Source organism: Tasmannia lanceolata, unplaced genomic scaffold (assembly GCF_043159265.1).
Source record: "Tasmannia lanceolata isolate RefF3 unplaced genomic scaffold, GAP_Taslan_0.1 ptg000002l, whole genome shotgun sequence".
Taxonomy (NCBI): Eukaryota; Viridiplantae; Streptophyta; class Magnoliopsida; order Canellales; family Winteraceae; genus Tasmannia; species Tasmannia lanceolata.
In genome coordinates this window covers 40,931,410-41,003,498 of record NW_027518679.1, presented here as the reverse complement: position 1 = coordinate 41,003,498, position 72,089 = coordinate 40,931,410, and the positions used below count along the sequence as shown (strand labels likewise).

General features: G+C 38.9%; 3 protein-coding genes across 7 annotated transcripts in view; 2 read left to right on the top strand and 1 right to left on the bottom strand.

Moving 5' to 3' along the window:
* Positions 1-18,635: 18,635 nt before the first annotated feature.
* On the bottom strand, positions 18,636-31,759 carry LOC143872795 (UDP-glucuronic acid decarboxylase 5). 2 transcript variants are annotated; one of them, XM_077376765.1, is made up of 13 exons: positions 31,621-31,759; positions 29,967-30,076; positions 28,178-28,264; positions 25,008-25,095; positions 23,472-23,563; positions 22,428-22,492; positions 22,252-22,340; positions 21,502-21,579; positions 21,266-21,359; positions 20,654-20,720; positions 20,480-20,543; positions 20,326-20,366; positions 18,636-19,108 (listed from the first exon to the last, which is right to left on the bottom strand). In XM_077376765.1, the coding sequence occupies exons 2-13, from the start codon at positions 30,048-30,050 to the stop codon at positions 18,926-18,928; spliced, it is 1,032 nt and encodes a 343-aa protein (XP_077232880.1). In that variant the 5' UTR covers positions 30,051-30,076; positions 31,621-31,759; the 3' UTR covers positions 18,636-18,925. The 2 variants fall into 2 exon arrangements, with proteins under 2 accessions (XP_077232880.1, XP_077232881.1); XM_077376766.1 differs by lacking the exon at positions 31,621-31,759 and adding an exon at positions 31,264-31,413.
* An 8,776-nt stretch (positions 31,760-40,535) lies between these two features.
* Positions 40,536-61,359, top strand: LOC143872749 (syntaxin-61-like). 4 transcript variants are annotated; one of them, XM_077376764.1, is made up of 9 exons: positions 40,536-40,677; positions 43,312-43,390; positions 45,426-45,500; positions 57,061-57,174; positions 57,898-58,011; positions 58,173-58,372; positions 58,871-58,961; positions 60,560-60,625; positions 61,115-61,359. In XM_077376764.1, the coding sequence occupies exons 3-9, from the start codon at positions 45,447-45,449 to the stop codon at positions 61,223-61,225; spliced, it is 750 nt and encodes a 249-aa protein (XP_077232879.1). In that variant the 5' UTR covers positions 40,536-40,677; positions 43,312-43,390; positions 45,426-45,446; the 3' UTR covers positions 61,226-61,359. The 4 variants fall into 4 exon arrangements, with proteins under 4 accessions (XP_077232879.1, XP_077232878.1, XP_077232877.1 ...); XM_077376763.1 differs by having other exon boundaries at positions 45,417-45,500; XM_077376762.1 differs by lacking the exon at positions 40,536-40,677 and adding an exon at positions 42,651-42,803.
* A 7,357-nt stretch (positions 61,360-68,716) lies between these two features.
* LOC143872733 (cell division control protein 2 homolog) overlaps positions 68,717-72,089 on the top strand; it is a 9,657-nt gene continuing 6,284 nt past the window's right edge. The window contains exons 1-3 of the mRNA XM_077376760.1: positions 68,717-68,839; positions 69,846-69,877; positions 69,979-70,163. Coding sequence (XP_077232875.1) covers positions 69,869-69,877; positions 69,979-70,163 — 194 coding nt within the window. The 5' untranslated portion in view covers positions 68,717-68,839; positions 69,846-69,868. The remainder of the gene's footprint in view (positions 68,840-69,845; positions 69,878-69,978; positions 70,164-72,089) is intronic.

Here is a 72,089-nt window from a genome sequence, read left to right as displayed (position 1 = left end):
CCTCCGTTCAAATTGCCCTGATCCTCCAGCTCATTTTCGCAAAAATTTGAAAGAGTTACAAAACACCCCTGAGTTTTGGTATTGGCACCTCTCTATACAAATTTCTCAAGTGTGGATGATGCTAACTCGGCCTCTCCTTGATATTTTATTAGCTTACCTTGTCTCTTAGTGTTTAGACCGTGTTTAAATGGGTACATTTTCGAATTAAAATTTGTCAAGGGACAAGCTGAGTTTGTGTGATTATCAAAGCGAGGGTGAGTTTGTTTCATTTCAAATGGAAGGGGGTTGATTTAAACAAGGAAGGTGTGGCAATACCAAGCCCTTGTATTAAAAGGAGAAGGATATATTTGTTTTTTTTTACTTGGGGTAGCCCACTCAAGTGCAAAAGCAAGAAATAAAATACACTAGATGGGGGGCTGCCCATGAGAGAGAAGGGGGGCCTAATATATCATTTCCCATTTGCAAGGGGGCATTATTGGAAATTTCCATTGCTTTCTTTGCAAGCCACAAGCATAGGCCATTAGATCAAAGAGGTGAAGTGTAGGGCTCAGATCATCTAGAATGTTCTAGGTTTTAGGGTTTCTAGGAGGGCATTAAGGCTAAAAGAGAGATATGGATGGCTGAGATGAGAAGGGAAGGAAATGGATGGCTCAGATTAGGAGGAGGGTTTTTACCCTAACTATAAAAAATAGAAAATCTCATGGGTAATAGAGGGGGAGGCCAAAATTTTTCTAAAGAAAAAACAGAGAGGGAGCTGAGGAAAAAAAAAAACCCCTCTCCCTTGCCTACCACCACCTCCATCGAAAACCACCGCCACCCTCTTCCTTGCCTATCACCACCTCCGTCGAAAACCACCGCCACCCTATTCCTTGCCTGCCACCACCAACATCAACAGCAACCACCATCCTCAACCTTCTCTACCAACACCATCAAGCTCCACCATCGGCCTCCACCCGAGCCACCATCTCCAACCATCTTCTCCGGCATCCTCCCGGCCACCGCACCTCCACCATCTCCCCAAACCCAAACCCTCTGCAACTGCTAGCCTTAACCACCGCACCTCCACCATCTCCCCAAACCCAAACCCTCTGCAACTGGTAGCCTTAACCACCGCACCTCCACCATCTCCCCAAACCCAAACCCTCTGCAACTGCTAGCCTTAACCACCACCACCTCCGGCCAAACCCACAACCTTCATCATCCCCCGCCTTCAACCCAGAATCCGGTAACCCAAAACCTGCAAACCGCCACCACCCCCAAATCCATTTCCCTGCCAACCACCTCCGGCCACCCTTCTTCTACCACCACATCCCACCGGAGCCGCCGATATTTTTCCACCATCAGCCACCCACAGCCGCCACCTCCTCCTCCATCTTCCCCTTTCTCTGCAACCTCCACCGCCAGTCGCCACCTCTGCCACCCAAAACCCAAAGATCAAGGCAGCAGAGGAGAGAAAAGAGAAAGAGAAGAAACTCCGGCCTCCTTCCCCGGCCGCGCCTCCTTCAACCTCCACCAAACTCACCACCACCGTCGGCCACCACCCCCATCGGCCACGATCCCCACCTCCTACATCACCGAAACCCCACCAAAAACCCATCTCTGCAACCGGCCAACCCCACCTTCGGCTGGCCAACCCCCACCAATCCCCAACCACAAAACCCATTTTCTAAAAAACCGACAACCACCACCACCCACACCACCAACAGCCACCAAAACCCTTCGAAAGTCCTCCACCATCCTCCACCTTCACCTCCCCCAACCACCGAAGCCCAAACCCATTTTCCCCAACCCCAAAAACCGAAACCCATTTCTGTATTTCGAAAATCCGGCACCACCACCACCGTCCTCTACCTCCATCTCCACCCCAACACCACCCTTCGAAAACCCTCCTCCATCTTCACCTCCACCTTCCTCCAAACCCAAAATCGAAGCCCTTTTTTTTTACACCTTAAAAAATCCGAAACCCATCCACCATCCTCCACCCACCTCCACCATCCTCCACCTCCAGCTCCACCACCACCCAACCCTTCGAAAATCCCCCACCGTCCTCCACCTACACCTTCCTCAACCCCCAAAGCCGAAACCCATCTTCCCCACCTCCAAAATCCGAAACCCACTTCGAAAACCCATCTCTTCTCCTCCCTCCACCACCATTACCCCATTCAAAAGAAAAAGGGGAAAAACAGAGAGAGAGAGAGAGAGAGAGAGAGAGAGAGGGAGGTTTGGGGTCATTTTCCCCAACCTCGGTCCTGCCGACCGTCTGCTCCGGCCACCATCCACCACCATTTTCTCTTACCCATTAAACCCACTTGGGTTTTCTTCCATTTGCAACCCCTTCTCCCTTCATTTCAAAAAAACCATCTCATCCACACCTCTATTTTAACCCAAAATCCGACCCTACCTTTACCTCTATACCCACTTAGGCACCCATTGCCACACTTCCCAATCTCCAGCCACCACTTCTTCCACCGGCAGCCATCCTTATCATATCCTCTTCTCTTTTTCCCCCAAAATCTAAACCCATTTTCACCATTGCTTCAACCACCATCCTTTCTAACCCCAAACCTGGAAGCCCCATTCACCTAATCCAAACCCATATCAGACCCACTTCAAAACCCACTTCTCCACCATTTATTTCTCCCGTCGGTACCACCAAAACCCGGCTCTATTGCTTTATTCACCTCCGTTCCCTTCATTTCCAGTGACTTGAATCTCATCTCCCCATCAGATCTAACTCTCTATTTCAACTGTACCATCGAAGCCGCCTCGCCATTTATTCCAACAATCCTTGAAAATTCCGGCAATCGATTCATCAACCTTGCCATCGGATCAGAAACTTCGACAATTCCAGCTTAGATCCGGCACCGTCACAATCCGGGAGATGCTCGGCCACCATTTCCGGTGCCGACACTAAAGTTCCAAGGAATCCTCTGCATTGGTAATTTCCCTCCATACAGGTAATACTCTTCCTTTGCCTCGCTTTCGACTTTCCTTAGAGTTTGGGATTTTCTTTCATTTTGGGGCTCCTTCCGTTCCGTTTTCTCCTTCGAGTTCCTGAATTTCGGGATTTCATTCGGTTTTCGAGATCTTCATCGATTTTCGGAGTTTCCATCGGGTTTAGGCGATGACGGACGGCAACCTCTTAAGCCAAAACCCCCTTTCGATCAAAAGGGATAAAAATACATAAAAATCAAATAACAAAAATCAAATAACATATAAAAAAAACACTCAAAGCGTTTTTCGAAAAGCTGTTTCGAACTACGTCGGCTTGATCCCTTTCTACAGGGTACGTAGGCAGCTTGGGATCGTCATCCCAAGTTCAGTCAAACTTTTCAATAAAATCATTTAAACCCTTCAAAAAAATCATTTCAGTATCTAAAAATATCTTTCAAGCTTTTCTCAAAAATACAAAAATCAAAATGGGCAAGGATGGTGATTGCCAGGTCACTCAGAGCCTTCTTTTATTTCATTTCCGATTTTGATCGTGGTTTGCCGGTTTTATCGGTTTTCCGACGTTTTATCGGGTTTTGGGATGGGCGATGACGTAGCGTGGCCCCTTCACAGGGATTGTCCTCGCTGAGCCCAACGATAGGCTATGACGATCGCGAGACTTGTCCGATCTTTAGCGGATCAGGATCACTGAGCTTGATTCCTTTAGAATCGCTCCCTGAGTCTATCGTATGTCCCACTTTCTTTTCCCTGGCATTTTGGGTTTGCGCACACCGTCTATTTTCTGATCCTTTCTTTGCCTCGCATCTTTTAGCTTATTGTGTGTTTGTCTTTGGTTCCTTGTGTGTTTACTTTCAGCTTGCTTATTCTTTGTGCGTTTAGTCTCACATGCTTAGCTGTAGATATTTACAGCTTTTCTGCTTATCATATCTGCCATTACTTGCTTAGCTGCAGCTGTGCATGCGGATGTTATTGCTTTCCTAGATGTGATGGGTTAGGAGTAGATGCGGTGAGTTAGGATTTGGATGTTTATTTTCTTTTGCCCATCCCCAGGTCATGCATGCTTAGATAGACGTTTCTTCGGGGATACTCGTTCCCATTTCACATGATTTTAGCCCAAAACTCTTCAAAATTAATTAAAAATTGCATAAGAGACCAGGTGCTTGCACTTGGGCGAATTGGGGGCGCGTAACACCTTCCCCATTCGTCATCAGGCACGGACTTTTGTATCTCTGGTTATCCGTTGCAACAGAGTATTTCATGGGATCCAGGGCCTACTTCCTTGGATGGCGACTCTTCTTCATTATAGGTACATCTCGGTTCCGGGCTGGTCCTTGAATCGAGATGTATCTCATTTACATCGCCACCCATGCTGTGAGTGGCACTATTTCGAGAGTTCCTTGGTAGAGCTTTCCTTCACATTGTGGAGATCTTAGAGGACCGAACGCGGGACCTCGTGTCCCACGCCCACATTCGCCTCTCTCGGATCGGGGTCCACAAAAGGCTCTGCACATAAATCCGTCTGATGCGCCCCGGAGCGTCATTACCCTTTTGAAAGTTTGGAGGAACTCAAGGGGGTTTGTGCTTCCATCGTACAGATCGAAACGGGAGAGGTCTAGTCCCGCTTCTGCTGGGGTTTTTAAGACCTCTGAGGTGAACGGGGATGCCGTTTCCCTCTCCCATTCGTCGAGGATGCCGTAGGCGTAGAGCTTTTTCATTTCCAGTTTTACCTCTCGGATTTACCTTTGCAGGTCGGCTATCGGATCCATACTGGGGGGTTGCGCTGAGGTTGCTACCTCTTCCGCCCGAGCTGGGGGCGGTCCCTGGAAACGAGCAGCCCGGGCAGGGGGAGCGCGGCTTAGCGTAGCTTGCTTCCCGTCGTCTTGCTGGTGTCCCCTAGCTGTGGGGGGCAAAGGGTTATTTGCCGATGGGGACAGCGTCCGGCGGGCCGGTGCTCGTCTTCGCCGGGGATGACGCTCCCCCGGTTGTTCCTCGTTACCCTCGTCATAGGCTTCCGTCTGGTCCTGCGTTGTCAGGGGCCTCCCCGGGGCTGAAGGTTCCGGTGGAGGTAAGCGTTGGAGTAGTTCTTGGCGGAGTTCGTTGAACATTTCCATGGTGGGGACCATCTGCGGCATGCTGGAGGAGGGCTGGTGTCGGCCCGAGAGCAGTGAGTTAGGCTCCCGGGAGCTTGAGGTGTGGGTTTGTGCGTGTTGAGCCTGGCTCCTGGTCATTACCCATATTTCTTGTTGTTGGGTGTGGTTTCTCATCGCCATAAGGCGTTCAGTACTCGACGAGTCCCACGGATGGCGCCAATATGATGGCGTCTGAATCCGGGTCTGCGATCGCGCGGTCGGTAGAGGGCCTCCGCGGGGTCAGGACCAAGGCGCGGGTTCTTTTCTGGGTGTACGGATGAGTGGGTCGGAGGGGACTAGCAGGGAGAGTAGGATGAAGTTCCTAGTCTCCTCTGTTGTTTCCTCGCCTTCCGGTTGTTATGCGGGAGCTGAGAAAATGATGTCTTTCAAAAAAACGTGGATCCCTCTCTTCTTCCCTTCCCTTCCCTTTTAAAGGGAGGCGCGCGGACCTTATCATCATTATGGAGAGAAAACCTTCCTTTGCAGGATTGTGGTGTTCCCCTGCTCCGCCGGCGCGCGTGGCTTTGCCAGATATTTCCTTCCATAACTTGTGATGATGAGGCCTGGACGGCGAGAGAGCGACACGTGTCACGATCGTATGGTCTTGCCATATCCCAACGCCTTTCCTTATGATGGTTAGGCTTTATTAGTGCATGGACGACACGTGGCGAGATCTGAGAGCAACGCCGTATTTATGTCCCATCATGATGTTCGCAAAGAACATGCCAATGATAAGACAAGAATAACAAACTCTACCATCATCTATGCCAATATTACTCTTATGCAAGAACATAGGTAGTATGGTCCTTGTCCTCCAGATTAAAAGCCACTAAATCATCAGTCGCTATTCTCACTACTAGGGAATACCCTTGTTGACGAACAAAACTTCGCTGCGCAACGCCCTAAAATAAAGAGGAAGCAGGGGGTGTGGAAATATCAAACATGGGGTGTAAAAATATTAGACCATGGAATTGACATTGCCACACCCCTCCTTTTAATGTATTTTAATGCGTTGGGCAGGAACCTCCTGCTTAACATTGCGTAGCCAAGTTTTTTTACTTGTTGGCACTATGAAACCAACCATGCGGGAAGAACTAGCCATATCGGTCTTAACAAAACTTGGCTCCATACCGTGTTGGAGGAACTTCCTCCATAACAACGATGTGGCAAAGTAAAAGACCGCCACACGGCGATTCAAGACATCACTTTCATAAATGTTTAATTATTTGTATATTTTTATTAATATATATATATATATATATATATATATATATATATATATATATATATAAAACGATGGATATATGAATCAGGGCCCACATGTTTGGATGATCTAAACCATTCATTTGCTAGCCACACCATAGACAGTTTGTGTGTCAAAATTTGTCTCCATAGGAGGATGATCATGACCGTTTGATTTATTTTTGACAGATTCCTGACCGTCTGATTGTTGACATTTCTATATTGTCATTCTTTTAAACTTTATGAGCCATGCATTTTACATTATAAAAATCATAAATATCAGAGGGTTAGGATCATCCTATACACTAGGACCCTCCCACGCAACAAGTGGTGTTCTTATGATGGAATTTTTAATAGAATTTTTGTGAATTAAAATTAAAATTTAAATTTTTTGCCATCGTCTTTGAGGGAGAATTGGAATAGGAATATTATTTCGCATTCCTGCAATAAGGTTGTTACAATATTCAAGATGCTGACTAGAATTTATAATAGTTTTATATGGTGTAAGCCTGTATAGTCCAGTATTTTTGAAAAAGTATTGTATGGCACACACCATTGGATGATCCGAACCATCCATTTAACGGGCTACAAAGTATACATCTCTGTAGATCGGAGGGTTGTGATCATCCTATGGAAATGATTTTTTAAGCACAACCTATTTACATACGGTATGGCCCACACCATAGGATGATCTAAAGCGTCCATTTGTTGGGCAAAAATGTAAATTGGTGTGCCCCAAAAATCATTTCCATTGGATGATCCTAAGTCCTAACCCTCCCAACTGCACATAATGGAAACTTCAATAGATCGGTGGGGTACAACCTATTTCCGATGCAGCCTGACAAATGGACGGTTTGGAATGCTTTGGATCATCCTGTGGAGAGGATGATATCGTACTTTTAGAAAAACACAAGGCCTTGTACAGCCACCAACATAGTAGAATGCCCTTGGCACATTCACCATGGCCTAGAATTCACTAGAACCGACCTATTTAATGATGTCTCCGTGACCCCTAAAGAGATCTAGTTATATGAGAGAGAGAGATGACGAAATTCGATCCATAGCCCGTGTTTTTCAGGCGAGAGTGGAACAGACTCTTTCTCTCTCATTTTGTTACTTTTTAATCTTTTATTTTTCTAGAAGAGGACGCTAAGAAGTCTCCCTTCGTGCAGAAGCACAAGGAGTATTTTGGGTATTTCATCTTTCCTAATTCTTTTACAAACCATAGAATCTGATTTTTATTACCATAGATGAGAGATCTCTTCATTTACTATCGTTCCGTAACTATTAACTATTAACTATTAAGGGGGTTTTGCACAAGAAATCTTCTAGCTTGCTTTATCTGCAAAGAGAGTCTTCTAGTTTGACCATTTGCAAACAAAGTCATCACAGTTGAGTGAAATTTGCAATTCAGGTCATGCCATTGACCAAAATACCCACAGTGGATTGTTTTTCTCATAAAAGACCAAAACGTTGTTATTTGTAAAAAGACAAAAATTACCTAGTAAAAACACCAGAATACCCTTAATGATCAATAATATGTTTTGATAGGATTCAGGGTGCAACTCGAGTCGGGTGCAACCCACCCGATTTTTGGGCGGGTTGAGTTGAACTTTTTCGGGTCTGGTTCGTGTCTGGGTTGGGAATTGCGGGTTGGGTTGGGTTGCGGTATTGGGCAACCCGATCCGAATTGTAACCAGACAAGTAATTACAGCTTTCACATTTTCTTTCGACTTTTCACTTTCCACTTTCCACTTTCCAAGGTATTGGGTATTCCTATTAGTATTAAGGTACCGACTAGGCTATTATTACCTGACTTTCCATTTTCCAAAGTCTTAGGCTCTGTTCACTCGTGTTCCTGGGAGACCAAATTCCTGGAAAACACTCCCTTTTTTTCCGAGAAAGTTAAAATTCGCATGTTCACTTGTCTTCACGGGATTTTGAAGGAGCATAGGTGGAAATGTCACATCTGACATGGAAATTGGAAAAAATGATGTGGAAATGAGTCTTTTCTCACAAGTGTGAGATTCCTTTTCCCTTTATTTTGGTCGGATTTGCTCCATCACCAATAAATTCATCTGCTAGCACTTTGCTCTCGATCTGAACAAATCCTCTCAATCTGATCATCTACTCCAAAATCAACATTGGCGCTATGCTCTTGTCCTATTGTGGTATAGGGATCCTCAATGATATTCTCAAGCTCTCTATACTCTGGCAATGCTTCATCAATCATTATACTATCTGGCTTTGTATCTTCCCTCTCTGGTTGTGCCAGAGGATCTGACTGAGCGTGTTTGAAAATAGGCTCGAGTTGACCATCAATAATGGTCTCATTAACAATGGCATCCAGCTCATCATCTGACTCCTCAATAGTGTTCATGACTTCCTCCTTCCCTTTTTGTGAACTAACCTCATTATCAGGTAGTAGAGAAGTATCTAAGTGTCTCCTCTGCAAATCTCACTGACTCATGTGATGCTCTAGCCATTTCCTTCCTGCCTCAATTTCAACTTCTCCTTTACCACGAGCTGCTGCTTCTCGTTTATGACGTGTTATTTCTTCATGAATCAACCTCTATTCATTCCGAAGAATAGCCAATGGCGCATAAGCCCTCGTAAACTCATCATGGACCTCCTCCCATCGACAGAATGGAGACTCGCATAAGTTACGATGCCTCGTCAACATGTGTATCCACAATGACTTGGCATCCCGTCTCACCGTCTCTCTGACTCGGCAAATGGTTGCTCAGTGATCATAACCGTTGTGCCCATGGTATGCCTCAAAAGCATCAGCCCACTGTAGACATGCAGCTTCATAATAGCCTTAGGGAGTATAGCCATTAAAATATCGATTGTCATACCCTTTTAAAATATGGAACAAATAGTGGAGCCATTGTGGGGCGTGAGTGAAGAGAGAGTGAGAAAGGAGAGAGGAAATGGCTCCTCTCTGTCTGTCTCTCTCCTTCTTCGGCTCCTCTCTCTCTCTTTGCTTCTTTTTTTCTTTCTTTTTTTCTAAAGTTACTGTACTTTTACATAAGATCAAGTAGCTTTTCTTTCCTCTAATAGGTAACATTTTTTAATCTACTGGGTTGCCACAGAAACACAGGAAATTCTCATATCTCTCCACCTTGTTTTGTAATTAGAGTAAAAAAGCAAGGTGGAGAGATACGACAACTTACTGTGTTACTGTGGCAACCCAACACTGATTTAGATGGACACGCCAATCTCTCTCTCTCTCTTTTCTTTTTTAACCAAAAGCTCAAGTAATCTTCTTTCCAAATGCAGCACGCAACAGTTGTGCTGACGATTCTTCGAACACGATTTTTTTGAGATTTGGCAATCGAAGATTTTGGGCTAATGTTAGACGGTTTTATGAGGAACTAGAATCTTGGGGAAAAGGTATTGAGAGGTAAAGGAAGAGGTGTCAACTTAGATATGGTTAAGAAGACAGAGGTGCAAGAGGGGATTGGCTAAAAATACAAAAGGGCTAAAACTTAGGGGTTGTTGGAATGCATGGGACGACTATCTTCTACTGATTTGCTAAAACTAGATTTTGGGTAAAGCACCGGGCGGCTATAATATAGGAATGAGAGAGGATAGTTTTTTGCAAAGGAAACCAGGGAAAGGGTGGTTTTGCGGGTGTTTTTAAGGGGATGCACGTAGACTAAAAACAATGGAATTTGCGTCGGGTTGGGCTGAAAATTTGGGATTGCAAGGGGTTTCCTGGTACTGAAAAAGGCTAGAAATAGGTAATTTTGGGAAGTTTTTAGTGAAAGAAAGGTTGGGTTTCGGGTGAGGTGTAAGAGAGGTTTCAGTTGGCAGTTTCAGCTGCATGTATGTCTAAGAACCAAAGCTGTAAAATGTGGCTTTAAAGAAGATGAAAAATGGGGTTGTTAAGGGATGGGATAAACAGGTTACAAATCATGGATGGCTAGGTTAATTTGGGTGGTGGCCGGCAAACAAAAGGTGTATAGATTTTGGGTGTTAAAGGAAGATTTGGCTGAGAAGAGGGGTGGGTTTGGCTGTTGGGTTGCTGCTGTTTATTTAGAGGGGTTTAGTAGACCGAGAGCACAGGTTTGGGTTTTCAGGTGATGGTTGTTAGAATATGTGAGATCTCATAAGATCTCATTGGTGGATTGTGTGGATATCTCACCGTTGGATCATCTTAATATACTAGGCAGTTGGCTAGTAGAGGTAACCTAGATAGATTAGGAATCTAGATTTGATTAGTAATTAGGTTAGAATATTCTACACATATCTCCTTCCATAGTTATCTTGATTTATTTCAATGTTTATCATTTAAGTGCTCTATATAAGCACATTCTCTTGTTAATGAATATCATCCAAGAATTAGTGAAATCTCCTAAATTTGTCATGGTATCAGAGCAAAACGATCCTCTGCCGTGACCACAACACAAATCATTGTCTTCCTCCGGCGGACGGCCCATCTAGTCGTCCGCCGGCCATCCGTCGGGCACTGCTTTTGCTGTTTTTTTTTTTTTTTTTTTTCATTATCTTCTTTCACCATTCCCTGCTCACATAATATCAGTACATCCATCCTCTTTTAATATCGTTCCACCCATCATAATCAATGTTTGCCAAGCAATAGAATATTGATCCACATTAAAATATGTCTCTACTTCTACCCTTGGTGTTTTCTCCTCGTCACCAAGCTCCTTGTAACCTACGTTGTTTTCGTTCATCCTTCATCACGGGTGCTTCACTCACGGGCCAAATCTGGCAGCAAACACAAATGTTCGGGTGGCTGAATATCAAGCCCCATCGGTATGTTTTGGGATTCATCTTGCTTTTCTCCCCATTGCAGTTTTTAATCCCTTGATTATCTTAGAAGTCCACTACCTCATCTTATTTGTAACCCCCATATTTGATAATTTACAACATCTTTTTAATCCAAAGTCAAAATCCTTCAAAATTTTGCCGATAATTGTCGTTATCATCCTGGCTGCTAGTTGTCATCTCTTCTCCCTTTCTTTCATATTTGTTCAATTTTCTCATCCTTCTATTTCATTTGAGGTACCTTTCTTAAGGTGCGTGCCTGAAATGATTCCTTTCAGTTGAGGTGCTTCATTCCTTTTAAAGTGCGTGCTTGAAAGAGAATTTCAAATTCCATGAGGATCGGTAATTCAAACCGACCCATGATGTCCTACCCATTGAGGCCCATTCATGCCCATTCCGACATTAGTCCATAGTGACCCATCCTTACTTGCCCATCGAGGCTTGAGTCTCATCTAGTCCAATTCGACTATGATCTTTCCATTGGCTTTCGTAAGCCCTCTTCGTGATACATGAAAAGCGGCATCTACTTCGGCAATATAGTATCCGCCTTAATCGGCTGGCATTCGGCAACAACATTGAAGAATATTCATCATCAAATTTTGGCAGTGCGCTTCAAATTGGAGGGTTATATTTTCTTATGGGAATTTCTAGTGGAAGATTTTCTTTTTTATATTGGCAAATTTTATTGGAATCAAACGTATATCGATTTTCAATCCATATACGTTTGAGGGGGCATGTTGGAATATGTGAGACGTTGGATTTACTGTTGGATTGTCATGTGTAGATTAAGCAAGTAGGTTAAGAGAGGTAGCCAAGCTAGATTAAGCAATAAGGTTGAATTAGAAATTTGGCTAGACTAGAATCTTCTATTATCATATCTTTCCATAGTTATCTTGATTTCATTCCATATTTATCATGTAAGTGCTCTTTATAACCACCATCAATTCTCTTTGTAATTTATCTAAGTTTAGTGCAAATCTCCTAAATTTATCATGGTATCAAAGCGGGTTGATCCGACTGCGCATTGAGCACAACATCATCAATTTCGTTCTCCGACGGACGGCCGATGTAGCCGTTCGCCGGGTCTCATATGATCTCTTGTTTTTTTTTAAATCTTCTTTGCTTGATTCGTCTATTGCTTTCTTTCTTCAGCAAGGAAGATATCCTTCTGTCCCAACAGTTGTTTAAAAAAAGATCCTTTAGAAAGTGACAATGCTTTTTCTTTCAAATCCCTAGAAGCCTAGTCTATGTGTTGCATCAATAACAATGAGTGCTTTGAAATCAATTCGTATCCCATTCAATACATGATCTCCTTTTTAATCTTATAGGATAGAGACGAGACCTCTCTTTCCTTCATCTTATATTCACACCCCAAAAGAGATAATAACAGCCCTTTCACTTTATTATCCCATGTTGATAAAGGCACGCCTTCTAGTCTTCTGTTCTACTTTTGCATTGTTTCTTAGATGAAGTGAAAATTGCATTATTTTGGTGACACCCTCCAGATTTAATAACTGCACCTCCTTCATTTGTCTTGCAAAAGATTTGCTTGTTGTTGTGTCTTTCCTAATGTCACTGAAGTTTGCCGTAAGTCCTTCCTTGTCGCCCATCTCTTTGCTTCTTCTTTTTTCTCTTCTTTTGTTGCCCATTCCGGCATTGGTCCATCGTGACCCATTCCTACTCGCCCATGAAGGCTGAGTATCATCTAGCCCCATTGAGGCTATGTCTATTGGCTTTTAAGCCCTCTTTACAACACATCAACAAGAGATGTTTTCTTTAGCAATCAGTCTCGGACATCATCAGTTATTTAGCAACAACATCAGGGGATATTCATCATCAAACTTCGGAAGTGCGTTTCAAATCAAAAGATTCTAATTTCTTATGGGGAGAAAATTTTATTTTCTTATTGGGGAATTTCATTGTAATCAAATATATGTAGATTTTTCAATCCACATACGTTTGAGGGGGCATGTTCGAATATGTGAGATCTCATAAGATCTCATTGGTGGATTGTGTAGAGATCTCACCGTTGGATCACCTTAATATACTAGGCAAGTTGGCTAGTAGAGGTAACCTAGATAGATTAGGAAACTAGATTTGATTAGTAATTAGGTTAGAATATTCTACACATATCTCCTTCCATAGTTATCTTGATTTATTTCTATGTTTATCATGTAAGTGCTCTATATAAGCACATTCTCTTGTTAATGAATATCATCCAAGAATTACTGAAATCTCCTAAATTTATCAATGGTGGTGAGAAAATGGGAAGGGGACTGGAGGTTAAAGACGGCCTAGTTGACGGGTTAGTCAACTCGACAGCAACACGAAAGACTTGCCTTCTTGATTAGGAACGAATTTCGCCGGATAGCTCAGATCGTTTGCTCCAATACCACTTTGATGTAGGCCAGAGGAAGTGAAAGAGGAGGAGAGAAGAGAACAAGAAGAAAATGGAGAAGGAGAGAAGAAAAAGAGGAATAGAAGAGAAGAAGAATAAGAATAGAAGCAAAAGGAAAGAGGAAGAGAAATAGTAAAGGGGAGAAAAACTTGTAGTAATATTATTCCAAAGCTAAACTGTCCAATACATAAGGCCCTCTTATATATATAAACCAGTGAAATAACATGGAAATAATATCCCTAAAACTAAATTATACTACTTATTAGGCAAATATGCCACTTATTGGGCCCTACGGGTTTGCATTGCGCCTACGATCCCCATCATGATGTTAGCCTGCAAATAGCTAAATACTGTTGGATTAGATTTCAGCTCTCATTGTCACAGAATGAGATGTAGTATGGGAAAGAAGTTCAAAGTGTTAAAAAGCAGAAAAACAAGAGAAGAGATGAGGATTTTAGTTGTAAATATTATGTTGTGCTGGATGCCACTTGGAAAGGAGGAAAATGCACGGCTCATTTTTATTTTTTAGTTGCTTCATTGGTTGGGCAAATTGAAGTTTGAACAATGGATACTAGGTGTTTGAATCCTATGATATTAAGTGCACTCGTGCTTTTGTTGGAAGTAATTGTCGAAGTGCAGAAATGTATCACACATGCTAATATTAGCCTTGAGCTGAATGTGAAAATATGATATGGAGTGGAAACTTATTAATTATTATGCTCGTGATTGCTTTGTTTGTGCTTACTAACAATGCTGTGCTCTTTCGTAAGTTAATTCAAAGGTTATTCAAATTGAGAATGATAGTGAGACAAATGCTTGCTTTCTGAGTGCTGCCAAATTATTTTCGGAAGGAGGTGATAGTTGGGAAGTCCAGATTTGAAGCATATGCTTCTTTTTTTATTGGTAGAAGTAAGATGTATATTGAGCCAATAGAGCAATGACCAAATTTCACGAGTGCCTGCTAGTTTACTTCTCTTATCTGCATCATCTAACAAAAGTATGATCTTATATGTAGACGAAACATGAAAATCTATTGAAATGATTGTCTCATGTATCAAAGCCATTCAGCGGCTCACTCTAGAAATCAGGGATGTTCTTGAAGAAAGGGGATGTTACAACTTACAACAGTGTTAGATGAAAGTTCCTCTACCTTACCATCATGAGACTATATATTACTTATGCTTTGGGTGTCGCTAGTCAATTGACGGACATTTGGAGTACCTCGCGCGGTGGTTAAACACGATTTTGAGGATTCTGAAGTCTTCCTGTCATTGTGTCATCACGATATGAGACTAGATATTGCTTATCACTAATTACTCCCACTTTTATAAGGAGTCTGGGCTGTAGGGGAGAGTGATAAGTCCAGGGTCTATTTGCAGTCTTTCAGTGTATGTTGTCAAGTCAATTTACCTCTTGAGGAATGTAATGTGTATGCTGTCTCCTTTGGTAATAATTTGAGGCAAAACACCCTTGATTCTGTTAGCCAACAACTTAGAGATGCATTTATAAATTGTTGAAAAACAGGAGATGGGCCTAAAGTCACCTATCTATCCAACGAGCAAAGTAAATAGGACCAATACAAGCAGAGGCAATAGATTGTATTTTCTGATTCAGCATGCCGGCCCAAACTTCCCATACCACATTCATGAGGTTATCCTGTACTATTATTCTCTCCCACTTGATCACCCTTCAACCAATTTTCGTTGACATACTTGGAGATAAGTTGCCAATGTTGAGAGGTTGGATAACCTAGGATTGCACAATGTGTGTGCTTCAGCCTTGACGTAATACGAATGAGGTAAGGAATTTGTATATGCTTCTGTTGATGTGGTTGCTAGATGGTGAACGGAATAGATTTTCAGTTTCCTATTCCTCCTTAGCATGGTTGAAATTTCTGTTAATGAGATTACCAAGAATGCCACCTAGATCTCTGTGTATATTTGATATCTGAGTAGTGGTGATGCAAAATATGTGGCGAAGATGGACATCTTCAAGGCTGCCGAACCATCCACTCTGCACCTGACTGAGATTGGTGGAACCTCTATAGGGAATTTCAAAGCCTATGGAGGAAACAAGAGGAGCAAGAGAAGCAGCCAAGGACTTACGAAAATGTAGCTTAGGCTCATGTGGATGCTCTTATCATCAAATCACATAAATATGCATGATGATTTGATTGGCAATCCTAACCATTGGACCAATGGCTTGGAAATGGACAATTGAAAAAACAAAAATGACCAATCCATCTCGTGTGGGCAAGAGTGGGAATGGTATTGGGAATCAAACATCAAATTAGATGATGGAGCCCTAAAGGAGCTCCGTCAATGGGCAAAGGAATGCAAGGATTCAGAAGGGTTGGATGAATGGTTTTAGTGAGACAGTCCACTCTGATCTTGTTATATGGCGCCGGTCAAAGAATTCTATGTAAGGGGTCTCTATGCAGTCTGCTTCTGACTGGGTGGGGATGATAAGCTTCCTCGATCGAGAAGCTTTCTGGCCCCCTCTTGATAGTCAATCTATAGCAGCTTCCAATACTGATAACAGCAGCGGGATAAGCATATAGCCAGAATTCTCTCCCTTGATAGTCAATCTTAAAGATGTTAGAGATGGGTATGGTACTACTCTTCATGTATATCTTCTTCCCTTATGCTTTTGTATAGAAAGAACAATGGGTAGTAACAGTATCTTCCCAAATTCATTACTCCCCGTCTGTTTTAGTCTTTTAGATTTTTTAGTCCAGAACTGATTTTTGGACTGGACTCAAAATTACGTCTAGGCCCTGTTTGTTTTGGATTTTGACAACTGATTATTGGACACACAATCGGTTCTTAAAATCTAAAACAGGCCCTTAATTTTGAGCCCAGTAATCTGTTTAGGACTCAAAATCTAAAATAAACAGGGCTTTGAACTTCCTAACTTGTTGTCCCTAGTTTTGATCTAGGGATGCTGTTTTGCTTTGTTAAACACTTGGCACAGAAATGAAATTTTCATGCATCTCCATAGGTTTAACTAGGGTTTTTTTTATGCATGGCGCTTGTCTGCATTTTAGCTTTATTACTAGAATGCATTCTTCAACGCTTCTCATTCTTCGAATTTTGGAGCGAGCGAGTGGAATAGAATTACTTGGAGCATTTTTACTAAGGGCCCGTTTGGATACCTCCCATTTTGTATTTGGATTTGGAATTGAGTTTTGAATACAAAATGAATAGATCCGGCAGCTCATGTAGAGAGGAGAGAGAGAGAGAGGGAAGGGGGTACTTCCTAGTGGAGGGGAGAGGTCGAGGAGCAAAGAGGGTGAAGGAAACTGCCAGATCTGTGGATTTCCAATTTCTTATTTACACAGCAAATTTAGAAATCTGATTTTTTTCACGATCCAAATTACAACGCAAAAAGGGCTGCAAATATGAGAAATCCAAATCAAAATCTTCTCGGCATCCAAATGGGCCCTAAGGTTCTGTTTCTTTCGACATAAAAATGGACGTAAAAACAATTTTTACGTTGCGGAGTCTTAGCTTCGAGAATTCAGGATTTGAAGGAACGGGCCGAATTCAGGATTTGAAAAATGGTTGCAAAATTCTATCTATTCATGAAGAACCTCCTCAAGTTTTCAGAAATTGAGGGTTTTCAAAAGTCTCGAGTAATTCATGATTTTATTGTAATATTTTGGATTACTTTGTTAAGCTGAAATTGCTTGTATTTAGATAGTCTCCCATGGAAAATGAAGACTTACGGTAGATTTATCCCAAAAAATAAAAATAAAAATTCGGGGACAAATTATTTCAGCATTGAAGTTGTAATATGGCTAAGTGATATTCCCACTACCATATTTTGATAATGAGACGAACTCTCCTAGTACAATTCCCAGGGCTACTGCTATTTGTACTACCATGTTTTGATAGTGAGAGGAACTACATGAAGCATGTAAAAATAAGTGAACCAAAGACAAGGTGAGTTTGTCTCATTAACAAAATAGCTGGTGCAAGTATCAGTAGGCTACTGTTGTCTACGTGACCATCTTTGATAATGGGGCGAACATGGGATGAACGCATGTCCATCTTTTGATAATGGGGCGAATTCCCTTTGTTTCACACTTTTTAATTAGCTGCTGAGAGTTTATGGGGAATTGTAATACTCTTTGACAGCTGGTTAAATAACATAAAACAATGTGAGTTCGTCCCTTTTACTGATTATGGCTGTGGTGCTGATATCACTAGTCTGATCTGTTGCATGAGAGAGCAACCACATGAATAATGACAGGATCTGCTGGGAAGTGAGCCTATGTGGCTGCTCTCTCATGCAACTGTTTCATGAAATGCCTCTTGCTATGGACCCTGGCAAATCCCCAGGCTTTTATAATCCCAAGGGCTACTATCTCTTGGTGTAGAACAAATTTTACGCATTTTAGAACTTTAGCTTGAAGGGGCCCAAAGGAAATTGCTAAAAAATGGTAATTGTTAGGCTCCTTCGCACTATCTGTGTGTGCGATTGGATTTGCCGGACTTGAAAATTGTTTTAATAAAGTGAAAAGTGTGTTCAGTTGGATAGAGAATAAATGAAAAGCTGACTTGATTGTCTGTGTACCACGGCTTTCCATCCGGACATCTAGCAGATATCTCTATGACATTCACTATGACATTCACATGTGCCGATCTGATCCAACATTCACATGAGCCTATAAGTGGCTACCTGGGCATCTAATCATATAATAGACACCTTCATGTTCTAAAATTAAGTAGCTCACTGACTCATGTATGAGTTAAGTTGTTTTTCTGTCTCTCAATTATTCTGTCGCTCAATTATTATACGAATAATAGAGGGCATCACTATGTCCATTTACTTGAACAGAAGCAATTCTTGGAGAGAGAGAGAGAGAGAGAGAGAGAGAGAGAGAGAGCATACCAAATTAAGCCATCAATTTCTTTTCCAACAGATCGCCTTATGATGGCCCATCAGATAAACAGTCCTGATTATTCAAGAACGTACGCCCCGTGCGCACTGAGTCGACTCATTTTATTAACCAATTGATTCAATTCAAGCAAATTTTGAGTTGACTCAGACGAGCTTTAATATCACACATGGGGGGAATTGTGTTTTTGTCTAAAAAAGCAATGCTCAATTCAATATTCATGAATATCATTTCTATAGATGCAATTTCACTAAAAACTGGGCCATTGCAGGAATAAGCCCATGAAATATAGCATGCCTCCAAAAGCAAATTAAGAGACAATCCTCCATTGTTGCAGAACTCAAACAAAGAAACAATCTACCAAACAGTTTATTATTATGATAAAAAAAACAAAAAAAAAAAAACCAGACCAATGGTACGCGATAAAACTGTGATTCGGACGCACCTCTCCGAATCTTCAATCTCGCTCCTAAGTTATAGTTATATGGAACATTCCGGCAGGTCATTTCACTTTTTTGGGACTCCGAGTCGTTGCCTGAAATTCTCCTCCATGAGAGGTAGGCCCTCACGCAATGTGACCCTGGGCTCCCAGCCTAGTAATTCCTTCGCCTTTGTGATGTCCGGCTTCCTCTGTCTCGGGTCGTCTGGTGTATTCTCCACGATTTTCAACGGCACAGAAGGATCGATCAGCTGTAATTTATATTAGAATATCAGCAATGTATGCTTGCAGAGCCTTGTAATCAAATGACAATACTAACAGAAAGAAGATTTGAGCGATATAATCTAATAATACCAGACGATATAGTCACAATTACAGGAGAACAGCATAGACAAAGCAGTGTGTGAAAGTGTAATCTGTAGGAATTGTAAGAAAGATGTCCTCGAAATAGGATCATACACCAGAACTGTGTGTTTCCTTACTCTACTTCCCAACTGGAGTTCATGCTCACTGCTTTTGACTCCCAATAGAACAGCCATATCTTTGACAAAGGTCATAATGTGAACAGTACACCGGCGAAGTTCCACAGTGCTCAGGGGTGCACTTGGGTCGAATTTTAGGAATTCAGATTGTGCTTTTACCATAAAATCGGGTTCATTCCGACTCATTTTTTTTAGCAAAAACTCAACCCAAACCAACTCAAGTTGCACCCCTAACAGTGGGGTTTTTAGGCTACGGAATATCGATTGAATGGTCTGGGTCGGTGCAGACGTGTATTCATTAGTTTGGACAATAAAGATGGTTTATAACTGCAGCTTGGCACATCGCTCATGCACATTATTATGAACTCAAGTTACTGCAACTAAGGTGTTCCTCTATTATAGACAAAATCTGCCATATGTCGGAAAATTTGATAATATTACATGAATTTTTAACAAAAAGCTTTTTCCAAAAATATTCACTAGTTTCTCAATTTTCCAAAATTACAATGAAATTTTCAATGTCATGAATTATTTCCAAATTTTTAATAATCCATGGATCTGGATGATATTTTATTTGTTCATATTTGTTAAATTTTTTTTCTCTGAAATATTGATTTTTTTGGTTTAGGTGAGCCATGGTGGAAAATTGGGCATACCAGTGAATCCCAAATGATTGATGGCCTGCAAATGGACACTTGAAACAAAAGAGGTCTGTTTTGTGTTTAACTGTCAGTTCACAAGCCAATGACTCAACAAGTTAGGAACATAGGATTCATCAAATCAGTTCAACTTTTACAACATGGCCCATCCATAGTGGTACAGATGCCAATCTGGAACTCTAGTATCATCAGAGTATTTTGGAACATGTACAGCAGGGACAGGCGGGACACAATTAGATCTTTGTATTTTTTAGCAAAAAAATTAAAACAGCAAACACCACTCAAAATAAATAAATCAATAAATCAAACAGCTAACAAGAAACTGACCTCTTTCACTGTTTCGGCAAGTTCCATCATCGTAAATTCACCTACAATACAAATAATGCGATTTAGATGCCATTAAATATGGCCATACGCAAGCCAACATCACAAAGAATGCTGCCAAATAACTTGCAATAAACAAATGATAATAATAAATAACCTGGGTTTCCAATGTTAATTGGCCCAGTATGATCTCCTTCCATGAGACGGATCAGGCCATCAACCTTGAACATTGAAAAACAAAACATAGAAAAAGGATAACTCATTGAACACCCAAATCCATAACCAGGAGAATTGCTGAAAGTTACAAAAGAAAAATGGTACTGAGGCATACCATGTCAGAAACATAACAGAAACTCCGGGTTTGTGTTCCTGGAGCTTGAACAGTCAATGATTCGCCCCTGTATGATATTAAAACAGAATAATGAAAATGGGACTAAGCCACATACTTTTTTTTTAATGGTCCCTCGTGGACAGGGACTAAGCAACATACTATTAATATATTATGTGTGTATTAGCGGCAACACTCTACTTAAATACATAGTTACAAATATTTGCCTCGGGAATTTCTCAGGAAGTGTATATCTCGGGAGAAATTTTTTTTTGTTACTTTCGGGCTTATAGCGTGAAAAAACTGGAATATTAAAAATATATAATTTAGGAAAATATCATAAAATTATCACAACATTTTCCTGGTAAATGATAAAAATGAAAATATCTGGATATTTTTTTAAAATCTCCAGATTTTTTCAGGGTTTTGTCATTTTATCAAAATGTCACAAAAAATCCTGATATTTTGAAAAAAGTCCTCAATATTTGTGACTATACTTAAATATGGGTGAAGTGAAATACAAATGACCAGAGACAGATTGAGGTGAGGAACAGCACCAGATGCTATAAAAATGAAATAGTGTGATAAAGGGCATGGAAACAGCTTAGAAATTACCGGAGGGCTTGAGCTATGAAATTGCTGACAACACGCCCATCATCAATATTCATGCGCGGCCCATAAGTATTGAAAATCCTTGCAATGCGGATTTCTGTTATAGAATTTATCCACAACAAGATACTCATGGATCAAAATATTATTTCTCCAACTCAAATGAAAAATATAATTTTACAAACAACATCAAAAGTTTATTTTTCTTTAACTCAAAGTCGATGAAAAACATAAAGTTTTACCAATGCCATGCTGTCTATGATAATCAAACATCAAAGTCTCAGCAACACGCTTCCCCTCATCGTAGCAACTCCTAACGCCTACAATACATGAAATATCTTCAAGATACATGATTAAACAATCTAAAAAATTTGACATGATTCAATGTCAACTCAGGACCTCCTGGAAACGATTAACTTGGATACACATGATTGTTAGTGTTGGACAATTACTCACAGCAAATAAATTACAATTACACAGTTTTTTTTTACATATAAGAAGTGAGAACATTATGTTTAATTAAAATAACATAAAAATGTTCCTCTTGAAAAGATAAAAACTAGGGCGGCCCAGTGCACGAGGCTCCCGCCATTGCGGGGTCTGGGGAGGGAGTTGTACGCAGCCTTGCCCCTGCTTTGCAGAGAGGCTGTTTCCATGACTCTAAAAACTAGCATGATAAATTTTTCTGAAGTAGGATTTCAAAGAAATTTCCCATGCGTTTGGAGTAATAAACCCAGCACAAAAAAAAAGTGATGATGTTGCACACTGGAAGCTCATCCTGTCAGCCACTTTTTACAGTCCCATGAGTATGAGAGGAAAGCAGGGACATGAAACTGTAGGACAGTGTTTGCATTTTTATTTATTTATTTATTTGCAGACACAAGTACATTTCAACCGGAATTAATTATGAAAATAATGTTTGAAGAAACAACAAGAAAGGGTATCCATTAATAATAAAAAGAAGAAGATTATTTGTTAAGAGGGACACGTACCAATTGGGTTGACATTGCCCCAATACTCCTCCTTTTGGGGATGCTCAAGAGGATCACCGTACACCTCTGAAGTTGATGTGAGCAAAATCCTGTTCAAAAGTAAAAGTTTTACATGAGGAACAAGAATGTTCAAGTCACAAACTAAATTAAAAGACAAAGTGGTCAAACCCTCAAACCTTGCTCCAACTCGTTTAGCAAGTCCCAACATATTCAGTGTGCCAATTACGTTTGTCTTTATCGTCTGTTAAATATCAGATTTTCCAGTCAGACTACGTTGTTAGGTCAATAAGCAAGCATAAGTACAAGCATACTAGTGAAAGTCTAAATGAAAGAGAAAGAAATCATAAGATGTGAGATGATTAAGCACAAATAACATGACAATAGACCCTATAAAACATTTAACGAAAAATTTCCGGAGGACAAAGCAATCAATCAGCAACAATGAATAGCTCATTAAGAGCAGTAACATGCAAGAGCAAAGTCGATTGAATGTGCGAGAAGGCAGCCTGCCACCAGGAATCAACTAGGCGCCCCCTTGCCCCTGCCATTTTATAACTGCGGCACTCCCACCCACAAGAAAAAGAGGCTAAATAGCTCTCTCTCTCTCTCTCTCTCTCTCTCTCTCTCTCTCTATATATATATATATATATATATATATATATATATATATAGAGAGAGAGAAAACGGTTCCTACACATATGTGTAGATAACTTATCTACACACTAGCTTAAAATACAGTGGGGGCCACATTATTTGGGTGATCCAAACCATTCATTTTTAAGGCCCTCACATAGATAGGGTGTCCACAAAAAATCAGATCCATAGGATCATCCTAACCATTCGAATTGTGGAGGCAAAAAATGGACTAATTGATAAAGGTTTAAAGACATCCATTTTACCTCCACAAATTGTAGGGTTGGGATGATCCTATGAATCTGATTTTTTGTAGACACCCTATCTATGTGAGGGCCTTTAAAATGGATGGCTTGGATCACCCAAACAATGTGGGCCCCCACTGTATTTTAAGCTAGTGTGTAGAGAACTCTCTACACATATGTGTAGAAACCGTTTTCTCATATGTATATATATATATATATATATGTGTGTGTGTGTGTGTGTGTGTGTGTGTGACAACATTTTGGCTGGGTGACAAGCTAGTAAGCCTCAACATATACCAATAAAAGTAAATTCAAAGAAGAGAGATGAACAAAGAGATGCACCTTTACAGGGTTGTATTTATAGAAAATTGGAGAAGCGGGACAAGCAAGATGATATATCTGATCAACTTCTACCAACAATGGCTCCGTCACATCTGCATAAAAAATAGAAAATATTAAGGAATCCATATGGTTAAGTATTAATAGGTGCATTCCAGAAATAACATTCATACATTCACAGATATTCTTGAAAACTATTCAGTAAAATTTCGACATAGCTAAAATTTTACTGAAATCTATATAGGTTAAATCTGACAGACCTTCATAACGAAAGAAGTAGAAGAAATCAAACTGAAAGCAATGGTAGACTCGTTATTGCCTCTACATACCAGTAATAACAATCTCTAATAGCCCTCTATACTGCAAATTTAGCCAACTAAACATGCTACTCTTATCCACAATTATTAACAAGTGTTCCCTTCTACTTGTTTGTCCCAGATTTACACCTCTCATGAAGACCATAGAAGACAAAAGGCATAATTATAATTTCAACAGAAGAACACTTTTAAGTATGAATTACTTGATCCCTCCAATGACATTTAAGACTGAGAGAGACATTTAAGACAGGAGAGTTGCCCTCTACCCATATTTTTTTACCATTTCTCTAGCAGCAATACGAAAACTCTTCGTGCCGAGGAGGATAATGTTCCATACCAGTCAATTTACTTCTTCCATAACCTTTCCATTTATCATTACAGTTCTCATCTGAATTATTTTCAGTTTGATGAGCTTACTTAAGAACAGGATATAGAAGAGGGGCAGTTTATATCACCGGTACCATTTGATAGTATGATATTATGATATCCTAGCCTAGGTACATTTCAATTTAATCAATGGGCTATCTTTTCAGAACAGGATAGAGAATAAGACCAATTAGTGCAAAATCAGAATCTTATTTTCAAATTAGACCAGTAACCACCACAAGGGAACACAATAAAGATATCAAATGAAGCCATTGAACAAACAAACACACACACACACACACACACACACACACACACACACACACACACATATATATATATATGTAGGTGTAGATAAGTTATCTACACACTAGCCTAAAATACAGTGGGGGCCCACATTGTTTGGGTGATCCAAAGCATTCATTGATGGGCCCTCACATAGATAGGGTGTGCCCAAAAAATCAGCTTCATAGGATCATCCTAACCCTTCGAACCGTGGAGGCAAAAAATGGACAGATTTGCCAAGGTTTATACACGTCCATTTTACCTCCACAAATCGTAGGGTTGGGATGATCCTTTGGAGCTGATTTTTTGTGGACACCCTATCTATGTGAGGGCCAATCAAATGAATGGTTTGGATCACCCAAACAATATGCCCTCCACTGTATTTGATGCTAGTGTGTAGATAACTTATCTACACTTGTATATATAGGAGATAACATGTGTGTGTGTGTGTGTCTAGGTGATAACATATCATTTTCAATATACCCACTATATGACCGAAGCGTATGCTTAAAAGTGTGGGGTGCATTCATTTCAGCAGAATCGAAGTTAATGAAAATGCGTAAGGAAATACCATGACGAATAAGCTCAAATCTTGGATGACCAATCCATTTTCTGAGGTTGTCCTTAGATCCAGTGAAAAAGTTATCAGCAACAATAACCTGAGAAGAAAAAATCAATGCAAAACACATGAATGTAGACATTCAATTTATTTTTCAATGGCAATGTAGACATTCAAAATTAAAAGCATACATTTTATTGGTAGAGATCAATTCAACAGTTCATTCATCCATCAATATAATGAACAGACCATCTACAAAGGCAAATTCCTGAGTAATTTATCCATGTTTCAAGAAAAAATCCCCATTCTTTTTTTTTGAATGGTAGAAAAAATCCCGATTCTTTTCATGGGAAATGCAGGTGAATTAGTGAAAGAATTGGAGCCCACAGATATAACCTCTGAAATCCCAGTTGGGCAATCAAGAGGGGGGGTGAATTGGTTGTCTTATAAAAAATTTATCCTTTTAAGAAATTTTTGCAAGGTTAGTTTTCAAAAGTTTAAATGAATTTTCTCTCTTAGACCTTTTGACAAACACTTGTTAGGTGACTTTTGAAAAACCTATTTGATTATTTCCTTTTTAATCTTCTTTATTAAAACACTTGGTGGATGTTTGAAGATTACAAATAAGGTGCAAATCCCACAACAAGAAAAGGACTAAGATGAATGGTTTCTTTTAAGCCTTTTATCAAACACTTGGTGGAACCCTAGTTGATCTACTCTCTTTAGTTCTTTTGAAAAACACTTTGTGGATGATTTATGCAAGTGAAACAAAATAAAGAACAAACACCACAACTAGATAAAGTAAAGTGAGAGAGAGGTAGAACATACACCCAAGATTTATAGTGGTTCGGCCTTCAAACCCAAGGCCTACGTCCACTCTTCTTGAGGTCGCACTCAAGGTTATCCACTATTCGAAAACCACACAACGCCCGGCTTCGAGGCTCCTTACAAATCCGAGTCTTTAAACTCACCGAGGCTTTAAACTCACGAGTCTTTAAACTCACCGAGTCTTTAAACTCACCGAGTGTAACAACCCTTTCTCTTTACAATGGTAGATGAAAGAAGTAAAAGCTCTCAAGCCTCTTCAATAGGCATATACAAATGTAGAAGCTCAATAATCACTCTTGCTTTTTACTCAATGAAAACAACCCTAAAAGGATCTCTCTTGAAAGATTAAATGTAATGGCACACTAGAGAAATCAAAGAAAAAGAATCTCACATTCAATATCAAACTTAGAGTAGGTGAGAGTTTTATGACTTTGAAGATGGTAGCTGGGGTTTGGAATACAAGAGATGTGTCTAGGGTTTATCAAGAGGAGGTTTAAATAGCAAGTCACAAAGAAAACCCTATTTTTTGGCTTTCAAATGCGTCGCGGACAAAGTGCCCGACGACCGCCAATTATAGCCGTTTGAAATTAAGTTGCGCGTCAAAGTCCTTCCACGAACGTCCATCATATCCCGGACGACCGCTGTTTTCTCAGTTATTTTTACCCACCCATTCAGGGTGCAGACGGACGTCCGCCAGATTCCCGGACGACCGTATTTTTCTCAATTATTTTATTTGAAAATCAAATGTTAAGACGGACGTTCGCCAGTTTTCCGGACGACTGCTTTTTGCTCGGATATTTTTCTGATGTGCAGAAGGACGTCCGCCAATATCCCGAACGTCTGTAAATCCCTCAGTTATCCAGATTTGAAAAATTAAAGTTCAGACGGACGTCCGCCATAATCCCGGACGTCCGTTTCCTCTGGACACTAAAACATTATATTTCTTGAGGAAATTTACTACGGACTTGAACCTACTATAGGGAGTGTGATTCCTAGAGATGTCTAAGTTTATTTTAGGACTCCCTAAGTGCCAAATACTCAATCAACTAAGAGAGAATGTACATTCTAAGCTTCATGAGTGGCAGCTTCTCTGCTGAGCTTCTTGAGTCTTCAATCTTCCTCTTCTTGGCTTCATTCGACCTTTAACATGTGTGCGTTACGATTCCAAGGTCACTTGTAATGTCCACGATGTCTTGCTTGCCTTCGATGTATCAACTCTTGATCATATTGGCTTCAAAGGTCTTCTTTGTGCTCTTGGTTTGTAAGTGAACACTTGAGAATGCTTGGTCCATGTGACTCTCTCTCTTGAATGGATTCTTCAGTTTAAATGCTTAAGATAGTCACCAACACTTGTTCAACTTCAAGCTTCTCTTGGCATATGCTAGTCTTGCTTGTGGGATCCTCAACTTGAACTCTATGCTTGGACATCTTCCAAGGATGATGCATCCAATATGTGCAAGCTCACTTAGTTCCTTCGTGCATGTTGATCCTCAAGCCATATGCTGTATTGTAATGGCGATATGACATGTAAAGTTCCTGTCTAAGGCACAACACTACAAAGCAACACATTAGTCCATAATGACTAATTAATTTGGGTTTGCTAGCATCAAAACAACAAGGAAAAGGTGATTAGTTGAACCCATGGGGAACCCTTGGGCTAACAACCTCAAACACCAATCGTAAAACAACAGACTACGTAGGTTCTGTATTGTGTCTTTGCATTAAAGGTTTTGAAAAAAGAATTACCAGAAAGAAAGGTCATTGAAAGCAATATCAAGTGTAAAAATGAGAACTGAGAATTGAGTTTGCTTTCAATCATTTGCCTCAGCTCCCACAAAATCAATTAAAGAAACCATATAGCATAACATCATTAATTAGAGGCTCATATGCATGATTTTCTGAATTATGGATTAGAACGACAGTCTCACACGATGTGCCTACCATATATTTCCATATGGCATATTTTAAGAAAAACAACAGCAAATGCATTCCCAATTGATTTTTTTGCCCTTTTGAAGCAAAATTTATTAAAGCACAAGTAATGCAATTACTGAAGTGGTAGAGATTAAAATAAAAGAATATAATCTTCAACATAGGTACAGAATCATGCTTTGACAGGAAAAAGACCATAAATATAATATGCATGTGTACATAGGAAGCTTAAGCAAAAAATCAGCTCAAAATGCAAATTTAAGGTAGTTATCAAACATTTTATTTTCATGCATAGATCCAAAGTAATTCAATGATTTATTACTTTGAAGAGATATGATTGCCAACGGTGTGAAATACAGACTTCTAAAATCAATGATATTCATTCGTAAAACAAACAAACTCTAGATGAGAGTAAAAGATACCTCATTTTTTTCATTTTCCATCAATCTGTCAACTAGGTGAGAGCCAATGAAGCCAGCTCCACCAGATACCAAAATTCGCATATTGGCCTGTCATAGAGTGTGAAATAGTTGAATAAGGTGTAGCTGAAGAAACAAAGAAATGCACCAACAAAAGAACACTTTCATCTCAAAGAAATAAAATTAAAAATTCGGCAAACCTAAAAAGAGAAATAGATTCGTGTGTCGGGATTTGACATGGATTCAAAGTGTCAGATTCGGCAAACCTAAAGAATTCGGCAATTTTAATTAAATAAAATAAAAATAAAAAATTATATGTCTATGTGTGTCTGTAAATTCATGAAAATTTTGCGGGGGGAGGATAGGCGTTAGGTGTTTTATTGAGAGAGTCGAAGAAGAAGGGGAAAAGGGTTAATATTGGAGGGTCAAGGCACTATGGTGTTTATTAAGAGAAGATGAGCTGTGCTTTTATTTTAAATAAACAAGTTAACGAAGAAAACACGCTTAACACATTTAAAGGGAAAATATATAGGATTTGCATTTTAAGAGACAAAGATACATCGGATTTGTCCGAAAAAACAGGATTCGTGCAAGACACGGCTACGACAAGAATCCAGTTGTGTCTCACACGTGAATCCATGTCCAATTTGCGTGTCGACGAGGATTCAGCATAGGAGAGCAAAGAATTCATGCAACGCAGCCAAGCTGCCTTGATAAGAGCAGGAAAAGTTACATATTTGAGAAACAAATTTACATATTTAATACATTGAAGGGCAGGAAAAGTTAAGAAAATCAGAATACATAAATATGATAAGAGCAGGAGAATAGATAAATATGACCTTTTGATAATCTATTAAACAGGTAAACCACATAACCTCTAAGCACAACTATATAGGTAATACGTACACTGTCTAGCTCAATGATTCAGACAGAAAAAAATGTCACATGATCAAATAGAAACAAGGGAACCACGAACATATATCCTAAGAATTCCCAGAAAAGTTATGTCACGCGGAAAATTGACTGAATTGACTATTTTACACACAAATCTCATTTGTTTTCAATACAACAATTTGTGAAGTAAAATGATTTCATATAAGGAGTAATCTGACAATAGTTTACTAATGAGTAGCTTTTTAAATATTTTAAAAAAAAAAAAGCCAACAAAAACGACAATTTTCATGCCAGCCTTCCAGACAAAGGGCATTAAAAATCTATCTTTCATTAGTTTAGTAGTGTTGGCAGATTAGACATGGTGCTTTGGGCTATAAGTTCTGTACTTCGAGCATTCTAGGCATCATATATACCACCATTACGTACTGTCTTGAGAAGTACATAAAAATTCTCATCGCGTTTCAGGAAAAAATTGTGTCGTGCAAGAATTAGGGCAAAAACTGGCATCATAGACATCAAGACAATTACAAAAGACATTTGACGCAAAAACAGAGAAAGAAAACAACATGAAAACCATCAAGGCAACTATGACAAACACAGAGCTAAGAAATAGTAAATTTTAGACATTTGTTTCAGTTGCAGTTCCCATGATCATATTGAATAACAAACACCATAAATTTGTCCAGATTTTTCAGTCCTAATTATATTTTTCATTCAATTGTCCACAGTCCACAGTCCACATGTTACCTTTTTTGGGACACACATGGAATGCAACTAGAAACATGATTTCCACAACAACAGCAAGTCAATAATAAGAAGTTGTGGTAAAATAAATGCTGTAACAAGAAGATCTTGAATAGAAACCTCAGAAAAAATTTTAAAAAAAATCTTCTTTTACCTGAAAAAATTTGGAATTTCTTAAAGGAGATGGGGATGGAGGTGGTTTTGCTACTGATTGTTGTTCGCCATTGGCTTTGGCCATTGTTCAGGTTCTTCTCAAGTAGAAAGCTGCAACCATTTCCCAAAGCTAACATATGTCAATAATTGAAACCTTATTGACTGTCATCTAAAAAAACGAGCTACTATCAACAAATGGACGTAATTTCTTAGATTAAAAAACAAAGAAAAACTAAAAATTAAACTTCAAAGATCATACACATATATTCACAAAATATCCTGATCAGATTCATACAAATCACTTCAAAACTTGGATTTAATTTACAGTTTTTAAAATAAGTTCTAAAAAACAGATTAAAACTTTGTTCGGATTCTTCTTCAACTAGCAACCTTCACCATTTTTGTTAAAACTCAAAACCTATAATTTTAATCTGCAAGAAAAGCTAGCTATCAATTACATGAAAGGATTGTTCTTGAATTTCATACAAAACCAAAGTTCGCTGAAAGATAAAGCCAACTTCTAAGATTCCACATTTCAAATTTACCAAAAGATCGAACCACATTTCCACAAGAAAAAGGTTCACTTAGTAGTTAACCTAAAAACTTCAAAAGATAGGGTTAATTTCCAAGATCAAACATTTTCAACTTCTTGATTAGATTTTTCTACATCAATTCGAAACTTCAATTCAAATCGTGTTGCTCAGACAAGTTCTAATCAGAATCATCAACCATGGAAAAAACTTTGGATCTATGAAAACAAAAAAGAAAAAGCTAATTTCTTTTCTATGATAACTACAAAAACAAATTTAAAATTACTTAGCAGTTAAACTAAAAAAAATCTTTCTTAATATGGGGATAATTTCAACTCGATATGATTTTTCTACATCACTTTGAAACTTAAATTCAATCCGAAGTTGCTCAAACAAGTTATAACGAGTATAATCAACCATTTAGACAGCTATATGGATCCATAAAAATAAAAAAATAAAAAACTAATTTCATTTCTAGGATAACTACCAGAACAAATCTACAAATTACTTATCAATTAAACTAAACAAAAATTACTTCTTAATATGGAGCTAATTTCAAACATTTCAACTTTGAATAAGATTTTTCCACATCAATTCGAAACTGCAATTCAAATCGCATTGCTCAAACAAGTTCAAACGAGAATCATCCAATAATGCAAAAAAAAAAGGTTATGGATCTATAAAAACTAAAAAGAAAAACCTAATTTCTTTTCTATAACAACTACCAAAACAAATCTAAAAATCAAGACTAACTGAAATCAGACCGACCTTATCGAGACCTTAAGAAACCTCAAAGCCTAATAAAAATCAATCTTTCCTTCAAAGATCGATAAAACCCTAAGAAAACCCTCACGATCTAAACACTTATATATATAAATACACAAACAAAATGATAAAATCAACAACCGACCACCAACCGATGCGAGAAAATTAAAAATTAAAAAAGAAAAAGATCTGATGATAATAAAAATAAAACGAATAATCAAACAATGCTTCAAATTCACGCAATGGAAGGTAATGAAAGCAACTCGAGAACAAATTCTACATCTAACGAATTCCAGATCTAAATCTCTATTCAAGAAAAATAATCAAAATGAGAATTTTTTTTCACTGTTTTGAATTTACCTTGAGAAATATTTAGGGTTTGGGTTTTTGAGATCTCGGAACTGGTAGATATATATTCGGACCTCCGGATAGATATCGGTAAATTGCCCGGGAAATGATATATTTGACGCTTTTTTACTAGGGACAGCCCATTCTAGTGTAAAAGGGTAGTCACAGATACATTAGAGAGGGCTGCGATGAGGAAAAAAGGGGTCAATATATCCCTCCCTATTTCACGGGAATGTTTAGTGGGCCCGGGGTTGGCTTTCAGGATCCTAGGAAAGCTTTTTACTTTGAGGACGATATTACCCTTCTTTATGTCAAAATTTACAATTTTCAAGGCGAAGTTTCAGTTGGCTGACTTAAAGGGAGATGATAAATTCGCACCCCCGGTAGGATAATTCAAACTCCTTACAACCTAACGTCAAATCACCTTACCAGTGGTGCGAATTATCCTTAAGGGGTGCGAATTTATCAGCAGCCTGCCTTAAATCGCTTCTTATTTTTCATAGTTTGATCATGGGGAAATCTTTTCTTCTATGATTGGGCAGCAGATACGTAAATAAATTGCTCGGTGGGTCCTACCGTAAGTACCTATCCTATCCTATCTATCTATATTTTATAGGGAAAATGACCAAATGAAAGGGCTTTCTATTGACTATGACATTTGAAGAGGGAAGACTTGGAAATAACCAATATACAGTGATGGTGACCGGTTTGCATGGGTTTAGGACAAAAATACCCTCATTTTTTAAATACTGTCACCTCTCTCTCTCTCTCTCTCTCTCTCTCTCTCTCTCTCTCTCTCTCTCTCATGGGATGATCCCAACAGTCCATTAGAGGGATGATCCCAACCATCCATTAAAGGGCCCCAATGCCCCCCCTCTCTCTCTCTCATGGGATGATCCCAACCGTCCATTAAAGGGCCACAATGCCCCCTCTCTCTCATGGGATGATCCCAACCATCAATTAGAGGGCCACAATTCCTCTCTTTCTCTCTCATGGGATGATCCCAACAGTCCATTAGAGGGCCACAATGCCCCTCTCTCTCTCTCTCTCTCTCTCTCTCGTGGGATGATCCCAACCGTCCATTAGAGGGCCCCAATGCCCCCTCTCTCTCTCAATGGGATGATCTCAACCGTCCATTAAAGGGCCACAATGCCCCCTCTCTCTCATGGGATGATCCCAACCGTCCATTAGAGGGCCACAATGCCCTCTTTCTCTCATGGGATGATCCCAACCGTCCATTAGAGGGCCACAATGCCCTCTTTCTCTCATGGGATGATCCCAACCGTCCATTAGAGGGTCACAATGCTCCGCAGGTTCGTGCACTTCTCTCCGGTATCCTCTAAATCACTGCTTACACTGTATAAACAACTTATAAACACTCTAAACAACTGTTTACCCTATATAAACCACTTGTAAATACTCTAAACCACTGTTTACCCCTATATAAACCAGTGCTTACAGTGTATAAATAACTTATAAACACTCTAAGCCACTGTTTACCCTATATGAACCACTTGTAAAAACTCTAAACCACTGCTTACCCCTATATAAACCACTTACAAACACTATAAATCATTGCTTACACTGTATAAACAACTTATAAACACTCTAAACCACTGTTAAGCCTATATAAACCACTTATAAACACTATAAACCACTGTTAGGCTTATATAAAAAACTTATAAACACTCTAAACCGCTGCTAGGCTTACATGAACCACTTATAAACACTCTAACACAGTGCTTACACTGTAAAAACAACTTATAAACACTCTAAACAATTGTTTACCCTATATAAACCACTTGTAAATACTCTAAACTACTGCTTACCCCTATATAAACCACTGCTTATACTGTATAAACAACTTATAAACACTCTAAACCACTGTTAAGCCTATATAAACCAGTTATAAACAATCTAAACCACTGTTAGGCTTATATAAACAACTTATAAACACTCTAAACCATTGTTTACCATATATTATACACTTATAAATCCTCTAAACCACTGCTACGATTATATATGTAAACCACTGTTTACCCTGTATAAACCATGTATAAACACTATAAACTACCGGTAAGCCTATATAAACCACTTATAAATACTCTAAACCACTGATAGGCTTAGATAAACCACTGTTTACCCTATATAAACGAGTTGTAAATACTCTAAACCACTGATAAGCCTATATAAACCGCTTATAAACACTATAAACTACTTCTTACCCTGTATAACCATGTATAAACACTCTAAATCACTGATAAACCTATATAAACCACTTATAAATACTCTAAATCACTGATACGCTTATATAAACCACTGTTTACCCTATATAAACTAGTTGTAAACACTCTAAACCACTGATAAGCCTATATAAACCACTTATAAACACTATAAACTACTTCTTACCCTGTATAAACCATGTATAAACACTTTAAACCACTGATAAGCCTATATAAACAACTTATAAACACTCTAAATCACTGATAGGCTTATATAAACCACTGTTTACCCTATATAAACCAGTTGTAAACACTCTAAACCACTGATAAGCCTGTATAAACCACTTATAAACACTATAAACTACTGTTCACCCTGTATAAATCACTTATAAACACTTTAAACCATTGTTAATCCTTATAAACCAATTATAAACACTCTAAACCAATTGTGAGCCTTAATAAACCACTACTAAGGATTATAAACCACTACTGAGGATTCTTAACCAAAGAAGCTCTATAAACCACTTATAAACACACACTTCAGTAGTGGTTTATCATAGTGAAATAGTAGTTTAACTTAAGAAATTAGTGGTTTACAGTAAAATAACAATGATTATAAAGTGGAAAACAGTAGTTTAACATGGAAAACTTTCATTCAAGTTTATAAACATGCCTTATAATTGAAAGAGAAGGGAGAGAGCTAGAAATACACACATTTCCATTGAATGGAGGCTTCGTGCAATGGAATGATGGTTTCTAGTGAAGATTTTTGCGATTTCGAAATCCAATAACGTTTTTTTGCAATAGTTGTTGTAAATGGAGGCGTTTTCCAATGCAATGAAGGGTTAGGGAGGCTTTGACATCTAAAAATGAGGTTTTCAGCAATAGAATGGAGCTTTTGGCATCTAACAATAGAGGTTTTTGGGTTTCAAAAATGGAGGCTTTTGGGTTTTTCATACGTACGTAGGTGGGAGGAAGAAGAAGAAGAAGAGAGAAAAAGGTGGGTTTTGGGATTTGTATTCTAAATGTAATCATTTCAAAAAGGTGATTTAATAGGGGAAGAGAGAGAGAGAGAGAGAGAGAGAGAGAGAGAGAGAGAATCAAGGGCATTTTAGTCATATGCGTTCTTGATTGGTGATTTACAAAACACCCCTCTTCAAATGTGATAGTCAGTAGCAACCCCTTCTATTTGGTCATTTTCCCTATTTTATAAGGAGAAAGGGTTTTACTGTTCATTGCTGATGTGGCAGCCGTCGCCTTCCTCCTTGAATCTACTTGGCATATAATTACCAAAGTGGCATTGAGAAATTATATATGGAAAAAAATACTTTTCTACTTCGAATTCAATTACAATTTGTTTCGGGCAGTGATAAATCGACCCCCCAAAATGATAAATCGACTCCCCATGTGTCTATCTCTAATCCAGAGGAGAGAGAAAGACACATGGGGAGTCGATTTATCATATTTGGGAGTCGATTTATCACTCGGCATTTGCCTTTCCAAATGCATATCTTTTAATAATTTGTTTCAATCAAATGCCTTTCATTTGATTGATATCTCTTTCTAATCGTGATAGAGGGGAATGAGAAAGGTCATCTAGCACTCCCTTATTCTGAGCATTAAATAAAGTACGCACATAAATCTCAGCCATCTCTTTATTCATAGTACTAGTGTGACCCCCGTGCGATGCACGGGGGTGATTGGGACATATACATTATTCTAATCATCAACAACAATCAAAGTGTGATCACATTTAAGTCTTTGAGATTGCATTACCCGAACGATCAATAACCACAACATTAACATCCTCCCTAGGTCAATGAGTACAAGAATTTAAAAGCGATGGCAATGCAATCAATGAGAGTAAAGAAGATGACATGCTGCACTGCTCTATGCAGATAGGCAGAATGTTTTTTGGAGTACTAAACTTCTAATGTCCAGCCAGTGATTAAAGAGCTCCATTATTCACCTGCATGTAGGTTATGTGATTGCAACCTAAAGCTTTATTTTCAACACCTTGATATGGCCCTGAACCATCAAATATTTATCACTGATTCTACCAATAGAAGTTAAACCATTTATTACGTGATCGGATCCATCGATCTGAACGGCTAACATATGTGTGAAAAAAATCCTAATTATACTTCCTCTGTGATAGAGAAAGACCATAATGAGAGTGTGCCACCTCAATGCCAAGGAAATATCTGAGAAGGCCCAAGTATTTTGTTGAGAATTCTCCCTGGAGGAAAGTCTTCAATCTATTTATTTCACCTTTGTCATTTCCAGTGATCACAATATCATCCATGTATACAACCAAGAATATATAACCAGCGGTGGTGGACTGGTAGTTGAAAACAGAATGATCAATAGCACACTGCTTCATACCAAAGTGCAAGACCACATCACTGAACCAGCCAAACCATGCCCTCAGAGACTGCTTCAGTCCATAAATTGCTTTCCTAACGCGACAAACTGACAAACCCATCTCCCCCTGAGCAACATATATAGGATGTTGCTCCATATTTACCTCCTCAGTGAGGTCTCCATGAAGGAATGCATTTTTAACATCCAACTGATAAAGGGGCCACCCACGATTCGCAACAATGGAAATCAGAATCCGAACAGAAGGTATCTTGGCCACAGGTGAGAATGTCTCCTGATAGTCCACTCCAAATGTTTGAGTATAACCTTTGGATACAAGTAGGGGTGTAAACGAGCCGAGCCGAGCTGAGCTTGGCCAGGCTTGGCTCGGCTCGTTAAGCTCACAAGTGAGGCTCGGCTCGGGCTCGGGCTCGGGCTCGAACCAGGCTCGGCTCGGTCAGGCTCGGCCAGGCTCGCGAGCCTTACCGAGCTTGGGTTATATTATGTTCACACCCCACATCTCCCCTGGACAGCCCTACTAGTGTAATTTGACTACTTTTTTTACACTATGGGGGGTGGTCCTAGTAACAAATGGGGTTCCAAAAATGAAGTGACATATTTTGCCCCCCCCCTTTCACTCCATGGACAACCCTTTTAGTGTATATATTAATATATAATATATATATTTAAATATATTAAATTCTTAACGAGCTTTAACGAGCCGAGCCTGGCCTAACTCGGGCTCAGCTCGGCTCGTTAAGGATTCGAGCCGAGCTTTTTTCGAGCCGAGCTCGAGCGAGCCTCCGAGCCCGAGCCAAAATTGACACCCTTAGATACAAGACGCGCTTTGAGACGCTCAACGGTCCCATTAGGTAGGTACTTAATAGTAAATACCCATCGACACCCACCGGATTGTGCTCCAGAGGGAAGAGGAACAAGTTGCCACGTGTTATTAGAATCCATCCAAAACTAGCCCGCGCTTAGGTCTAAGAAGTTTATAAAATCTGTTTTAATATGATTCGTAGCTTCATTTTCGTGTGCTGGCCATGACCGTGGTCGTGATTCAGGGGTAGGTCGTGATCGTGGGTCTCGATATTGTACTCACTGTCGTATGGATGGCCACAGTATTAACTACTGTTATACTTTACATCGAGAGCTTCGCCCCTTCCGCCTTACTACTGCTCGTGTTTCTCCTACTACATTTGCCTCTCCATACTCAATACTTGTCAATCGTGCTGAATATGAAGAACTTGTGCGCCTACGTGATAGAGGCAAGTCACCATTTGCCACAATTGCCCAGCCGGTTAGCATGTCTTGTTTTCTTTCTGGATCTGCTTCTGGATCATGGCTCATTGATTCAGGAGCATCTCATCACATGACTGGTAATTTTAATCTCATTCTTTCTAGTCTGCACCTCCTAGTGCACCTCATACTGGTACATTAGCAGATGTAACTACATCACATGTTTCTGGGGTTGTTGTAGTCTCCATCTCTAATGGCCTTTTTTATCTTCAGTTCTTTATGTTCCTTCATGTCCTGTTAGTCTATTGCTTATGCGTCAATTGACGGAAACTCTAAACTGTTCTATTTCTTTCTTTCCTTCTTACTGTACCTTTCAGGATCTAAAGACTAGGACGAGGATTGGTTTGTGCCGTGAGATTGGTGGCCTATATTATCTTGATTCAAGACTTGCTAGTGCTGCTCTTCGTACTTCCGTTGATGCTTATAAACGGCACTGTCGTTTGGGCCACGCTCCTACCTGGAAGCTTCTCAAATCTCAATTTATTACTAGTTCTATTGAGTTGTTTTCTTGTGAGTCTTGTCAGTTGGGCAAGCACCATCGAGTGTCTTTTTCTTCTCGTGGTGTTCGTTGTTCTTCGAGTCTTTTTGAACTTATTCATTCGGACGTCTCGGGTCATTCATGTACTGCCTCTTTATATGGTTTTCGATACTTTGTTATATTTGTGGATGATTTCTCGTGTGCTACATGGTTGTTTCTACTTAAAGATCGTTCTGAAGTTTTTAATGCATTTCGTTGCTTTTACTTTGAAATTACGAATCAATTTAAATGCTCTATTACTTGCTTGCACACTGATAATGCCAAAGAGTATTTCTCTACCCGTAATGGTTTTTAGCAATTTCTTGAATCCCGTGGCATCATCCATGAGTCCTAATGAGACAGACAGAGAATATAATATAAATCCTAAATTTTATTTTATTTTTTCCGTCTTGGGAGAGGGAATATAGGAAGTAATCGTTTGGAGAGAGAGAGAGAGAGAGAGAGAGAGAGAGAGTAGGAAAAATCCTATATTTTTTTCGTCTTGGGAGAGATAATATAGGAAGAGAGAGATATAGGAAACAATCGTTACGGGAGACTATAGGAAGAGAGAGAGAATAAGAAACAATCCTAAAAAAATTTCCCTGCTTGGGAGAGATAATATAGGAAACAATAGTTAGGAGAGAGCGAAAGTAGGAAATAATCCTAGATTTTGTTTTTTTTCCGTCTTGGGAGAGATAATATAGGAAAGAATATAAGAAGAAAGAGAATAAAGGAAACAAACATTAGGGGAGAATATAGGAAGAGAGAGAGAATATAAGAAACAATCCTAAAAAATTTTCCCTGCTTGGGAGAGATAATATAGGAAACAATCCTAACAAAATTTCCCTGCTTGGGAGAGATAATATAGGAAACAATAGTTAGGAGAGAGCGAAAGTAGGAAACAATCCTAGATTTTGTTTTTTTTCCCGTCTTGGGAGAGATAATATAGGAAAGAATATAAGAAGAAACAGAATAAAGGAAACAAACGTCAGGGGAGAATATAGGAAGAGAGAGAGAGAGAGAATATAAGAAACAATCCTAAAAAATTTTCCCTGGTTGGGAGAGATAATATAGGAAACAATCGTTAGGTGGGAGAGAAAATAGGAAACAATCGTAATTTTTATAGGAAACAATCGTAATTTTTTTTTCTCGTCTTGAGAAATAGGGTGCTACGTAGATCGATTGCTGGATTGGGGGACTGTCCACGTGGGCGTGAACAGTGAAACCCCCATCCAGCTATATTATAATAGATAGATTTATTTACAAACGTAAATCTCCTTCCCTTCTTATTCCTTCCCAAACGCATGTATCCTTTCCTTTTCTAATCACATAAATCTCAGCCATTAGGGCCCGTTTGGATGCCGACAAGATTTTGATTTGGATTTCTCACATTTGCAGCCCTTTTTGTGTTGTGATTTGGATCTGGATCAAATCCTTTGATTTCCAAATCAGCGACTGACAGTGAAAAAAATCAGATTTCCAAATATGCTATGGAAATAAGTAATTGGCAATCCACAGATTGGGCAGTTTCCTTCACCCTCTTTGCTCCTCAACCTCTCCCCTCCACTAGGAAGTACCCCCTCCCCTCTCTGTCTCCTCCCACATGAGCTGGCAGATTTATTCATTTTGTATTCAAAACTCAATTCCAAATCCAAATACAAAATATGAGGTACCCATACGGGCCCTTATGTTATTCTCGGTATTTATTTACAAATGTAAATCTCACTGAATGTCTTCCCGTCGCATTCCAAAACTTTCTATATATTAGTTCAGAAACTTCCTCAAAGTTGTCCTCTCTCTCTCTCAATCAACTTTGATAGATCCCAACCTTCATCCTCTGTCTCCCAGGACATCCATCATCATTTCCATATGGATCAATTGCACTTGCGCCACGAAATACCCACATGAGGCTGCCATCAATTTTAGACCTTCAACCTTGCTGTTGAGATCACAGGTAGCAAAACTTCTACCCCAGCCCAAACCATAGCCACTGCAGCATCAGATTGCTACTCAGGTGCTCAATAGTGAAGAACGAAAATCAGACAGATGGGGGATAGTGGAACATGCATTTGCTATCATCTTTAGCTCAATCAACTTAATTTCTTGGCTTTTCTTTTCAAATTAAAATAATTTTCCAACCCGTGCATCGCACGGTTGGTCCTACTAGTTGTTTAAAAATGGACAGTCAAAAATCATTTCTAGCCAACGGTTCACATTCAATTAATTTTAGGATTCGTGATTTGTGGGCCATGGGTGATCTAAAGCAAGGCTTCTTAGATGGACGGTTCAGATCATTCAAAGGAGGACTCGGTGTGTCGTCCTTCTATTCGAACAATCTTTATTATCAATCTTTGGGTCGGCATGGGGGCATGATTGTGTAATCAAGACCGTTTATCTTCTTACAACCATAAAGCGATCTCTAATTGAGATTGGTCCTATGCTGAACAGAAATCCCATCCATCAGATTAAGACCAACAAAAATCAACGGCTTAGCTTTTTCATCGCAAAACATTAAACTTCAGTCTCAGTGGATCAGGGGGTTAGGATCGTCCGATCAATTATTAGGTTTTCCTCTCACAGACGTACCTCTCTCATCCCCTCTCCGGATCTGCAAAATAAAAACGGGTTTCTCATCTCCAACTCTGCAAATCCAAACCAAGTTACAAGGTCTGCACATCCCCCCCACATCTCCCTCTCACTGTTTTTATGGGGGCTCAGAGATGGGTCTCTGGCTATCTCTCTCCCTATTTTTGTTAAAACCCAGATCTCTCTCTCTCTCTCTCTCTCTCTCTCTCTCTCTCTCTCTCCCTCTCTCTTCCGTTAGAAAGTTTAGAGTTTTAAAAATACAACACCAAGTGCATATTAAACTTTGGTTTAAATGCGATTCTTGGTAAAAACAAAAAACCCATATTGTTTTGAAACTCATCTCTGTTTTTAATCGTTGTATCCTTATCTTATGTATTTGAAGACCTGTGTGCTAATTGTAATGTCTCCAATGACCTTTGAGGCCATGCATTGTAATGGAACCAGCTATTAAATTCCACCAATGGTCAGAAGTGTTTGCTTGATACTGCTCAGTGTATTAGATATTTGGAGGGTTTTTATACTACTAAGAATTTCATTTGAAGCAGCATGGTGTTGTTTCCGTTGGCTACCCATTTCTATACTACTGAGAGAGATGATTTCTGTCACATTCCTTCTCTGTTGGCTACCCATTTCTATACTACTGAGAGAGATGATTTCTGTCACATTCCTTCTCTGTTGGCTACCCATTTTTTATTGAGAGAGATAATATTTTTATCGCACACAGATGAAAATACTGTGCCATCATAATGATATATACACATTTTTTAGGAGAACTTTGGAATTACATAATCTAACTCAATAAGGTAAAATAAGTTGTTTTCGAAGATGGTCACTTGCAATTATAAAACCTACTATTTAGTTTTATAATTTATATTTGGTTGAATTGAAATAAGTTGTTTTTGAAGATTGTTCTTGGATCATTTTGTTGATTGAAATAATTATTGAAAATTTGATTCCATTCCGGCTTTGGTCTGGACGGTACCAAACGCTAGAATGGGAATCACGATTGATTCCCTTGATAAATTCCAACGATTACACAAACACTAGAATTGGAATCATTATCCGTTTACAGGAGGGAATTGGAATTGGATTGGAATCATTATCCTTTCAACTTTTTTAAAATGCCTTTTTTAGTCTATATTTGGTAGTCTTCCTTTTGGTTCTCCTATGGTAAAAAAGTCCCGACAATCACGCAGTCATAACCTACATATTGTGAAATATTCATCATTTAATGTGAAGGTTGCTTGTTCGTAGCTTTTTTCGAAGACAAAATAAATAAACCTAATTAGATGTTAGTAATGGATGTTTGGACTGATTTTGCTGCTGTATGAGATCGAACTATCAAATGGATAATTGATGCCCTATTTGTTTTAGGTCATGTTTCTTACGGTCCTAAGTGGGGGCTTGCCTGGGGTGTGGGACTAGGTGGGACCCAACAAGGTATGGGATAGTCTAACTTGTTCCATCAGGTCTAAAGCTTTTGGCGTATTGGTTAGTTACATAACATTTGGTATCAGAATAGCCACACACGTCCCATGTACGAGTCATGGAAGGGGCGACCCTGTGGAGGAAAAAAGCCTATCAAAGAAAAAGGTCAAATTGAAAGCCCTCAGAGAGAAATTATCATGGAGTAGGCCATCGTGGAAGGGGTGACCTGTGGAAAGGGCTGCCTGGAAAAAAGCTACAGTGAAGGCCATCACAAAGTAGGCCGCTGAGGTCGGTAGATACAGAAGCGTGGTGGAATGTTACTGTCCTAATTGCAGGTCTGTCTGGGTGTGGGACTACGTGAGACCAAGACTGGTATGGTACATGTTTAGAGGGTAGCCTAGTACGTTCCATTTATTAGGAAATTGCTGAAGTCACGAATCCTAATCTTAGGATTATTTCCATTAGGTTGTGTATGCTTGCTCTCTGTATTTTATTCATTAGGAAAAGAAGATTAGATTCTAGCTAAATAGGAAAACACATACGCGTCAAGGTTATAACTTGCTTTTTGCCATGATCCTAAAGATACGATCCAAGGTTGTATTCTTTGTATATGTACATGTCCTGTAAAACGTAAGTAAAGATAGAAAATATATATATATATATCTCGGATGAAAACCAAAACGGAAGGAAAAAAGGATTGAAAAAAAAAAACTCGGACGAAAATCTCTCTCTCTCTCTCTCTCTCTCAATTGGGCAAGGAACATTCGCACAGAACAGAGGTAAAAAAACCCTAACCCTTTTAATTTTTGTTAGATCTTGAATGATCGATCGGAACTGATATGTGATTAAATCACTTGTATACTGCCATGATAATAGATCTGCAGCCTTCAATTGTTAAATATTTTAAGGTTTTACTTCACTACTCTTCCTTTATTTCATCTCTCCACGGATCAAACCCTCTTTTTACGCCACAAATTTTGATCATTATTTGCAAATAATCTCATTTAGCTTATTTTCATTGGATTTGAATCTCTTCTTCCAACTCCAACTCCATCTACTGATCTTTATTTTTATTCTCCGCATCCTAGTTAGGGTTTTTTTTTTTTTTTTGAACTAATGACCTAGTTAGGGTTTGTTTCTGCTCCGTCTTTTGCCCAAATTCACTAATATCATGTAAATCTTGCAAATTATCACAAGTGTATTATTTTTGCCCTTTTTGTTTGTCAAAAGTTCATTGGAACCAAAGTAGATCTGATGTTTTTTCTGTTGCTTTTGTTGTTTTTTTAGAAGGTCAGCGTTCGATCTTCTTCATCAATAGCTTGGCCATTGGTATTTCCAGGCTCATTATTCAGGCGGCATTGTTTAGGTAATTTATGTAACATGTCATTTTTTACTTATTTTATTTTATTGTCTGTTCAAATTTGTGAGAAAATTGAAGAATCTCTATTAATGGTGATTGATTTACGAAGAAGTTAATGAGTGTGTATAAACACTCAAGGGATAAACATGGAAAGATCTAGAAAGATCTTATGATAAGAATGGAAATAACTAAATAAAGATTAACTTAATCTTGATTAGTATCCTAATCAATCTAGTTGCCTACTTTAGCCTATCTTCCTCGTCCAGCAACTAATCCAACGGTGAGATCTATACCTTAGAACCATAGATAAGGGACATGAAGGAAAGCTAGCAAGAGTTGATGGTGCTGAGAAATGTTTGAGTGAAAAAGGCTACCAACTCTAGCATGTTTCATAACCAACTTAGTAAATTCTATCAAAGGAAAAACACTCGGGAGAAAATTAGAAACATTTTCTTGTTTTATATCCTGACCGATGGAAACTAAGAGAAAAATATAAAAACTTTGTTGGTGAAAACACAAGAGAAACATTAAAAATCTTTGAAGAAATATTGAATAACCCTTAGAAAGACAACCCACAGATAGAGTCTTGCTTAGAAAACTTAAACCTACAAGTTAACGTGGTCTAAAATTCAGCGAGTCTAGGAATATTAAAGCCAAATTTCAAAACTTAAGGACTTGGTACAAGCTTTAGAACAAGACGCCAAAGAAATAGTCCAACTCCCTAAAGTCCCAAAAATACAAGTGAGAAGGTGAAGAGCAGGAAAACACTCGAGATCATCAGTCTATCCTTACTAGGGCCTCCTTGGCATCATTCTCGCCGCAAGGAGCTGCAAAGTCATATGATAATACAGCCCTCAATTTTTTTTTAAAAAAGTCCTCCCACAAGGCCAGCAATATGGACTTCAGAGCCCTCCCTAATGGATCAACTTTTTGCTTTCATCAAAGTTTAGCTTGATCCACCTATCGGAAGGGGCCCTCTAAATGTCTGTAGGGCATGTTGTGGCGGAGTATTCAATAGAATAGCAATCCATTCTTTGATAATATCCTGGAAAGTTGTGTTAGCAAAAGTGGGGAATTTAGATGCCTTCTCAAAAGTTCCAAAACAATCCAGTTGATAAAGCAACCAATCAAATTGCAGTTGTTGTGCTCTAAGAGGACAAGATGGCCAGTTGGAGTCATCTTTGTCAAATTATGTATATGGTGGTGATGCACTGAGATGTGTTAGTGCACTAAAAAATGTGTTTTCATCAGAATAAGTTAACAAAGATGCCCATAAATAGAGGGGTATTTGAAAAAACATGCAACAATAGTGTTTGCAAATAGTCTTATTTTAAAAGGTTATAGAAAGAGGCATTCATATAATTAATATGATAGTACTCAAATAATCATATTAACTTCAAAACCATGTGGATATAAGATTATATACAAATAGTTTTCTAGTGGTATGCAAAGAGACCCTAGAGGGGTTGCTCTGTTTATTCATAACACGGGGGTCCAGAAAATTGGCATATTACTTAAATATGTTTATACTACCAAACCAACAAACTTATGTGCAGTTTGAACACAGTTACTCATTTTAAAACCAATCATTTATCATATACCATATAATGTAATCAACAACATAAACAAACATCAGATTTTGCTGCAGTGGTAAGAGGCAAGACTATTGTTATTGTATTGCACATGTGTACCCATGAATCCACATAAATATAGAGGCAAAAAAGTGTTTCCTATAAAAACAAGAATCTTGTAAGCTGACCAGAGAATCAAGAATCAATATTTTGGGCTTCGGAAACATTTAGAAAGACGATCTTATAAAATCTAAAGAGTTTATTTCTTCGCTTGGAGTACTACATCTTGCTTTCTGTAATGGAACTCATTCCTTTTTCCCATTCAACTCCTTCTTTTCAATTGTCATGTCTAATTTTTTTGTTTGCTTGTAATATTCAGTATCAATTATCCATTTAATAAGGTTTCTAAATTAGTTTATCCATAATAGATCTCTTTCACTTAATACACTAAAACTTCTCAGTCTATATAGGAGGATGTAAGAGAGGACAAGATGTCTTCAGCTCAAGATCCATTTTACATTGTTAAAGAGGAAATTCAAGAATCTGTAAGTGCACTTTCTTTTCATTTTTCTACATTTCTTCTTGGGATCAAGTAATCCATACTTGATGTTAGTGAATTATTTTTCTAACCTGCAGGTTGAATCAAACGAGGAACATTGATCTTTATTTTTGTGTAATAAGTGTGCATTTGTTTCAAGGACTGTTAGTCATTAAGAGCACATTCAGGAACCTATAGATTGAATTCATTTTTTATCTGTATAAAAATTGTAAACTGGAAATGGGTTCATTAGCCATTTATTGTTATGTTAGAATCACATGCTAACAGTTTGCGGGTGTTCCATGATTGTTGTAAACGGGCTGCTACTGTTGCTCGAAAGCTACAGATCTTTTTCTCATTCTCTCCCCCTGCCCTCATTTTTTTTTCTTTTTCTTCTTGCTTTTCATTCTTCTTTTCCTTGTACTTGTAGGCTATTAATTTAGACCGTTAGAAAGATCAGACCATGTAGGAAAAGATATATTGCTCATGGCAGAAAATTTGACTACTTATTCCTTTCTATCCCGGCTAACAATTGGATCGGATTTTTGGCCGATTTTGTAAGTTGGAAAAGAGCATTGGAAAGTTCATAACTCGTTAATATTTAGATGATCACAGTCAGAAAGAAAGAAAAGATTGCATTGATACAATTATTTAATTCTGTTGAGTTTCTGTTACTTGATTTGTATATTGTGTGGTGCATGTATGGCATGATCGTGGCTGTTTCTCTGATGGGCCACCATGATACCTATGATGCTTACTGGTCTCATGCTGAATGGAGCTCCTTTTGTGATCGGGGCCCATGAATGCCAAGTCAGAAATTTTAGGTGGGAGTACATTGCGAAGAGATTATGTGGTGGGACTTTAAAGGAAAAAAGTGCCTACTAAATATATTGTTATGATTAAGGATATGTACGATGGAGCAGTAACTAGTGTCAGAACTACGGATGGCACGTCTAGTGAGTTTCCAATCATAATAGGACTGCACCAAGGATAAGCTCTAAGCCCTTATCTTTTTTACTCTAGTGATGGATGAACTTACGGAGGGTATCCAGGACAAGGTGCCGTGGTGTATGTTATTTGCAGATGACACAGTATTAATTGATGAAACCAAAGCAGGAGTTAATGCTAAGTTAGAGTTATGGAGAACTACTTTGGAATCAAAAGGTTTTAGACTGAGCAGGACTAAGACAAAGCATATGGAGTGCAACTTTGATAATGTAAGGAGGCGGGGCGACGATGTAGTAAATATGATTGGACAAGAGGTACTTAAGAGGGATGTCTTTCGCTATCTTGGTTCAATCCAACATAAGGAAGGAGAGATTGAAGAGCATGTTAACCATAGAATAAGAGTAGGTTGGTTGAAGTGAAAGCATGTTTCAGGAGTTCTGCTCGATCGTAAAAGCCCTACCAAGTTGAGGGGAAAGTTTAATAAGACAACTGTGAGGCCAGCCATGCCGTACAACTCAGAATGTTGGGCCACCCAGAAGCAGCATGTGCATAAGATGAGTATAGCGGAGATGCTAATGCTTAGATGGATGTGCGGCCACACAAGGTTAGATTGAATTAAAAATGAAGCCATTCGTAAAAAGGTGGGGGTGGCATCAATTGAGGAGAAGATGAGAGAGCATCGCTGAAGATGGTTTGGGCATATCCAACGTAGGCCTTTGGATGCTCCAGTGAGAAGAAGTGACTCGTGCCAAGTTGATGGAGTGAAAAGAGGTAGGGGCAGACTGAAAACAACTTGGGTAGAAACAATGAGGAAAGACTTGAGGGCTAGGAACATAGCAGAGAACATGACCTTGGATAGGATAGAATGGAAGAAAATGATCCATGTAGACGAGCCCAACTAGTGTCAGGATTAGACTTAGTTAATTTGAGCCGGGTAGATCCTTTCACATTCTTCGTGAAAATTTTCTAAAGGATTCATTAGCCGACCCCAACTAGTTTGGGACAAAGGCTTACTTGAGTTGAGTTGAGTTGAGTTGAGTACATTGCGAAGAGGAACGATATTGGCATAGTTGTCAAACTCGTTTGACTCGTACGAGTCGACTCGCGAGTCGAGTTGGATGTGTTTCGAGCCGACTCAGAAGGGTGTTGGAAACTCGTACGAGTTGTGTGGTGACTTGTACGAGTCGGATCGAGTTGACTCGAAATCTTAGTACTCGTAAGAGTCACAGGGTTTACATCATAGCTGTCTTCTTGTCTCTTCTTGGTTCTCTTCTCCTTTCTTGTTGTTAGTATTTACATGTTAAGTCATTTAAGAAAATGGACAATAAAAATAGTAAAGACATTTACATGGACAATAAAACTAGTAAAAACAGTAAAGACATTTACATGGACAATAAAAATAGTAAATACATTTACTTAAGATTTACATGTAAATAACTGAATACCCCCAATTTGAATCTATTAAAAATAGTTTCAAGACCAAAATCTAAAAGGATAAAAAGTCAACATTCTAGTTCTAGTACAAAATTCGAAAAAAACATATCGGTTCAAAATCTTAACTTCCAAACGATAGAAAAGAAAGAAGCATAATACTAAACATCTCAGTCGATAGGGAAGGTCTTAGAAACAGTGAGCAATGGCAAAGCTCTTGTTTTGATCACCACCTTATATCATGAATGCTTGTGAAAATTTTGGTGGCTGTGTACTGAAACCTCTTTCCTCATATTTCATATTTTATATTTTTGAATGGTCAAGTATCATTAATATCAAAAAGAGAATATACAAGACCAACCGAGAAGGTCAGCCCAAAGAGAAAAAACAAGAAATGAAAAATACAATGCTACGAGAACAAGAAAATCAAGGGGTAGGAAATCAAAAAGCTCGAGATCCTGCCTCACAACTCCATCCCTAGCTAGCCTACCCGCTTCTACATTAGCGGACCATTTCACATGCTGAAAGATCACTTCTGACCCTCCCATGTGATCTCTGATCTCATCCATCCATCGAGCAAATCTCCAAGGGTAATTTGCTACCCTTCAACCATCCAATGACTCAGTGAGCATGCTCCACTATTATCTTCGCTAAATCAACGGTATCAGCTAATCGAAAACCTTGAAGAGTGGCCCTCACTTCCGCCTCATTTGAATTTGCAGAACCTATCGAACCCGAAAAGCAAATACCGTGATCCCTGCCTCATCTCTAAGGAGACGTCCAATCCCTAACGGTCCGGGATTGCCAAAACTAGATCCGTCAAAATTAAACTTCAAAAACCAGACAATCGGAGGGGTCCATTGAGGTCCAACCTTCTCGACGTTATCGCCGCTATTACATACCTCCCTCCAACCGTACCATAAGTAATGCGCCGAGGTGAATTTAAATTTGGGGAGGGATTTAGCCCAAGAAATACTCAAAGCAATAGCCATGGTAAAGATATGTTCAGGGCTCTTGCTTACACCCTTGAAAACTCTTTCATTTCTTTCCTTCTAGAACGACCAAATAGTGGCCAACAAAGAGAGATTCCATAAAATCTTACCTCTCTTCCTCCAAGGGGAGAGCTCCCAAATATCACCATTTTTTCAGTTGCTTATGTTCAAATTTTCAATCTCATGAAATTAATGTTTTAAGAAACGACACTTACATTCTCAATTCTCAGAAAGACGGTAATAGTACTTCCCACCTATAAAATTTCAATTTTTACTATCACCATTTCTTCAGTTGCTTATGCTCAAATTTTTAATCTCGTGGAGTTAATGTTTGAAGAAACACCACTTACTTTCTCAGAAAGATAGTAAAAGCACTTCCTACCATAAAATTTCCAAAAGCTGTCGTAATGGAGTCTTTATCTAAATCTAACATAATGGTATTTTTTCAAAGATGTGCATGTAACTTTTCACTTCATTCCTGATGGAGGACCATCCACGATCTAAAAATCGTCGTGGTGACTGAGCTAGGGGTGTTCAATGGGTTATAACCGAAATAACCGAAAACGAACCGAATTTTAGGAAAATCGAACTGAAACCGAACCGAATTAAAAATTCGGTTATAACCGAATAGTGATGAAAAAAGACAAAAAAAATCTATTTGGACGGTTTGATCGGAGGGCTATGATCAATCTATCGAAACGGTTTTTTAGGCACAACCTATTGAAGTTGTGATCAATCAAATGGACGGTTTGGATCATCCTACGGAGTGCCCATACACCATTTTTGGAAAAAAAAATAATGTTAATTTTTGGTTAATTTCGGTTAACCGATTTTTTTCCCGAGAAAACCGAAACCGAACCGAATTAAAAACTGAAACCGAACCGAATTAGCAAAAAACCGAACCGAACCGACCGAATCAATTCGGTTCGGTTTTGTTATTCGGTTAAAACCGAATAATGAACACCCCTAGCCTGTGCTGTTTGCAACCATATGGGGCCCACATGGGCCACTTGCCCTTGAATAGATGCAAAGAACCTAACCACAAGAATTTGGGGGTGGGGGGGCACAACCGTCATTTTAAAAATTTGGGTTGGCCAAAATTTTGAAAATAAGGGTTACTTTGTAGTTGCCGAAATGTAGGGGGAGGGGGCACTTGATGAAATTGTTTCAGTATTATTTAGGGATTTTATTTGCGATGTTAAGACTCCTATTAGAGTTGTATATGTATTAGGAGGTTGAGGAGTCTTTAAATAAGAGTCCTAATATTTAGGGAGTTTAGTAGGATTAGGATAAGATTAGTTGGACATTTTTAGGATAGAGTTTAGGAAATTTATAAGGGGTAGGAGTTTAAGAGATGATTCTTTTAATTTGAAAGCATAGTTTTAAAACTCCCCTGCATCATCGTAGACCCCTCGAATCGACTCTCTTTTCCTTTGGTTGCGTTCCGCGTTTTGCTACCCCATTCTGCGTTTTTCCCTACAGAGTCAATAAAGACTTGACTCTCCCAAATTATGACCCGTCAACAGAGTAATTAGCCGCGTCAACTGCGTTCTTGGCCGTGTCCGCGCTAAGTTGACAAGTATTTTTCTTGGCCGTATTTTGACTCGCATCCGTGTTTTTAAACACTGTTTGAAAGACATAATTATTTTAAAAGTCTGCCATTAAAAAAAGAGATTTTTTTTTAATTATTTTTTTTTAATTTGAAAATTTTGACAAGAAGGAATAGCCCATCTTGTTCGACCACAAGAAGGAAAGTTGACTTTTTATGATATAGTTGGATTCTAAGTTATTGATTTCGTTTCGTCCAGAAAACTCGAGCGACCCCCCCACCCCCACCCCCAATATTCCGTTTCGTTTGTGGCTATGGTCTGTTTCGGCCAAAGCAGGGTGTTTTGTTATGTTTCAACTGAAACAAGGAAAAACGGGGTGTTTCGGCCGAAAACCCCATTTTATTTTTTTCTTCTCTTCTTCTTGCCTCTTCTTAGTTCTCTTCTTCTTTCCTCTTATTCTTATTTACATGTAAAGTCATTTAAGTTAATGTTCTTTTACTTCAGATTTACATGAAAATAAGGGAATTCCCCTTTTGGATTTACTTCAGATTTACATGAAAAAGTCTTCTTTCCAGTTCCAATACAAAATTCATCATTCTTCTGTCATTTCGGGCTGGGTCAAAATTCTTTACTTCCAAATGATGGGGTATTTTTCTAGTGTTAAAATTCATAAATTCTTTTTTTTTTATTACGTCCAAACATTATTAAATCCCAAAAGTCCAGTTAAAAAATCTCAGAATTTGGTCTCTACAATTTTTTTCATCTAGTCAGACACTGGTCAACGCAGGTATTGCAGCTTGATAGCTGATAATGATTTTCCTTAAATGTTGGAACTTTACAACATTCATGTTATGATGGATTGAGTTGCAAAGGATGACCCTTTTGTTCTGTTGAAGAGTGTAAGGTCATTTTGGTCATTACATGTATAAGTGAGGGTATTGTAGTCTTTGTACTATGTTGCCCTATTTTGGACTCTATATATACATCATTACATGGAAGAGCTCCTTAGTGGAGAAGCTCACCATCTTCTCCCTCACTCTTCTTCTTCTCCGTCTCTTCCTTATCCCCATTTCTAACATGGTATCAGAGCAAAGATCCTAAGGGAAAGAAAGAGGAAAGAAGAGTCCTTTCCACTCTATCTCTCCATCTCATTCTCATCAACATAGTATCCCGAAGACGCGACAAGACGAGACGCCCCCACCATCTGAAGACGCGACGAGATGAGACGAGACTCCCTCCTCATTTTTTGGGTTTCTCATCTCTAAATCCTAATTCCATCTTGTGAACCCCTAAACCCAAACCCCTTTACCATTTGTAAATCCACCATTTTTCCAAACAAAAAAAAACACAAAGTCCCCTCTTGTATATTCTTTTGTTCCCTTTTCTCCATCCATAAATCCCTTTCTTGTTCTTTCTTTTGTTCTAAATCCGTAAATCTTTTCTTTTCTACATCTTAATCCATTGTCGGTTTCTTTATAGTTTTCTAACCCTTTCTTTATGGTTTAAATCTTTTCATCTCTCCTTCTTTCGTGTTTTGAGTCTCATCCCCCCTTCTACTCTATCCCAATTCTTGTTCTATCCCTCTATATTCATTGTTTCTTATGGCTTTTGGGTAGATATCAAAGGTGCACACCAAGTGTTTGTTAAAATCTCCAAGAGGGATAATGTGTGTTTGAAGGTCGTCTTTTCGTTGCAAGTTGAAGGCCTTCGGCCTCAACTTAAGGGGGAGTGTTGAAGCCCTCATGTAGTTCCATGGACGGAGTGTGTTGTATCCTTGTTTTATTGTTGTCTTGTTCTTTCCATAGTCTATTATATCAAAGGTGCATACCAAGTGTTTGGCAAGATGTCTAAGAGAGGTGTCGTGCCTTGAAAGTCCTTTTTTTCTCGTTGCAAGTCGGCCTTCAACTTGAAGGGAGTGTTATCATGTAGTTGGTGTTATCTTGTCTTAGTGTTGTCTTGTTGTTGTCTTATTGTTGTCTTTGTTGGTAGTCTTTTGGTTGGTTGTTTGGTTGTTGGCAGAGAAGGGCTGGTTGGTTGGTTGTTGGGTGGTTGGTTGTGGTTAGTTGCTCAGTTGGTTGTTGGTGTGTGTTGAATGATGGAATGTTGGTTGGTTGTGTTTGTGGTTGGTTTGTCGGATGGATTGATCGTGGCTGAGATCATAGTGGTTGTTGTTTAGTTGTGGGTTTGTTGGTTGTGGTCAGTTTGTGATCATCGTTGATTGAGTTGGTTGGCTTGTTGTTGGTCATTGGTTAGTGTTTAGTTGGTGTTTGTTGGTTGTAATTGGTTGTTGGCTCTCGGTTGGTTCTTGGTTGGGTTGGTTGGTTGGTCTGTTGTTGGTTGTTGGTTGTTGGTGGACTCGCTTTGCGAGTCATGTTGTTGATGCTTCTACATAGTAAGTGTAGTTGCTTGGCATAATTTTATGCTTTTATTGTTGTTGGTGTTGTTGTTGTAGTGGTTTGCATTGCAATCCACGTTGTTGGTACTTCTACATAGTGAGTGTAGTTGCTAGGCGTAGTTTCGCGCCTTTGTTGTGGTTGTAGTGGTTTGTGTTGCAAACCACTTTGTTAGGGCTATATGCTCGGTCGTTAGCATTGCTTTCGGCCTTGTCGTTGTTAGGGCTGTATGCCTGATCGTTAGTGTTGCTTTCGGCCTTGTTGTTGTTTCTTCCAGGTGACGTGTTGTGTGGTCGTCGTTGGTTGGTTGTTGTTAGGGGTGAGCATTATTCGGTTAAAACCGAATTAACCGACCGAACCGAAATAGTTCGGTCATTTCGGTTCGGTCATCAGGTTAGTCAGTTCGGTTTCGATTTTCACATTTTATAAAATCTGGTTTTCGGTTTCGGTTTCGGTTTCGGTTTTCCCAATAATTATTTTGGTTTTACTGAAAACCGAAGTTCTATAGTCCTATTCCTTTCTAGGAAAGGTAAAGAGAGTACAGGAGGTTGTGCCAGGTGGGTTCACATCATGAAGACTCAGTGGAAGTAATACACTAGCCTCGTTTTTAACTCAAACAGCCCCTCTAATGTATTTAATATTATTATTTCTTTACACTAAAGGGGTTGTACCAACTACCAAGTAGAAAAAGGGGCGAACATATAATTTCCAGCTTTTAATGCATAGTTGAAAAATCATTGACTGGCAGCCTGTGATAGTCAAAAGTGCTGCAAGGAGTTACATCACATTAATGACTGATTAACTGTCCATTACTTTTCAATTTATGGAAAAATGATATCTCCACCCCTTTTGTTGGCAAAAAAACATGAAAATACTTAAAGGGAGTGGAAATATCACTTCCTTTGAGAATACCTAAACTTTTGTTGCAGGAGCTTTCATTAAAGTTTATTTTCTTTATTTACACTATACACAAATACACAAACATCTGGTTTGTTCTTGGGATTTTCTTCTTTACATGAGGAGAAGATATGGCCGAAATAGCACAAGTATTTGTATCCAATCTTCTTGATGCAGTGTTTGGCAAAGAATCGGCATTACAAGACATTAAATCCATATGGGGTTTTGAGGAGGAGGTCTTTAGGGTTTGAACAGTATAAAAAAAAGAGGGGGGGCGGGGGGGGGGGGGGGGGGAGGGGGAACTAGAAGGGGTTTACTCATGCTCTCTCTCACTCGATTTAGTTAAGAAGAAAGAGACGAAGAGGCTAGTCATCTCTCTCAGATCCTCCACCATCACTGTAAGTCTCTCTCTCTCTCACTCTCTCAATTTGGTCTTTTACCCGAACTAACCGAACAACCAAAATTTTTATTCGGTTTCTGTTCGTTTCAGTTTCAACTAAGTTCGGTTTCGGTTTCGGTTCCAATTTTGGATAACCGAAATAATTTCGGTTTCACGATTTTGGTTTTTTCGGTTCGGTTATAACCGAATACGGACCCCTAGTTGTTGTGGTGGGCAGATCTTTATATCGCCCTATTGGTTGGTTGGTGGTTCTTCTCATGGCGATGTGTTGTTCAGCTGATATCTACTCGTGATGCTTCGTCGTTGCTCATGTGCGCGCCTTTGGCGTGCTATTTTGTTGAAGGATTGTTGTTGTTTCCTGCCGAGGTGTCTTCATTGCTCATTGGGATTCGGATTTGTTCATCGTGCCTTGATTCAGGGGGAGGCCCTGTTGTGATCGCTCTCGCCATTGTGCTGAGGGGGAGCTGTTATCTTTGGTGGCCAATGAGCAGGCCAGTCAATTCAATGTGGTCGTTGCTATCCCTTTGTTTTTGTTATGTATTTCATTATGTATTCACCACACTAGCTTGAGGGGGAGGGTACCAAGCTGGCTGTGTATGAGCTTATTGTACCTTTTTTGTTGTATGGTCTTTGTAGCAAGCTGGAGTTTCATAGTATATACACTCCAGTTTGAGGGGGAGTGTTGAAGAGTGTAAGGTCATTTTGGTCATTACATGTATAAGTGAGGGTATTGTAGTCTTTTTACTATGTTGTCCTATTTTGGACTCTATATATACATCATTACATGGGAGAGCTCCTTAGTGGAGAATCTCACCATCTTCTCCCTCACTCTTCTTCTTCTCCGTCTCTTCCTTATCCCCATTTCTAACATGTTCCAATTTTTTGCAATTTTTTTTATTTTCATTCATATTTTTAACTATTAAAAGAAAAATATTTTCCAGTCGTCGTAGTGTCTTTTCCGAAACGAGCTGCCAAAATGCTAAAGCGTTCCGTTCTTCTGGCCAAAACGAAACGGAATTCATAAATAAGGTTGGATTAGTGAAATTTGGTGTTTATTTTCTTGGTTTCTTGAATGGTGTGATGCTTTCTTTGTGCAAGAGTGATTCTTGATTACATCTAGGTGGGAAACCTAGATTCTTGAGGGTGAGAAACCTTCCTTCAAGAGTGATTCTTGGATCATTTTGGTTTGACACTTGTGGTTTGATGTCACAACTCGAGGGTGCAAACCTTGGGGAATCTTAGTTCATCTATGTGTGACGCCTAAATGTGGTGTGAGGCCACAATTTTAGGGTGCGATGCCTTAGGGTAATCTTGAGTGATTCCAGGAAATTTATCTCTCATTTTTCTTGTTTATTTTCTTTTCCTCCCTTTTTTCCTTCATCCTTCGCTCCACCAGCTCCTTTTCCACATCCCCTTTTTCCTGATCTATCTCTTTACTCAACCTATAAACCACCTAATCATTTAAGAACCAATATATGTCAACCTTTGCCCACAGATATCGCTCTTTACCTTTTCTTTATCAAATCTATAGCCTTCTAGAACCTTTATTTAAACATTTTCAAGAAACCCACCGTACATTCAAGAACCTCTTTCTCTCCTCCCCTAGATTTGTCCTTTGACACACCCCGATGTCTCCTGCTTTTATTAGAATTTGGCATTTTACTGTTTCAATTGCTCATTCTTGTGTTGATCGACACCTCTATGATACCCTACATAAAGCAGTACTGCATGAATGACCTGAATTGTTTTGACTGTCCATTCAGAAAATCTTGGGACATGTGGCTTCCATTAGTCTGCCAAATATATGCATACATGAGTTTCCTTGCAACTTTTCAAGATGCATATTTGACGAAGACTGTAATTAGCGGTTGCTTTGGCTTGCAACTTTTCGTGATGCATATTTGACGAAGACAGTAATTGGCTTGCAGAAGTGTTAAAGTTTTTTACATTAAATAAAGGGGCCTGCTTCAGTCCTCCTTGGCAGGTCCTAATTGCTCCTTTAACCCTTCTCGTTGAATAATGCGTTTCTACCATTGGCAAAAAAAAGAGGGCGGGGGGAGGAGAGATGGCCCTATATCATGTTAGGCAGTTCTCATCTTTTGCCTAATGGGAATGACGGATGGCGTCCTCCTATGGAGGAGTCAATTTGCATTAAATAAATGCTAAATTCTTCAAAGATTTCTCAATTGAGGGTCAAACTCAAACTTCTGAGCTTGATGGTTATTATATTATTGTCATCCTTTTACCAAGCAGTTCTGCAGATCATGGTTGTGAATGGCTCTCCTTGCTCCCTGAAAATTGAACAAATTTTAGGTTGAAATACCAGCGTCGGACTAGTTGGTGGTTGGTTCCAAGCCTTTCCTTTTGTTAATCTAGCTCTCCACAAAAGCTATACAACAAGATTGGTGAAAGTGATCTTTATGCCTTTCATAAATGCCTTAATGTCAATTTCTGATACATTTTCTACTTCAATGGCCTGTTTTTAATAATTCTCTTAGTTAGGTTCTAACTCTCACGTTTCTTGGGATAATCTGACATTATTGAACATTGCCTGTTTTTTGTTAAAGGACGGACTCCTGGTTCAATTTCATTTAATTTTGCATTTTCCATTCGACAGTTATGCTTTATTTTGTCAGGATTGCTACTAGTATAGGGCTTTCATTAAGGCTTCGTTTCTTTCGACGTAAACATGGACTTAAAATTTGTTTTATGTTGTAAAAACGAACAGAAAACAAATTTTAGGTCGAAAGAAATGGAGCCTAAGCATTCTTCTCGGTAAAGGAAGAAGCATTACAGCTTACATAGTTGTGTTTCCCCCCGTGATTATGTGGCTGTGCTAGAAGCATGTTCCCATAAGTGCTAGAAATATGCAGTTATTGTCATATATTAATGGGTTAACGTTATGGTGTTCCTTCAAAAAAGAGACAAGTTAATTGTTTCATGTTTGCTTGGTCAGATTGATAAGCTACAAACTACTTTTCACCAATGGGAACAGACCCCTTCAAACACCGGAGAGCGAGTTCATCTCACAAAAGAGCTCATTGCTGGCTGTGAGAGCATTGAGTGGCAGGTACTATTAGTCAAAGTTGCAATAGTTTTCTTTTGGATCATGGCCAATCTGGTTCTTTGATTTTGGGAAGATTGCTGTCTCAGTTATCATCATCAAGTGCCATTTTGAATTTCAACCTTAAAGAAATTGAAAGTGATAGAAATTGGCCATAGTAATGGAAGAAGTGTTATTTTTTCTCTCTTTCAACCAGCCATGTAATAGTAAATTTCTTATTAACTCTCTTCTAATTTTTTCCCCATTGAAGGGCAAGTTCTTAGCAGCTTAGGTTATGGCAAGTTCTTAGCGGCTTAGGCGATAGGGGTGCAACTCTGGTCGGGTTGAGTCGGGTTGCGGCGAACCTGAACCCGACCCGAGTTCCAACCCGATGAGGTTTGACCCAACCCGAGGAACCCTTTTTTCCAACCCAAGCCCGACTCGACCCGAGTTTCAACCCGACCCAACCTGAGTTTTTAAGCTTACTAATAACTTAAGAACTAAAAAAAAATGATAAAAAAATGTCGGGTTTCACTCAGGCTGGGTTGCCTGAGCCCTCAAACCGACCCGACACTTTTTCAGGTTGAACCTGACTGGTTCAGGTCAACCCGACCCGAGTTGCACCCCTATTAGATGAAGTGGAGCTCTTTGGTCTTTTCCACATGTAGATCCATGAGACCTTGTATTTGCGTCTTCTTCTTATGTCATTCCCTACATGCTGCTGCTGAATAGTTTCTTCTTGATAGGAAGGTAGATGAATTGGATAAGGCGATTGGAGTAGCATCGAGAGATCCATCCTGGTATGGCATTGATGAAGTTGAGCTTGAAAAACGAAGGAGATGGACCAGCACCGCTCGTAATCAGGTTTTATCCATATTAAAGTTTTTAAATTTGGACTTCGTGATTGATTTGTGCATTTTTTTCGGAAGCATTAGTAGTCTAAGTTAGAAACTTCTTAATCACTTTTGAATTTCGTATTTGAAGCTTAATGTTTGTAAATTCAGCAGTAAAATTTTGAATTATAGGTTGGCACTGTGAGGAAAGCTGTAGAAGCTGGAAAAGAGCAGACCAATCTGGTGGGCGCCAATCTGAATGGAATGCGCAAAGAGCTGATGAGGGTTCCCATTGATAGTTCTTATCTGGCAGGCAAATCCACTCAATATGTTGCCCATGACAATGATGACTTCATTTCATCAGAATCAGATAGGCAGATGCTCCTTATAAAGTAGTATTTTCTTTCCCCCTTTTGTGTTTTCTACTCTTTTTATATTGAGTCTTCGTTAGAGTGTGATTTGAGGGATAAAAAAAGGCTGTATCATTCACAAACCAGCTCTGGTCATTACGAATGATCATTTATCAGATAATAATTCAAGGATTTTAGCATTTTACTACATTTATGTTTTGACTAATTAAGGAAAAACTTCATTAACTTTACTTTTTGTCCAAAAAAAAAAATTTATGGAAAATCCATGATATTGGTTTAACTTTGTTGCACTTTACGAAAGTTCAATTTTAGAGAGAAATGGTTGGGAGAACTCCCGTGTGTATTTTGGTGCATCAAAAACATTTTTGTGTATAAACTGCCTTTCTTCATAAGATATCATATGATCTGCTGCTCATATTGGCAGTGGAATTTGACATCAACTTAGTGTCTAGCGCATTTAATCTCGATATACCTTTCTTTCTACTGATTTTGCCAATGGCTACCAATTGATTTATTCAGGCAACAAGATGAAGAGCTTGACGAGCTCAGTGCAAGTGTGGAGAGAATTGGAGATGTTGGGCTTACCATACATGAAGAACTCCTTGGACAGGTAATGCCTTGTGGTCTCTTAGTTATTGAGAGTAGGGCTATACCATGTTTTTTTCCTAAAATGATCAAAGTACTCATGAGTGGTTTTTGAGGTTGCAATATAAGAGGTTTTGTTTAGTGAGTATATCACCTTAGCTCTTAAGTTAGGACCCCCAAGTTTTCTCAAAAATGAACCAAGTGCCTTGAGTTTCCTGTGAAATTGCAAAGTCAAGAGGAAAACATTTAGGATGCGTCCTTTGACTTTACATAAGAGTGTTTTCTAGTTTTTTAGCCTAAAAAAAATGAGATCACGTTCCTTAACGATTTAACGACTTGTCTAAGGATTCATCATGATTTTTAGGCTTTATTTTCTGGAGCTAAAGTTTCTCTCAAAGGAATTCAATTCAAAAATAAGTATCCCATGATCTCCCTCTCTCTCCACTCTCCTACTTTTTTGCATCTCTCCCTATACAAGGAAACCCATTTGCACCTCACCTTCCACAAAATCGAGAACCCCACTGTCCTAATTTTTCGCCCGTCTCATTTTCTAGCTCACCTCCCGCACAAAATGAAGAATCCTGGGATTTCTGAATTTTTAGGACAGTTAAAAAACACAATTCTGATTCCAAAGTACCCCATAGGATAAAAATTTATTCTAATTTTTAAAATAAAAATTACAAGAATGGTTAAGCAAGGCACCCTTACTGTACCTGGGCAATAGATCGATTGCCAGAGGTGTACAGTTTTCCTCAGATCTTGATATGTATTATATTAAGTGTCCGCTCTTTGCATCATGCATTTGTATTTTGATTTGGATTTGAGTTTTGGATACAAAACACATCAATCATCTTCATGATCATGTTTTGAGAGAGAGAGAGAGAGAGAGAGAGAGAGAGAGAGAGAGAGAGAGGTCTCGCTGCTGCCGGAGCAACATCGAGGAGCAGCGATGGCGAAGGAAGTTGCCACAAATATTGAATTCCTAATAATGTCTCGCAGAACAGATTTGAAAATCGGAATTTTTTGCACTGTTGTAGCTGATTTGGAAATCTAAGGATCTGATCCAGTTCAAAATGTCACCTAAATCCAAATCTAAATCTTGTTGGTATCCAAACGTGGCCTTATAGTACAAAGAAATCATAGGGAGCACATAGTTTTCTCGGTCTTGGATTCTTTGGTGCAAGAATTTAAATTTATTACGATTAAAACTAATAAGGCCTCCTGGCACTCCTTTTGTAGCATAAAACAAGAAAAATAAAAGGAGCACTCTACTATTGTTTTAGAAAAAATGTGCGCTAAATTCATTAATTTGCTGCAGAATCGGCCTCATAACTATCGTCATTCAGAGGGATTCCAAAACAATTCATGGCTGGTCCCATTGTGTTAATGAAAACACATACATAGTTCCCTCTTTTAAATGATGTTAGCATCTGCCATGCTAAAGATAGGACTTTTATGGCATTTTCTAATAGTAACATGGCCTTGTTTTGTGAAATTGAATAGTTGGATTCTTGCAGCTTTCTTAAGATGGGTAGTGGCAGCAGTTTTTAAGTTGGGGATATTGATGACGGTGCCTGTAATTTGCAGTCAATTACTGATAACTACCATGTTTTGGTGTTGCAGGAGAAAATCTTGGATGAATTGGGCTTGGAGATGGACAGCACTTCTAATCGGCTCGATTTTGTTCAGGTTGCTTTCCGCCCATTTTCAATAGATTCAACTCATTTTTTAATAAGGATCTCTTCTAATCTGCTCGTCTGCCTGTTCTTGTCTTTATTTTCAATTCATTTAACTTATTAAAAAAAGTTGAAACTGACCAACTTATTTCTCCCCTGAGTAGCCGAAATGAAAAAAGTACTTTCAAACTGCAACTTTGTTGAGTGGCAAATGTGAAGAGAAGAAAAACAAAACCATTTTTCAAGTTATCAAACTTCAGACTTCCTATTCTATCTGAAAGCTTTTTCTGAAAGATGATATGAATTTGAATTTAGGAAGATTGAGAGTGTGAGCATTACAAGGCTAAAGCAGTTTTAAATTTTGGACTTTGTTTTGTTATGACATGTCAGATCAAAGTAATATATGCCAAATTTTTCTTAAAGAAACTCAATCAAAGACATCTAACATTTGCTTCTAACCTTAATCGGCTGATAATTTTCTTTACTTTATTTCTTACTGCAGAAAAAGGTGGCTCTGGTCATGAAGAAGGCGGGTGCAAAGGGTCAGCTTATGATGATAGTAGGTTTGGTAATCCTATTTATTGTCCTGTTTGTTTTAGTGTTCTTCACTTAGGACATGGAAACAAATTACATTTGTGTTTAGATCTATGAGTGAGAGCTTGGTACATTGAAAGGGGTGGCTTTACCATTTTCTGATGAATTTGGAAAAGAAATATAAATCATTATGTTGCAAGTTTTTTGAATAAATCCTACATAGTTTCCCAAGTTTTCATGAGTATTTTTCAACTAGTGGGGATGACTTTACATGCCTCATCCGGTGGGGTAAGGTGCAATCCCTTTGTAGAAAGAGATAAGAAAGGGATCTTCAAATCCCAAAACATACACTTGAATTCCATCCCTTCACTATTTCAAACTCAACGGGCCCATTTGGATGCTGTGAATTTGGCCCATCAGATCTGGATTTGGAGATCTAAATTCAAATATGGCTCTTTGGCTCCACTCTTTTTTGCAAATTAACGAAATGAGAAGAGATGACTTACTATATTTATGTAGGGATATATTTTATGGTTATAAGCTTATGAGATAGTACATGGCCAAATCAATATTCTCCGAATAATTGGAACCTGAATTGACGTGAAAAGTGGGCAACTCTATGTCAAATCACGTTATAAGGGGAGAGTGCAAGTAATGCAAAGAGACTGGGCGAGGGGTGAGGGGGGAAGGGAGATGATATTATATTTTCACTGACTGGGCGGGGGGTGGGGTTTATCATCACCCTAATTTAATACTCCTTGTAATTTTAGAATTAAATTCATAGCTTCCAAATTAAGCCAAAACTTTTCTAAATGAGACCCAAATTTTAGGATTACTCAATTAAATTCTCGTACAGTTTTTGTAAATCTCATGAGGAATTTAAAAATAATGAAAACAACATTAAACTAAACATTCAACTCACATCCTTATCTAACAAACACATGCACCTAACCAAGGTTTTAAATAAGGGCAAGACCTAAACGTCTGAAATCCGAAATTGTCGAAACGTACAAAATTTCGGTCGAAATTTCGGTGAAATCTAAAAATATATATTAATTTTTTATTCATTCCTCAAATTTCAGCCGAAATTACCGAAATCCGAATTTCGGTTTCGGTTAGATCCGAAATTACCCCCAAAACTGAAATTTAAAACCTAACTATAATTTCATACTTTTTGTTGGGTCTTATTTAGAAAAAAAATGTATATAGATTAGATGAGGAATGATAGATGAACGGTGCCCTTGCGAAAACCAACTTCAAGGGCCCTCTCATTGGCCAATTTCAGTAAAGTGTGTTGCCGAAAAAACTTGATGGCGCCATAAAAAGTGGAACGGCTTTGACTATTGCTGAAATTGGCCAGTGGGGGCGCCCTTGAAGCTAGAGGTGTTCATTATTCAGTTAAAACCGAATAACCGACCGTTCAGTTCGGTTTTTTTCCGTTTTGGTTCGGTTTCAGGTTTTTTTTTTTTTGGCAATTCGGTTTCGGTTTCGGTTATCTCCAAAAAAAATCCGGTTAACCGAAATAACCGAAATAATGATAAAAACCATTATTTAAAAAAAAAAAGTGATATGGGCACTCCAAAGGATGATCAAAACTGTCCATTTGATTGATCACAACTTAATTAGGTTGTGCTCAAAAAATCATTTCGATTGGATGATCCTAGCCCTCTGATCGAAACAAAGATTTTGCATGTTTCCCTCTTTTTCTCCCACTATTCGGTTATTCGGTTTATTCGGTTATAGCCGAATAACCGAATTTTTAATCGGTTCGGTTTTCAAAATTTTCGGTTCGGTTTCGGTTACCGAAATTTGATAACCGAAATTTGATAACCGAAATTATTTCGGTTATCAAATTTCGGTTATTTCGGTTCGGTTATAACCGAATAACCACCCCTACTTGAAGCTGGTTTTTGCAAGGGCACCTTTCATTCTATCATTGCTCACATTAGATATATGTACTTGCAACTAGAACAACATGCCCGGTTGGGTTGTGTTGAGGCCAACCCTAACCTAACACGAGGTAGCAATACCTCAGCCCTAACCTGATCCAACCCAAACCTCGGGTTGAGGCGGGTCAATCCTAAACCAACTCCCTTTTAAATTTCCCAACCCTAACCCATTATGTATAACCCGATTTTCCAAATCAGTCGGGTTTGGTTCAACCCCCTTTTGATTACTAGGGATACCCAGCGCTAGTATCAATGACTAAAGGAGGCTGATGTACTTGGCGTCAGAAGAATCCAGTAGGTTTGATTGCCGTGTACACTGGCGCTGGTGTCCCTGGTGATCAAAAGGGGCATAAATATCACTTCCCTTTCACAAACCATCTTGTCTTTTAGTATCTAAAGAGCTGTCAAAAGGTTATTATACTTCCCAAAAAGCTCTCCGGAGCCGATTAAAGAAGAATAGAGAGCGGGGTTTGTGCATATAACAAAATATGAGGATATTGGGTTTGAGTTGGTTCGGGTTTGAGTTTTAATAAAACTAGTAAAATATGCACGTGCACCGCACGTGCCACTAAGGTATTTTACAATTTGTTTATTTCAATATTTTATTAATGAATTAGTATAACTTTTTAAAAATATTGTTCAATATTACTACATAATTATTGTTAATTTCAGAAGAAATTTTATATTAGAATAATCAAAGAAATGGCAACATGATCAATTAGTAAAAGAAACAGGGAGAAAAATTTCTTTGAAAGAACAAATAAACTTCTCTGATTTATTGGAGGAAGAAATAAATGTTGTGGGGTAGCATGGATCGAATGTTTGCCTGAAACTGAGTTTTTCCAGGGGCTCCCTTCAATTCAGCATTCTTCTTGAAAGAAAGAGGATATTTTTTTGCAAAGAGGAAGAGTGTTTGAGAGGCAGAGAGATAAGACTGTAAACGTATCAAATACATATCACAAACCTAAGCAAATCTGCATCAAGTTTCGAATCTATAAAAAATCAAATCATAATGATAGTTCCAACAGAACCTAATTCTATCATTTCAACAACCTATCAACATGCAATTCTCCAATTGCCAGCTTCCACCACTGAACAAGATCTCGCTATCTAGCGGTTTCTAAGAACCAAAAAACAAAAAGCATGATCAAAATCTCCAAATCCTATTTCAAAACATCAGCAGAACACGCACAACTCTCCCCGAAGCTTTTGATCCATCGGAGAAATTGGGCTCTTAGTAACAATTTTACCTACTAAGATTGATAAAAATAAAATGTAAATCAAGTTAGAATGGATACTATACAGTCTATACGGATTTTCTTTTGAAAACCATAGGCACCTGATCAGGATTTCTGACTGAGAAATTAAAAAATATACAGAAATAAGAATTCCTACAAATAACATGGCAAATGGCAAGGACATTGCAGCAGTGAAATGGCGAAAGTAACCTAGACAAATCCGACTTAGTGGAAACTTTTGAAGGCAAGGGCCCCTTGCGATGCACGGCCCGACAAAGAATTGTACAGACGACCTCATAGGTTGATCCAAACTGTCCATGTGATGGAACACAACATAAATAGGTTGTGCCCGTAAAATCATTTCCATAGGCTGATCCTAGCCCTCCAATCTATAGAGGTTTCCATAATTGTTGTTCCTCTTAAGGTGCCTGGAATTCGTCAATATTTTTACAGGTGTCCTGCATTCGTAATATCAAACTTTCCGTAATTTGACCCTCACATAGTGAATACGGAAAAGTAGTTTTTTTGTCATCGTTAGGGGTGTAACTCGGGTCGGGTTAGGTCCGGTTGAGGCCAACCCGACCCAACCCGAGGAACCCATTTTTCCAACCCAACCAAACCCAACCCGACTGGGTTCAACACGACCCAACCCGATTTGCAATTTCCTCAACCCGACCCGATTTCCAATTCGGGGTCGGGTTGACCCAATTTGATATGGTACCAATTGTTGACCGCCTCAATTCAAGCCAGGTTGTTTTGGATTTTGGGAACCAATAGTGAGTCACCAATAATAAGTTTTTAACTCACAATCGGTTCTCAAAATCCAAAGCAAACAGGGACTAACAATTAACAAAGGGAAATGTTATCCGCACTACTATATTTTGATGATCACAGTCCTCACTTGATTAAAGTACGGTATGGCCTGCACCATAGGATTATCCAAACCGTCCATTGTGGACTGTGGATACTATTTCAATGTTGAAAAAGAAAAACACATATACAGAACTTCTTCAGATGGAACCCAAATTCGGGTTTCGGGTCGGGTCGAGTTGCCCGACACCCCAACCCGATTTCCAATTCGGGTTGAACCCGACCCGCGTGGGAACATCCAAGTAACAACGATGGTTTCAAATTATATATAGTGCTAATGTCCTCATTGCCATATTTTATAATGGCACTACTCACCGTATTTTGATCATCGCACTCCTCACTTTATTAAACTGTACGGTATGGCCCGTACCATAGGATGATCTGAACCGTCCATTAGATGGGCCACTGCCTAAATAGGTTGTGCCCTAAAAATAATTTTCATAGGTTGATCCTAACCCTCCGATCTATAGAGGGTTATAGGTTAATCCAAACCGTCCATGTGATGGAAAACAACATCAATCGGTTGTGCCCGTAAAATCATTTCCATAGGCTAATCGTAGCCTTCCAATCGATAGAGGTTTCCATAATTGTTGTTCCTCTTCAGGTGCTCGGCATCCATCAATATTTTGTAACTTGTCCCGAATGCGTCATATAACGTAGTTTTTTCGTCATTGTCATGTCTATACCTCTTTTTGGTAGTTTATTTTTGGTAGTTTTTTTCCGTAATTGTCATAGACAGGTACCAATGTTGGTACTTTTCGTATGCAATTGCCGATTGTACCCTCAAATCATTTCTCATTCAGACAAACTTCTAGCATCAAAATGACGTAAATGCCCCTAGCTAATAGGATACAGTAGGAAGTTTTTCTAAAAGAAGGGCATGGAATTATTATATGTAAATTATTCTTTGAGAACAATCAATTTATATTGTGGCCCATTAAATGGACGGTTTGGATCATCCTATGATACAGGGCGTACAATTCTTTTGAAAAATACTTGATTGTACGGACTTACACCATAGGTTGTATGCCAAAAATCATTTCCATAGGATGATCCCAACACAGTTACAGGATTTCCAAAATATGTCATTTATCTATAGATTGTAGGGATGCGATCATCATTTGGGAACGATCAAATGGACGGTTTGGATCATCTTATGGTGTTAGACCTGGCAAACGGGTAACCCGGGCGGGTACGGGTAAGAAATGCCGGTGCGGGTACGGGTAGCCTTTCATGAACTCGGAACCCACCCGGGCGGGTACGGGTATACCCGCGGGTAACCCGGCAAATTTAAAGAAGAAAATATATATATATATATATATATATATATATATACGAAAAGAAATTATATGATGAATGGGTATATGAACACATAAAGGTGGTACGATGGATGTACAAGCCTTGATATTTAATCCAACAGCAGCTTCTTAGCAAGGCAGCTGCTGTTGGATCAAATATCAAGGATGGGATGATGAGTACATGTTTATACGCCCATTCATCATACAAATTTTCATTTACTTTAACAAATGTTTGTTTTGGTACAACCAAAGATACCAGTCACATGGTCTGATTGCTATGACTTGTTTTGTTGGCCCACCCACATAGTCTATTTTTTAGTGTTTTGTGTTTAGGCCTTAAGAATAAAAAGTTGACAATTGAATGGCGGGTAACCCGCGGGCACCAACGCCCGACCCAGACCCACCCGCAGGTCACGGGTACAGGTTGGGTGCAGGTATTTTTTTCGCGGGTATTGAAATTGGTACCCGTACCCCTGCGAGCCTAGTGTACCTGCAGGTACGGGTCCCATTTTGTCGGGTCTATATGGTGTAGGCCGTAAAATATTCACTCCAATTTTTGATAGGTAAGTTGGGGTTTTGTGGAGACCCCTACCGGCTTATTAAATAAATAGTTCACTACATGGGCTTCCACCATATATATTGTAACAAGAATTTTGTGACAAAGCTTGTAAACCAAAAACATATTTCTTACACTCCCTATTAAAAAAAAAAGTACTGTATAACTTACACCATAGGATGATCCAAACCGTCCAATTGATGGGTCACATCGTAAACAGGATGTTCCCCAAAAACACATTTCCATGCGATGATCCTAGCCCTGCAGTCTATAGAGGAACGACATATTTAGGAAACATTTATTGATTGGAGGGTTGTCATTATCCTATTGAAATGAATTTTGGCATACAACCTACTTACATTGTGGCCCATCAAATGGACGGTTTGGATCATCCTACGATGTAAGCCATACAATACTTTTTGAAAAACAATACTCACTATAAGGACTTACACTATATATAAAAACTCTCATAATCACATCATTTCCCTCTAAATCATGGGGAAACAGGTCAAATAGGCCGGGTGAAAGTGAAGCGGAAAATTTTACGGGTCATTAGGCTTGGACCTGCACCCTGCCCGTGAGGGCTGGGTCAACCGGATTTTTGACGTATGTTTTTAAGATTTTTTTTTTTGTACATGGATTTGCTAGCCACCTTCGCCGAGCGTCCATCCTTTGCTGCGAAGATTGGTAGAAGTACGATTTGTGCAAAGGTGGCTAGCAATACATAATAGCAATAAATAATAATCATGCGGGTACTAAGTTTTAAATGAAAAATTACGGGAAAATGGAAGCAAAGCAGAAAAATTACGAAAAAATACCGAACAAGGTACTAAAATATGACAATTACGCCAAAACTACAAATAAAATTGAAAAATAATGACAATTATGGAACAAAAAAGGCATAAAAGGAGACAGCTGGAGTCTTTTTTTAACTCATGTGCAGGGCATCTGAGAAGCGGAAATGACAAAAAAGAAGTAATGACAAAGGACACATGTGGGACTTTGACGGAAATTAAGGCGGGACGCATAAGGCAATAGTAGGAAAGAAGCAGAAGATTTTTTAAGGATTTTCCTTTTTAGTAGTTAAGGATTAGGATAAAATTAGTACCATTCAAAAAAGAAAAGAAAAAAGGAATAAAGTTAAAGGGCGCAAGGTCAGGTTCAGGTTAGGTCGGGTGGCTGAAGGCCTCGACCCTAACCCGACCCGAGTTACGTCAGGTTGGCTTTTCCCAACCCTAACCGTAACACCCAATCTAACTCGAGGGAAGGCCAACCCAACCCAACCCAACCCAACCCGAAATCGGGCTAACCTGTTGGATTCTGATTGGGCCCGACCCAAGTTGCACCCCCTAAATCCCACCCACCTTATCCACAAGCCAAACATCTCCAAAAAAGATGGGTGGCAAATACCAAAAACAGGTTGGTTTTAATACCACCATCATTTAATCTGTTATTTTTGTCCGATATTTCGCTGACATCTGGCCGATAAACTTTACCCTCCCCAGACATCTGGCAAAAGAGATAAATGACGAGGACCGTTTCGAGAATATTGATAAATGATAAGGGTATTTCCGTCAATTCAACTGAGAAAGGTCATTTTCACGGGTTGACGCATTAGTCAATACGATAATCACTGCTAAATCTACATTAGGTCGCTAATTGCCTCCTAAAATTACTATTTTACAGCCAAGGACTTCACACACTAGAGTAGAGAGAGCGAGAGAGAGAGAGATTTTCTCTATTTTTCTCCTAATCTCATCTCCAAGCCCTGGATTTTTCCAGGTCCGTACGTTCCCTCCATTTTTCTTCATTGATTTCTAGTATTATTATTTTTTGGATTCTAATATGTACATGTTCGATTTATCTACTAGTTTTCTTTTTGTAGTGATCGGAACTTTGTTTCTAGCAAGTACTTATTCGATTTTGGTAGTAGTTTTCCTTTTGTAGTGATCCGATCTTTGTTTCGGAGCCGGATTTTTGGATTTCATTGTGTTTATTGACTTTGATTTGATTTTATTCCGGTAAAACTCTGGTTGAATGCCGATTGATTTAGATTCGCTTTTTTTAAACATCTTTGCTTGATAATGTGTATGTTTTCTAGGTTTTATTGTGTCTTCGCAGACATGTTGAACTAGGTTTTATGATACTTTCTAGGTTTTATGATATTTTCTAGGTTTTATGGTATTTTATAGTTTTTATGGTAAAACTCTGCTCGAATGCCGATTGATTTAGATGTGCTTTTTTTGAAACATGTTCGTTGGATAATGTGGATGTTTTGTAGGTTTTATGGTGTTTTAGTAGACATGTTGAACTAGGTTTTAATATATTATCTAGGTTTTATAGTAAAACTCTGCTTGAATGCCGATTGATTTAGGTGCGCTTTTTTTTAAACATGTTTGTTGCATAATGTGGATATTTTCTAGGTTTTATGGTGTTTTCGTAGACATGTTGAACTAGATTTTATTATATTTTCTAGGTTTTATGGTAAAACTCTGCTTGAATGCCGATTGATTTAGATGCGCATGTTTGTTGGATAATGGGGATGTTTTCTAGGTTTTATGGTGTTTTCGCAGACATGTTGGACAATGGAGTCGTTTTCGCGTTCCTTTCTCTTGAATGTGGATTTTCTTTGTTCATGTTTATTTTTTGCAGACTGTATTGTTGATTCTTAATTTTTTTCTTATTTATTTTCGATTATTTATTGCTATATTGATTGAGGATGTTGTTGTCATTGTTGCCTTTGTGTTGTTTGTTCGAATGCTTGACTCTAGGTTTCTGATTTGTGCAGCGATATATTTCGATCTGGATTGAATGGACCAGGTAAAAGATCTGCTTGTGGCTCAACTTGTTTTTATTTTTGTCCAGTGGGAATTTCCTGAGTTTTTTTTATGTAATTTTTTTTATGTTTGTAAATTTGGAAGTATGAGAAAGTTGAGAAGATTGGAGAAGGGACTTATGGTGTTGTCTACAAGGCTCGTGATCGTGTGACAAATGAGACCATTGCACTGAAGAAGATCCGCCTTGAGCAGGAGGATGAGGGAGTGCCAAGCACGGCGATTAGAGAGATCTCTCTCTTGAAAGAAATGCAGCATGGCAACATAGTCAGGTCCTAATTGCAATCCCTATAGTTTTTCCGTTGTTGGATGAAATAGGTAGATGTTTGTTTGTTTGTTTACACCATTCAACTGTTCCTTTTACCTTTTTGGATTCAGCATCTATGTATCAAAGTCTTATTTAGATAATTAATATTGTTTTGTTGAAACTAAGATGATTAAAGGAAGCCATACATGATGTACAGCTATCAGTTACAAGTGATTGATTCATTGTCAAGGAAGAGCATTCTTCATGTATGGGTTTGCTATTGAAGAGCTAATCCATGTAACAAAAGGATGAGAAAGAATAGACTCGAACCGTTGACATCTACCACAAAGGTAAACCACTGCCTCCCCATACTAATAGGGCTTCCCCGACTGTTTCTACCATAGGGGTCAATGATAGACAAGAACTCCCCCCTCCTCCCAACATAGCTTATAACTTTCATCATATTGTCCAGTTCAAAAAAAAAAAAGAACACTCTCATCACACTGTGCTCTCCAAAGAGCAACTCTTATCAAGGGCATCATCAATTTCGTCACTACCATTAATATTGATATGGTTACTATCGTCAATGTCGATATTGTCAGTCGTCACTACCATCAATATCGATATCAATATATCATCATTAAGATAACCTTTAGGCTTTTCATCCTAGAACTTGTTCGAAAATGCCATAATGAAAGGAACATAGGAGTTTGTCGCTAGGGATTCATTTGACCAAATATGATCTGCCAATTCCTATAGAACCTATCACTAAAATACCACTAGATGGGGATGGGTCTTAGTGGAGCAAAAAGAGTTTTCCATGAGATGGGAAAGGAGAACTATTAGTCCCACATGAGGTTCGTGAATAAGTGATTGTATGATAATGAGCAAGGAAGATTGGAGGGGGGTGGGTGAGCCATCAGTGAGATACAGTGAGATACAACTGTGGAAGAACTATAATTCTAGCCTTGTGTCGGGACCTGCAAGCCAAGGGACAATCGTATTAGGGTTGCAAGATGGGTCAGGCGGGTCGGGCTTTCCAATATCCTACGCAAGAACCTACCTCGGGTCTGGTCCGGTCGATATTTTTTTTTTTTTGGAAAGCCCAGGATTCATAAACCCGTCCCTACCCGAGATGGTTTCTCGGGGCAGGTTGGGTCTGGGTTTCTAACGTTCTCGATGCATGCACCATAAATCCACCATAAAGATTGTATTAACACCAAGAAAATATATCAATTGGAAACATTTTAAGTGACAATTTTTTTTACAAAAAAAAAAAGCAAAACAGAAACTCCATTTTTTCTTGCATGAGAATGAGTGTTATGGTTCTGAAAAATATTACACAAAGGTTAATTGTACTCACAACTGTTAAACGGTTATAAAAACTGCATTAGAAGTAATAGAAGTTGGCATTCCAAAATTGAGAGAATAATCGATTTTAACCTTTACATGGGTGCTGTTCTCAAAACAATCATTGGAATACAAATACAAAGAGGGCTTAAAACCCCTTTCGCTTTATAAGAGTGCAGTTATCAAAAGTAGCAAGGGTGTTTGGAAGAAATTAGAGTTGCAACTCTAGTCGGGTGGGTCAGATTTTCCAAAACCCTACCCTACCCTACAATATATATTGGGTCGGGTCGGGTCGGGTTTTTTTAGCAAAAAACTTGAGATTCCTAAACCTGGCCCATGATTTTTTCGGGTTGGGTTTATGCTTGTCGGGTAAACCCCGACCCAAGTTGCAACCCTAGTTTGTATGGGGCGTTAGCCTCTCAAAAGGTAACGGAGGCATGCAAAGGTTTCCTCAGGTTTGATGAAGATTGGCCCTCAGGTGCAAAGGCGAAATGGAGCTTGATTGCAAGACATACCCATCGAGCAGGGATGAATGTCGTAGATAGATACTGAACTGTCTCATGACATTCCAAAGCAGTGTCTAATAACGAGAATGCGGTGC

Excerpts from the sequence above, each read along its gene's own strand:
- LOC143872795 (XM_077376765.1), bottom strand. The coding sequence starts at position 30,050 with ATGGCCAAAGCCAATGGCGAACAACAATCAGTAGCAAAACCACCTCCA. Across the intron at positions 23,564-25,007 it reads ATTTGAGCTTATTCGTCATG|ATGTGACGGAGCCATTGTTG; the intron begins GTATTTCCTTAC and ends TTTTTTATGCAG. Across the intron at positions 20,367-20,479 it reads AATTAACATTGGAAACCCAG|GTGAATTTACGATGATGGAA; the intron begins GTTATTTATTAT and ends TTTGTATTGTAG.
- LOC143872749 (XM_077376764.1), top strand. The coding sequence starts at position 45,447 with ATGTCTTCAGCTCAAGATCCATTTTACATTGTTAAAGAGGAAATTCAA. Across the intron at positions 58,012-58,172 it reads CCAGCACCGCTCGTAATCAG|GTTGGCACTGTGAGGAAAGC; the intron begins GTTTTATCCATA and ends TTTGAATTATAG. Across the intron at positions 60,626-61,114 it reads ATCGGCTCGATTTTGTTCAG|AAAAAGGTGGCTCTGGTCAT; the intron begins GTTGCTTTCCGC and ends TTCTTACTGCAG.